The sequence below is a fragment of the Pleuronectes platessa genome, chromosome 16 (genome assembly GCF_947347685.1).
Source record: "Pleuronectes platessa chromosome 16, fPlePla1.1, whole genome shotgun sequence".
Lineage (NCBI taxonomy): Eukaryota > Metazoa > Chordata > Actinopteri > Pleuronectiformes > Pleuronectidae > Pleuronectes > Pleuronectes platessa.
In genome coordinates, this window is record NC_070641.1 from 4,974,039 (window position 1) to 5,046,127 (window position 72,089).

A 72,089-nucleotide genomic window follows, 5' to 3' on the forward strand; every position below is an offset into this window, starting at 1 on the left:
GGGCCATCTAAATTCACATATGAGGGGTCATACAGGAGAGAAACCGTTTAGGTGCCCCGAGTGTGGTAAAAGATATAGGGACAGGAACAATCTAAATATACATATGAGGAGTCATACAGGAGAGAAACCGTTTAGCTGCTCTGAGTGTGATAAAAGATTTAACCAAAGGGACCAACTAAATAGACATATGAGTAGTCATACAGGAGAGAAACCGTTTTGTTGCCCTGAATCTGAGTGTGGTAAAAGATTTAGAGATAGGAGCGTTCTAAATATACATATGAGGAGTCATACAGGAGAGAACCAGTTTAGTTGCCCTGAGTGTGGTAAACGATTTAACAAAAGGGGCCATCTAAATACACATATCAGGAGTCATACAGGAGAGAAACCGTTTAGTTGCTCTGAGTGTGGTAAAGGATTTAACCAAAGGGGCCATCTAACTGCACATATGCGGTGTCATACAGGAGAGAAACCGTTTAGTTGCTCTGAGTGTGGTAAAAGTTGTAACACAAGGTCAAATCTAAATTCACATATGAGGTGTCATACAGGAGAGAAACCGTTTAGTTGCCCTGAGTGTGGTAAAAGATACAGCGATAGGAGCAATCTAAATAAACATAAGAGGAGTCATACAGGAGAGAAACCTATTAGTTGATCTGAGTGTGATTAAAAAAGATTGAAGATTCAGTCCTATGTACGAGATGTGAGGATTCATGAAGGAGAGAAGTCAATAAATCAATCAAATTGATCAACATTTTTTTTTATTTGTATAGCTCATATTCACAAATCACAATTCGTCTCATAGGGCTTTAACATGGTGTGACATCCTTTGTCCTTAACCCTCAGCAAAAGTAGGGAAAAACTACTGAAAACCTTTTTAACAGGGTAACAATACGTAGAAACCTCAGAGAGAGCCACATGTGAGGGATTCCTCTCCCAGGACGGACAGAAGTGCAATAGATGTCAAGTGCAGGAAAACATCAAGATTAAAGTTTTTAGCAGCATTGATGAGGGTAAACATTTTGAAGGATAATTTCAATACTATATGTCAAGCAGTCCTGCTGCAATCATAGTCTATGGTCAGCAGCCAGCAAGATCATGATCCGCCATCCAGATCGGATCCACTATAGTCCACAGTTATTGTCCACTGCCACTTATTAGGATCCATCATCAGCCGCCGACCTCGGTCGTGGTTCTCCACCATTATCAATCAATCAATCAAATTTTATTTGTATAGCCCATATTCACAAATTACAATTCGTGTCATAGGGCTTTAACAGGGTGTGACATCCTCTGTCCTTAACCCTCAGCAAAAGTAAGGAAAAACTACTAAAACCCCTTTTAACAGGGAAAAAATACTTAGAAACCTCAGAGAGAGCCACATGTGAGGGATCCCTCTCCCAGGACGGACAGACGTGCAATAGATGCCACGTGCAGGAAAACATATTCAAGATTAAAGTCTTCAAGATTAAAGATTAAAGTCTCTAGCAGTATTTGATGAGGGTAAGCATCCCGAAGGACAACCCCAACATGACATGCCAAGCAGTCCCGCTGCAATCACAGTCCATGGTCAGCAACCAGCAGGACCACAATCCACCATCCAGACCAGAACGCCACTCCAGTCCTCTGTCACCGTCCACCGCCACCCACCACGAGCCGCCGCCGCGGTCCTGGTCCAATGACGTACCCGATTATATGATGCCAACGCGACAAGGGATCCGCCATTACAATTACGATCAGCCCGCACGATATAGAATCCGCCATACTGGATCCACCATTGCGACCTCTGATGCGCGATCCACAATCGTAATCCATGGTGCGGTCACAGCGGGCCCGGATCTGCGGGCGATAAAGCAAAGGGACTCGGGAAGGGGTCAAGTCAGTAACATGTACTGATGAGATATGACTTACTTCGATGTGATAAGGATGGAGAAGAGGAAGGAGAAGCTGGAAAGAGAAGCTCTGTGTATCATGTGTCATAAATTCCCTTTGCGTTTTTACGTCATCAGGGTTTTTTGCCTTGTAATCAATGATACAGGCTGAACTTGAGGCTACACTGAGGCTCCAGGTAAATCTGACTGGCTACTGGTTTGTATGGTAGTACGATGAAAACCATGTGGCCCACTCAGTAGATCAGCCATCAATACCTCTGCCTTTTTAATCTAAACGCTTCCTATTTTAGAACATAGGACAAGTTACTTGCTGCCGCACTAATTAGCTCTATCTATCTTTATCAAAAAGGAAGGTTTTAAGCCTACTCTTAAACGAACAGATAGTGTCTGCCTCCTGAACTGAAAGTGGTAGATGATTCCACAGCAGAGGAGCTTGATGGCTAAAAGCTCTGGCTCCTACTCTACTTTTAGAGACTTTGAGGACGACAAGTAGGCCTAAATTCTGGGAGCGAAGTGCTCTAGTAGGTTGCAGTGTTAATTTTGGCAGCTATTTTTGATTTAGTCTTAGTCTTAGTCTTTTGACGAAAATGCATATTAGTTTTAGTCACCTTTTAGTCATTTTAATCCTTCTTAGTTTTAGTCTAGTTTTAGTCGACGAAAACAAATTCCATTTTAGTCTAGTTTTAGTCGACGAAAACTAATTCCATTTTAGTCTAGTTTTAGTCACATTTTATAGCCACATTAAACTCCTTTTCTATAAAAACATATAGCTGCAGCCTAATAGCTTAAAAATATATATTTAATTTTAAATGTGAAAACAAAAAGGGAGAGCAGGTCAGACTGGAGCCGGACACAGAAACTGAACATCGGTACAAACCAACTGCAGCTTCTGCTCTGATGAAGAAGCTGAAGCGCTGATCTCTGAGCAGCTGAGACCATAGAAACTCTGGTTTTCACTGTTTCCATAGTTAAGAAGCAGTCGGTCACTGAAAGGCTGCTCCACGAGAACGCGCTCTGCTTTCACTGTGTCTCTCTGAGCGAGTGCGCGAGGCGGGGGGCGGAGCTACGGACCGGAGCGCTATCTGGGGCGCACACACACACATACACAGACACACACACTCGCCCGCTCCTGATACTTCATGACGGCCTGATACGATGATGTTTTAAAAATTATTGTGACTTAGTCAACCACCAACATTTTCGTCTCGTCTCGTCTCGTCAACGAAAATTGAAATAGATTTCGTCATAGTTTTTATTTTCAAAGATTCGTTTTCGTTACGTCTTCGTCTCGTCTTCGTCATGGAAAAAAGGTCGTTAACGAATATATTTCGTCATAGTCTTCGTCAACGAAATTAACACTGGTAGGTTGATAGGGTACTAACAGCTCTTTAAGGTAAAATGGTGTCATATTATTCAGGGCTTGAAAGTGAGGAGGAGAATGTTAAATTCTATTCTAGATTTAACCGGAAGCCAGTGTAGCGATGCTAATACTGGAGAAATGTGCTCTCTTCTCTTGGTTCTCGTCAGGACACGTGCTGTGGCATTTTGGACAAGCTGTAGAGTCTTTAACAACTTACTGCTGGAGCCTGATAATAATGAATCACAATAGTCCAGTCTCGATGTAACAAAGGCGTGGACTAGTTTTTCTGCATCTTTTTGCGAAAGGACATGTCTAATTTTTTTGATATTACGCAAGTGGAAATAGGCGGTCCTAGAAATTTGTTTTAGGTATGAGTTAAAGGACAAATCAGGATCGAAGATCATCCCCAAGTTCCTGTCTGTTTCATTGGAAGCAAGGGCAATGTCGTCTAGTGCAGCTATATCATTAGATAATGTATCTCTAAGGTGTTTAGGATCAAGTATTATAACCTCTGTTTTATCTGAGTTTAATAAGAGAAAATTGCGGGTCATCCAGGTTTTAATGAGGAGTATAACTGGGTGTCATCCGCATAACACTTGAAATTAACCGAGTGTGTCCTGATTATGTTTCCTAGTGGAAGCATATATAATGAATAAAATTGGGCCGAGCACAGTTTGCAACAAAAGCTTTATTAGGATTTATCAGCAGATATTCATATTATACATATTCAGAGTTCACTGTTTTAAATGGACTATAAACAGTTTTAATGTCCCTAGAAAATATAACTCATTGAATAACACGAAAGATTTGTGGTTATATATCTTGTTTCTACTGATTTCTACATAATTTATCTATTTTTCATAATGTCCAAGTCATTTTAAGGTTAAAGTGTGTTCCTTGCACAGTATGAATGTATTCTTAACTTGTTACATTACATTACATTTCATTTAGCTGACGCTTTTATCCAAAGCGACAATAAGTGCATTCAACCCCGAGGGTACCGCCCCAGTACAACAAGAATCAAGAAAGTTCATGTGATTAAATATGTTTGTTTTAAAACCTTGGTTTCTTAGTTCGTGAAATTTAATGACGGTGTGTGTTCTCCTTTATCTGTTTCCAAGAATAAAAGTATAATAAAAAGATAATGGCGTCATCGCCCTCCTCCTCTTTGTTTCTGTACGAACGGAGGCTGCACTGGCTACAGTTGAATTGTCTCATCACAAGACAAAATAATCAGCTTCTCACAGTCAGACATGTTTGTTTGGAACGCAGCATTACACTCACACACACGGACAGTGGAGCAGCGATGACGGAGGAGCCCTCGTTGACATGAATGACGGTAAATCTCAAACAGCAGGATTGTTATGTTCCGAGACACCTGAGATGTCCCCAATCTATAAAATTTAAGATAATTATTTATATATGCTTGTTTTTGTGCTGGGATGGTTTGGTTCCGTCGGTCCATCTTTGTGATACTGGACTCAGTTAATCACAGATCTATATAAACAACATAGATCATAGGGCAGAGATTCAAAAAAAACATATTTTATCTAATGAGCAATTAGCAGGCAAGGATCGACATCACGTGACGGACGCAGGAAGGGAAGCATTTATCCCTGCCGCAGTGCGCAAAACGCATGCCACTTTTCAAAATGCATGTGACAGACAGTGAGGCCTTATTGAAATTGTATTCATCACAACAAGATGGAGATACAAACTAACTCAAAGATCGATTTTCGTCACACGGTGTGACCATGGCGTGGCGTCAAAGTTTGATTACACGTCGAACCAGAGACCATCGTTGGATTCTCTGCACAAAGTCCCACTAGTGGCAGAAAGTTGGACTATGGGCAGAGAATCCAACGGTGGTCTCTGGTTCGACTCCACCGAGTGACAACACAAAAACATACCTGGATGGACAACACCTGGATCTGTTCCCCACTGTCAAAGTGCCTACCCCGACCCACTGTCTAAGTGCTCCTGAGCAAGGCACCTTACTCCCCCAACACCTGCTCCCTGGGCGCTGTGCATGGCTGCCCACTGCTCTGTGTGTCATCCTGTGTTCACCAGATTGGACAAAAGCAGAGAACAAATTTCCCCCCATTTGCATGTTGTATGTGTGTGGGACCAATAAATGTATCTTCATTAAAACACGATGTTCTGTATCGCGGACATACATCGACCATGAATCCTTTAATGCTGAGCCGTAGACAAACAACTCCACTCCTGCAGTGACAGTGTCAGTTGTCATAGATCCAAGGAATATTTATGTCTTGCAAAGATAACATCTCTCTCTCTCAGAATTGGGACATTTCCTCAAACCGTGAAAACATTGAGGTACGGCGACGGTTCATCCTTCGCCAAAGGAGATGATGTTGTCATAACTCCACGGTTCCTTGTCCTATCACCACCAAACTTCTGTCTCATGATCAGAGTACAAGCCTGAACAGCTCTATGTGTCAATATTTCCTCAGTTATTATTCATTTTGTTCAGGCAAAAGGCAAAACGCATGCAAGGCTTCAAAATACATGTGCCCGCTCAGTGCTGCTTTGCAGTCCTAGAAATGTTAGAAATTGTATTCTTGTTAGCGTCGACACGACTAGTTTGCATTGCGCATGCGTTAAAGAAGAAGATAATAGCCAAAATCGCAGTTTCTCGTTATACTTACAACTACAGGAGCTACAGTTGTGTTGGCAGTGTTTGTCCCCTATAGTTGGTACTTTCCAGGGTTTAGCAATCCTGGTTTATAGTTGGTACTTTCAAGGGTTGAGCAATCCTGGTTATATATGTAATTGTATAAATCATTTCATATAAGCTACATACTTATTAAATAGGGGATTTTACAATGACTTACTTTTATAACGTAATTTTGTTCTGGTACATATAATTCATTAATGTTTTTATTGATTCTGAACACTTTTGTAAATGAGGTTTCAGTTTTTAAATCTTAAATAAAAATAGATACATAAATAAAATTGCTAAACTTTCTGAAACATGTTAAAATGTAATCTCTCTCTCTCTCTCTCTCTCTCTCTCTCTCTCTCTCTCTCTCTCTTTCTCTCACTCTCTCTTTATATATATATACACACACACAGAATCAAGTAAGCTAATGTTTATTTTCTTAATCTGTGGTTTTTACCTACGTTCCCTCCTCCATTTTCTCTGTCCTAATTTTCTTTTCCCCAGGCTTATTATCTAATCTATTCTGGTTTGAAAGAACTGGATGCAAACGCTTATTTAAAGTGGAGTCACTTGTCTTCATGTATCCTTTGTTATTCTTAACTGTGATAAGCAGTTTTGTAATCATCAATTTGTTTTTCCCTCTTCCACCTCCAACTTGTTTTTTCTCTTCCTTGACTCTTCTTTTAGTTCTTGCTTGCAGCTCTCCCTCCCCAGGATTTTTTTTTCTTTGAGCCAGAGAAACCAGAAGGTGCTCATTTGGTATATCTGCACACGCTCACATACAAAAATGCCTTAATGCATGGCAGCATGCTGTGCTGTGTGCCTCCAGGGTGTGTGCGTGCATGTGATGGAGTATATGAAGAGAGTCGTTGCCCTGCTGTTGAACCCACTACGTTTCTGTCTTCCTCTTCCATCTCTCTCTCATGTCTCACGTCTGCTTCACAGTGATCACGGCCCTTTTCTGCACGTCTTCATTTCCAATACATCCAAACAAAATGAAGAACTGTTTTCACCCACACCCAGTCTTACTTTCTTTCATATGCTCTTTAACAATGTGAATGGGGCCTAATGTGTTTATTTATAAATCATCATGGAAATTTACTAAAAGAAATGAAAAGACACCCAAAATTTAGCCTTTTTTGCAATATTGAAAAAAGAAATTTGTGACGCTGTGGCTAATAAGGCATGCTTAAGCCACCGTTTAGTCCCTTGGACTGTCTACACAATTTTTGTAACGAAAAATCACGTAGTACGCGTATGCATCGTGCTGTTTGCTGATTAGATTACAGAATACATGTGGGCCCTTTGGTGAGTTGAGAGGTTTCCTCCAATAACTTAATTTATACAAATTAATGAACAAGTTTATTCACAATATACTGGGTATAATGCTTGCCATGTTCTTAGTTTAGTGTGATTCCTAGCATTTGGCCATTATCAAAGTACAGCTGTTGCTTGATTGTTAATATTTTTGCAGATAATTTACAAAACATTAACAATCAAGCAACAGCTCAGACTTTTAACCCAACTCCGCATGGAAAGTCCGAGGATCACCAAAGTCAGAACTTGATATTACTATGTCCATTCTTCTTTTAGCTACATTTTGGTCTCCACCACCGCCATTACAGTGGCTTGGGTCTTTAGCTGTTAAATGCTCCTGTATTCATTTGATTCTTTTTGCAGATTTGTGCTGCACGGTGTCTTCGTCATATACAGGTGAATGTTACCAAGAAGAAATTTGCATTATAACTCACAAGGATACATAACATTGTAGTTGTGTGACAGAATGGGATTTGTTTGTATAAGGCTACATGAGAGGGAAGGAATCATCAGACACAGGGCTACTGGTGATAAGGGGTATATCAAAACAAATCTCACTGGTAGTTGGCCCTCTCTGTGTACCTGTCGTTTGGAATATACATGACAGTATGCTGTGTGCATGTTGCAGGAAGATGTTATATTGGCCTTTATTGTAAATCTAAATCTAAATGGAGGATACTCTGAAGTACTCTAATCTAATGATCAACTTCAGTGTAGAATAAAAATAGAGTGCAGTTCAACAGTGAAATGTCTCTCTGAAGGTTTTCTTCCCCTTAATTATATAATATAGGTAATGCTATTTTATTAAGAAACAAGCTATAATCATTGGAAAACACCAGCAGCAGAATGTACGTTCCACTATCCAATACAAATTTTTAACTGAAAAGGGAATACAAATAAATGGAGATACTACCCCTGCAAACAGCAGAGAATACATCTGTGACAAGTTGATACTTTGAGTCTGTGGTGTAGCAGAAAAACAATTCAACTTGAATTGTAGTGGTACTGTCGATCAGATGTAAAGAAATTATACGGCTCCCTGTGTTTTGACCCGGATTTGAACCCAGACTCAACTTCAACCTGTGCTGACCCTCAAAATAGGGCACAATGGAAGTCAACAAATGTAGGGTGTAAGATGTAAAAACGTATTTAAAAAAGAGCCCCCCCCCCCCCCCCCCCCACACACACACACTCTCTCTCCCAAACCTTATACATGAACTTTGAGTTGTCATTAAAAAAACTAAAATGATGAGCATGCTTTAGTTGTCACGTCTGGTCTTATTGTCAGCATCTCCCCTGATGGCAGAGGAAGCAGAGAACATAAGTAATTTTCAATCATCTAGACTTTGATATTATTGTTTTATTATGACCTATAGTAATACAATTGTTTATAAATTACAATAAAAAATTGTATTTCTTCCACATATCAAGGTATAAGAAGCACATTTTGACGTTCCGTGTTTTTATCTGCAAAAAGCTGGTTCAGTGTATTTTTACTGACATGAACAATTATCAACGAGGTATTCTCATATTTATTTTTTTGACAAATAATTCTATTGGCTTTAGAATTTAAGGTGGCAGAACGTGTCTTTGCCCACACAGCCTCAGTATTTCATGTGAAGGTGTCTTATTTCCTTTTATCAAATTGAAGCTTGATGGCATATTCGCATTAGCAAACAATGACTATAAATGAACATGAATTACCATTTAAAGAGGAAGTGATGATGATGTTTGCATAGCATGAGGTGGATTTCTCTGTAAGAAGCACTTCTGAATGAGTTCGTAAATAAATCCCCGGACTGAGATCAGTGAAGGGGAAAAGAGCTGAAGCTTACAAATACCTCATTGAGCCTGTGCTCCACTCAAGATGGCTGCCGAGGCGATTTTTTCACCAACTCTGGCTGCCATGGAAATGCATGGGACTGGCGTGTTAATGGCGACATAACACGCCAGTCTTAATTTGCTCTGCTCCTCTTTGAGGTACTTTGTGTAAGACTTTCCAAAGATAAAATCCATCATCCAAAAGAGGAATGGCCCAGATACAAAACCACAACACGAGTCAATGTCTTTGGTTTCCGGTAAAACCTTATTTGGATAACCACTCATACACAGTCACATGCATCCTCACATTAACTTCACCATGTCCGACACAATTTGATAAATTATATTGGATGGGGTGTGCTTGGGTGTAATTAAGATTTCACAGCCTCTCTAAGACATTCATACTGCAACACTTGTCTTTGGAAAATGAGAAGAATGACAGAATAAAGTCTCTAACTCAGGATATCAGCTTGCTCTGGGAAAGGCTGCTTTGTTGTGCTGGGTCTCCTGTGCACAAATTCATCAAACCATTGGAATGAATTTAATCTGGTGTGCACACAGCAGCAATTTGAGTGCTCAATGTCGTAAAATATGGCTTCGACGTTTAGATTTTTTCTCTCCATGGCCGCTCCAGAGTTGATGATAGTCGATGAGAAACCAAATCACTTCGCTAAAAGAAGCCAAAAAAGCCTTGTAGTGCTGAGAAAAGCCGCAGAGTTTGGTGATAACTGGGTTTATCAACAAAGACAGTCTTATTTCACATTACACATAGACATTTGATCAATCGTTAATACAACAATATTGGCAGGGCAGCTTTAATCTAATCTATTATTTTAATGCATTATCCATAATGTGGATAATGACCAAATCAAAACAAACTGATGTTCAGTGAATGTTCATTTGAAGCTGTCTCATTAAAGTGTCAGGCTTATTGTGCTTGATAAAGAGCATCAAGCAGCTGAATCATTGTAGGGACCCTCAGTGGTACCTACCCACTGACCCCTGTCTGAACCGGTGGGTGTGTGTGAGAGCCGACCCTGGGCTGAACCCAGCTGGTGTCAGAGGTCAGGGTTGAAGGCCAGGTCGCTGTGCCTAGGCTGAGGTGTAGCATTACATACTAGGTCCTTGTCCCGGAAAAGGATGCAGAGCCACCTTCTGGACAAACTGGTCACTGCCAATGTAACAGTGCAGAGTTGCATTGTCCCAGTGTGGGTTTGGGTTTTCCTCTGCAATCACAATCACTATTATTATCAGCACGATAACAACCAGTCCAACAGAGCTTTAATACAACAGCATAGTTCCTGTTCTCCCTCTCTTCTCTTCACTCCTTTATCTCCTCTCTCTCTCCCATTTCTGGCCACTCACCCCAACCAGTCAAGGTAAATGGCCACAAGTCCGCCTCTACTCGAAATCTCCTAAAAGTGATTTTTCCTTTCCACTCTTACTAAGTCATTACATCTGTTGGGAAGAGTTCATGTCTGTATCTCAAGCAACAGGTTTTAGATGAGTGAAAAAAAATACTAACAACAATAACTATGCACCCTCTTTTTATCAAAGCTGCTGTCCACTGACACCAAATCTACTGTTGTCATACATTTTTAATGACATCTATAACTGTTATTACTTACAATTTAAATATAGTGTGGATTTATCCACTTCAGAGTTGAGTTTAAGTCTGGGAAAAAAGTATCTTTGTGTGTGTGTATTTGCATACATATAATTATGTCATATTTGCATACCAGAGTGTGACAGAAGTCTATAGTGTGCGAGTATGTTTGCAATGCCCATTCACTGACCTTGACAGAGGTTTGCCTCCTTTACCGTGGTAACGTAGTAACCCCAGACTGACCCTTGCACTGGTCACTGTAGCCCCTGGATGACCCCTCCTAAGGGCTTGTGGATCAATGTGTGTGTGCGCGTGTGTGTGTGTGTGTGTGTAGACGAGTGAACCTGGCAGCTGGTCAGAGGTTCAAAAGGTGACTGAAAAAGAGGTTATAGTGAGAGACAGAGAAATATACTCAGAAAGAACCCAGCACATACATGCAGCCTATAGGCCCCTTGCTCTCCCCGTCCATTTCTATGCTTGTCCAAATAGAATCAGCAAGTAAACACATGCTATCTGTATATCTATCTATCTATCTATCTATCTATCTATCTATCTATCTATCTATCTATCTATCTATCTATCTATCTATTTATCTATCTATCTATCTATCTATCTATCTATCTATCTATCTATCTATCTATCTATCTATCTATATCTCACTGATTTTAACAGTTTATTGCACATCAGTGGAGCTGCATGGGCCAAAATAAGCTTTTTATGTTATCAGGTTGGACTACTAGTAAAAAGATGAAAGAGGAATTATCTGTGTAAATATATGACCTGACAGAAAAAAAACTACAGAGAGAGGGCAAGAGAGAGGTGCGGTGAGTAAAAGGAAGAAAGGAAGAGAAGGTCAGACAGCAAAAGTGAGACAAATGAGGAGTCAGCAGGTCAGAGGTCAGTGTGTGTGTGTGTGTTTGTCTCTCTGTGTGTGTATGTTTGTGTGTTTGTGTGGGTGGACATTGAGGAGGGGCGTTATCCAAGACCTGTGATCTTTGGACCTCCCTCTCTAATAGTGTGACTAAACACACATTGAAACAATACAGACTCGGTGACTGGCTGTGGTGTGTGTGTGTGTGTGTGTGTGTGTGTGTGTGTGTGTGTGTGTGTGTGTGGGTGTGTAGTTTCTCAAGTTGCTTCTCTTGTGTCTTATTGACGCGGAACTACTGTTTTTCCTGAATCCAACGGCACAATCATCTTTAGTTCCCGGAATAAGATCACAGGTCACAGGAGGATGGTTGTCACCGTTGTGTAATGGCAGACATAGCTTTATAGTTTTCTGTTCTTCCACCAGGTGGCATCAGGAAGCAACACTGTTTCCCCTCAGTATGACTGGGTCTTATTGTCTCTTCTTCCTAGCGTTCATGGGAGATCAATCCACCAGGATGATGCTACTGGTCAACCCTGGCATGCTTATTAATCCATCATAAGGAGCAGATCACTACTTATTTTTTTTTGTTGCTATGATAAGCTGATTTACATCACTACGATTTAAAAAATATATATATACTGTAGACATTTGACAGACAGACAGACACACACACACTGAGCATTTTTGCTTGCGATGAAAAATTCAAAATTTCAAGAGGAGACACAGTTTAAAACTTTTTATTTATATGTATCGATAAAAGCAAAATGCAACGAAGTGGATGGAAAATGGATTTGCAAAGAAACCATAGCATGGACATACCTTGTCACTTAAATGTTACAATAGGAGATGAACCTTCCTTATATTAAATATACACAATGAAAAATCATATTGCCATCATTGTTTAAATCTTTTGTGCTGGAGCTCCTTTAATAACATCATCTTGTTGTGTTCTCCTCTTCTGCTTGATTTGATAAATTAACCCACATTTAACACTCAAACAACATGCCCAAACGTAATAATATACTCTTTGTACAATTTATGAAAATAGTGTGTGAAAAGATGAATATTGCACCGGAGAACTAAAATGACCTTGTTTCAATATGGCAGTTGTGTTGACACATTGTTGGCAGCAGCCAGTGAGGTATCTACTGTAGGATACATGTGAATATCATTAGCCACAGTCTAATGGGGCTGTGGTCCTACTATCAAAGTTCAAAGTGAAAATGGCCGACAGAATGTTACACAATACTGAACTGGTGGTTCTGTTATTATGTCCGTGTGTGTGTGTGAATCTGTGTGTGTGTGTGAGTGTGCGTGTGTGTGTTTGTGTGTGTGTTTGTGTGTGTGTGTGTGTGTGTCTGTGCAAAATAATTAAACAATGCATGGACAATTCTACACTAAACTTGTTGGAAGTATTACTTGGGATAGCATCTCCAGATGATTCACCTTTGGAGCAGATCAGTTAAAGGTCAAAGTCAACCCAAATATGATCTGAAAAACAAAAAGACAATTCCCAGGCTTTCTTTGCAAATATTAAAGCTTAACCTATAGCTTATATTGAAAAGTATTTGCCATCATATTGTGTCATGCGGTCGTACAGAAAATAATATAATGTTTATATTCATTGCATTTCTGTTTCCTATAACACAAAAGATACAACCAAAAACTTACATGGCTCTTATAATTTTTTATAATTTATAGTTGACTCTAGTATGACGTCATTATAAAATGTGATTGTTAAAGCAAAAAAAAGGTTAGCATTGTCGAGACAGCATTTGATTTGAGCGGTCTGTTGCTATGGTAACAAGGTAGCCTCCTTGCTAGGCATTTTTTCACCATATCACACAATTTGGTAAAGAGAAAACCTGAGTTGTTGTAGGTTTGGAGGAAGACAAGATAAAAGAAGCGATGAAGAAAGGGAGAAGTAGACATGGGAAAGGACTGAGAGAGCAGAATGGTGATGAGAGGAAGAGGGAGGAGGAGTTAGGAGAGTAATGAGGGTGAAGATGGAGGGATGGAGAGAGAGAGGGAAAGAGGGAGCAGATGAATGATGCTATTGGACAGTATTTCATGTCCGACTGTGATGTCTGCCACTGAGCTCACAGCAGGTTGTGTGTGTGTGTGTGTGTGTGTTTGTGTGAATGTGTGTGTTTGTGTGTGTGTGTTTGCTCATTCACAAGGTTGACTTTATGTTTCATATGGAAAATGTTGCATGTGTGTTCATATGTGAGAGCGAGCTAACGTTCTCCTTGGGTTACGAAAGGAAGAAATGCATGTGTGTATGTGAGTATATGCAGGGGTGTGTGCCTGTGTGTGTGTGTGTGTGTGTGTGTTTGCCCACTGTGAGATTAATTCAGCCCAATTAATTGGGTTGAGATTAAAAATGAGAAGAGGACACAGCTGAGCTCATCCCTCCTTCCTTCACTGATTATCTCCTTCTTTCTCACTATCCTTTCTTTCCTTCCTTCCTTCTTTACTCATTCCATCTTGGCCTAATTTTCTTCTACTAATTTGAATCCATGGCTTTTAGATTTTACGTGGTATTTTACAGAACACACATCTGGAACCCCCGTGGTTCTGCACACACATGCACGCAGACAGGCACAGATGGCTGGTGGGATTACAAGCTTTTAACCAAAAAAAACATAAATGTCTTCAGCAGAACGATATGTAAATGTGTCTGTGTTTATATGTCAGTTAATATGAGATAGAGAGATGAAGGGTTTAACAATGACCTTTTCTGAAGGAGGAGATTGAGCAGTTTAACCCTGCTTTATCCGCTGTGTGTGTGTGTGTGTGTGTGCGCACGTGTGTTTGTGTGTGTATTAACAGGCTTGCTGTTCGAGGTGTCATGGTGTTACTGGTATCAACAGAAATAATTGAGTTGCTCAACAGACCGAGGACCAATCAGCACTATATGTGTCACCCTGCAGAGAGAGAGCACTCCTCCCGGTTCGAATCCCAGCTTGGCCGGGGCTGTCTGTGGAGTATGTATGTTCTCTCAGTGTCTGTGTGGGTTCCCAGCTTTCTCCCACAGTCCACAGACATGCCGATTGGGGTTAGGTTGATTTGAAACTCTATTGTATGTGTGGATTTGAGTGTGAATGTGTGGATTTTCACTCTGAGCTCTGCAGAGGACAGAATATCACACATCACATCCAGGGTTCACCCCACTTCTCGTCCAAAGCTGCTTGGTATTCAGCTCCCCTGTGACCCCTAAAAAGATAAGCAGTATAGATCATGGATGCATTTTAGTTTATGGTGTCAAACTGTAGCTCTGGAGTCCAGATAACTGCAGAATGAAGACAGAGAGATTGAGACTGAGAAAGGTGCGAAAACAGCCTCATTCCTTTCATAAATTATATATTTACTGCTTTTCACTGAGGTCATGGGCTACTTCCAAATCCAGAGACTAAACATTTACACATCTTATTTAGTCTACACTTACCCCCCCCCCCACCAGGCCCAAGCGAGCCATACCTCCACACATTGACTTTTTCTGTATCTGGTCATTTATGGGTCATTTATGCTGTCAAGAAAGCTGCAAATGAAAGCAGTCAAACAATTAGTTTCTACTAACAGGCAGATTTTGAAAAGCCACTGCAGTAATAAGTTAACATGTGGTGTCGGTATTGTGGGGCACAGAGATTTTCAATTGGTTATCCACTCATGGCAATATTAGGCACCCAGTTTTTAACACAGTACAGTATGAAAATGACAATCTATGAACAAGCCAATAATGTATCAACTAAAATATTGGTGTGTACTTGTCATTAGTCTGACTCATCTCAGATGTATAACAGTATATGTGTGTATATAAAGCATCAATAATATACCAAATAAAACAAATTGAACTTGAACCGTATGAAAAAAACAGAAAGTCAGCTGCCTTTTGAATTGACACATCATCTGTTATACTATTAAGTTATGTTCCAGAGTATCCAGGGACTTCTGCTATCAAAAACCAATGGAAAAAACACAAGATGAATTTATTCAGACTGATGGCCATCACATAAACCCATTATAAAGACAAGTTATCTGGGAGATTTCTATTTTCACAGTTGTTTTTCTTTAGAGCATGGAATTTAAAATACTTCTGGATGGTCCAGAAAATCTCCCTAGTTTCATTTCAATGGGAACGTCAAACTTCAAAGTGTCCAATATGGCCACATGTAGGTTTATATAGGAGCCAATGGATGATAGTTTCCTATTGTAGCTTTACTACAAAGAGATCAGGAAGCACACATGATAATGCATTTTAAGAATATCCCAAAGATGGAATCACTTAGCCACGCATATTATACCTTTTGAATTAGATATTTTCCCACTATCAAATCAAATTGCTAAACAAATATGGCTGCTGGGGAACTGAAGGCATAAAATAAAAAAACTAGGGATGCACCGATATGGAAATTCTTGGCTGATACCGATACCGATATTTAAAATAACAATCTGGCCGATAGCCGATACCGATACCGATATTTGTTTATTTTCTTTTTGTTGTTATTCATTCACCCTTTTGGGCCAGAAAAATAATTAAATAATTATTTAAAAAGCACTATTTAAAAAATGTTCAGCCCTTCATCACTCTTATCTTTTAATGACACAAATTGAATCAGATTTATGAAACAATCTTTGATTTAACTAAACTTTATTTAACAGAGACATATAATGACCATTTTTCCGCAAGTTGAAATGGTTCCTTGGGATCTTAATGAAATGACTGTAACATATTTTGGTCAAAATACCAAAAGGATTATTTAAAACAGCACCTTTTTACCCTGTCTAAAACAGCCCTGTTAAAGTATCATTATAGAGAACGCTCTTCTCAATGATTTACGGTAGCAGTATTGCCCGTTTATTAGAGGTGTTACGGCTTCTGTGTGTATGACGTATGTTGTCAGTTCCCTTGTTACCTGTGCATGAGACGGATGAATAGAGCCGGTGCACATGAGAATAAAGTACTTAAACAGACGCTACGCTCATACTTTTTACGCCAAGTTACACTGCGTGAGTCAAGATAACTTAACAAGCCCTCCTCAGTTTTACCTGTTTTTAGTGTCGGGCAGAAATCACATCGCGTCAACACCCACCGTGGCCCTTCGCGATGCTTGTTTTAATTAAACAGTCGGATTCCCCTGGTCCGCACCAGTTCTCAGTCAGCTGCTAGGCGCCAGCCGGAGTTTTCCCCCAGCGGTCGCCGTAGCTGAGGTGATCCGCGAGAAGGGCTCGACACGCGTCCAGAGTCGCCGCCGCCGACCGCCGTACCCGGTCCCCTCCAACAGACCGCCTTCCGCGCCGGCGATGGACACCGCCCCGCGGTCCAAGAGAAAGAAAGCCCCCCCACCAGTGACGCTGTGAGGTGCCACCGGATGAGGACCTCCCGGTGCCGCACACTGAGCCTCTGGCCGCGGAGAGGAGGGCGACGGAGGGACTGCTCCCCCAGCTGCGGCACGTGCCCAGCGGTTTTACAACAAATATGAACTTCGGCCAATGATATCGGTGAAAGTCAAGTTTATTACCGATAAGCCGATATCAGTAAACGAGGCGAATATCGGCCGCTACCGATGTTCGGCCGATAAATCGGTGCATCCCTAAAAAAAACTGTTTCCAATCAAATTTTTCATCGATACTCTGTTGAGAAAGGGTCATACTATGAGAGGAGTATGTGAGTCACACAACATCATCTATCTAAGTCTGTGAACGTGAACTAAAAATGTCTGTGAACATGAAATTATATAGACACTAGAAGCTAGAGTAAGGCCTGCATATTGTTTATTGATTCACTGTCTGTTGACTGATTCATTCAGTCATACAAGATGTATGGGATTTTTCAGGAGTTACAAAGTTTCAGTTAGGATCTCATTGTGTTTTTTTCCTTCTCCAATTTTTACCCTCTTATTCTTTTTCTTCTACATCCTGGCATATATTTGTGACGTTCAAACTAAACTACTGAAAAACAATAAATCACTACACAGTCCACATCAGATAACACATGCACTACTTGGGACAAAAAACAAGATACTGTTGGTCAATCTGGGAGTAAGCCTCTGCTCAATTACCAGAATATCACTGCTGCTTTTGCTACATAAATGTTTGTCTGTTTGGACGAGGTCAGAGAGCAGACGGAGGGAAGGCAAGGAAGACGAGGGGGGGAAGAGGGGGAGGGATCCCTGTGGAGGAGTACAGGATGGATGGATGGCTGGATCACACGGCACAGAGAGGAGGGAGTGTGGGAGGAAAAATGGAAGATGGTGAAGGAATGCAAGATGGTGACAAGGAAGGAATGGTAGGCTGTATGTATGTATGTGTGTTTGTGTGTGCAAGAGTATGTGTGTGTGTGTGTGACCTTGCAAATAGCAACATCCTGTACAATTTCATTGCTTGGGAACTGGTCTATGCCCTCCACCACACCTACTCAAAGATGCACACACGTGCCATTATGGCTCATTATGTATATTGAGTTTTTATTTGTATGAGTGTGAGTTTTCCTAAAACAGTTGCAATCAGAAATATTCAAACCCCCAAAGATTTTAAGGATTTGGATTTGGGGAATCTTGCTCTTTGAGCAAGATTCTTGCAGGCTTCTGCAAGAATCAGGCTTCAAGAATCTTGCTCTTTGAGCAAGATTCTGCTTCGGATGACTTCTTTATGAGTTGAGTGATACAGAAAATCAACACGGAAAATGCATGATGTAGTATTTGTGTGTAGCAGTATATTTTGTTAAACTAGCCATGTCACAATTATTCAACACCTATATAATATTGTTGTTTTTAAAGCTGTCTGACAGTTTTTTTGTCCTAAAGTTGAGTTGAAACATTATTACGCCTTTGGGAACTCTATACTGATCCTTCATTTGCTTCAGCTGTGATGCATATACAGTGCCTTGCATAAGTATTCATCCCCCTTGGAATTTTTCCCATTATATACTGTTACTAACTGGAATTCAAATAGACCTAAATAAACTTTTTCCCGTTTGATCAACAAAACAAGCATAGTACTTTGGAAGTGCAAAATACATTTTATTGTGACAAACAATAATGAGAACAAAAAAGTTGAAATCTGTTGGGTGCATAAGTATTCACCCCCCTGTGTCAATACTTGGTAGAACCCCCTTTCGCTGCAATTACAGCTGCAAGTCTTTTGGGGTATGTCTCTACCAGCTTTGCACATCTAGAGATGGAAAGGTTTGTCCATTCTTCTTGGCAAAAAATATGAAGCTCAGTCAGATTGGATGGAGACCGTCTGTGAACCGCAATCTTCAAGTCTTCCCATAGATTCTCTATTGGATTGAGGTCTGGGCTTTGACAGGGCCATTTTAAGACATTAACATTCTTTAATCCAAACCATTCCTTTGTAGCTCTGGCTGTATGTTTAGGGTCATTGTCCTGCTGGAAGATGAACCTCCGCCCCAGTCTCAAGTCTTTTGCAGACTGCATCAGATTTCTTCAAGGATTTCCCTGTATTTGGCTGCATCCATCTTTCCCTCTATTCTGACCAGTTTCCCTGCACCTGCTGAAGAGAAGCATCCCCACAGCATGATGCTACCACCACCATGTTTCACTGTTGGGATGGTGTGCTCAGGGTGATGGGCAGTGTTGGGTTTTCGCCACACATAGCGTTTTGCATTGAGGCCAAAAATTTCAATTTTGGTCTCATCTGACCAGAGCACCTTCTTCCACATGTTTGCTGTGTCTCCCACATGGCTTCTGGCAAACTCCAAACGGGATTTGTTATGGATCCCTTTCAACAATGTCTTTCTTCTTGCCACTCTTCCATTATGGCCAGATTTGTGGAGTAGACGACTAATAGTTGTCCTGTGGACAGATTCTCCCACCTCAGCTGTGGATCTCTGCAACTCCTCCAGAGTAACCATGGGCCTCCTGGTTGCTTCTCTGATTAATTTTCTCCTTGTCCGACTCTTCAGTTTAGGTGGACGGCCTCCTCTTGGTTGGTTTGCGGTTGTGCCATATTCTTTCCATTTTCTTATGATGGATTTTATGGTGCTCAGAGAGATGTTCTAAGCTCTGGATATTTTTTTATAACCTAACACTGCTTCATATTTCTCCACAACTTTATCCCTGACCTGTTTGGTGATCTCCTTGGTCTTCAATGATGCTGTTTGTTCAGTAATGATCTCCAACAAACTCTGAGTCCGTCACAGAACAGGTGTATTTATACTGAGATTAAATTGCAGACAGGTGGACCCTATTTACTAATTATGTGACTTGCAAATGTGACTTGTGAATGCAATTGGTCGCACCAGATCTTTGTTAGGGGTTTCACAGTAAAGGGGGTGAATACTTATGCACACACTTTTCAGATTTTTATTTGTAAATAATTGTAAAATCCATGTAATATTTCCCCCCACTTCCAAATGATGCACTATTTTGTGTTGGTCCATTACATAAACTCACGATGAAATAAATTTTAATCTGTGGTTATACCATGACAAAATGTAGAAAAGTCCAAAGGGGGTGAATACTTATGCAAGGCACTGTATAAACCCCACCCATGAAGGTATTCAAGGTGAGTTGGAATCATGGGAAAGACAAAGGAGCTTCCACAAAAGCTGAGAGAGGAGATTATTTCATCACACCTGAAAGGCCTTGGGTAGAAGAAGATTTCCCCAAAAAATTATATTCCAAGAGACACAATTGGGAACATTATAAGGAAGTTTAAAACTGATGGAGCAGCTTCAAACCTGCCTGGCCGTGGAAGAAAGCCCAACATTTCATCAAGGACCCTCAGCAACTTCGTCAGAACAACTCAGATAAACCCCTGTGTGACTGCAAGACACCTACAGGATGACCTGATGAAGGCTGGTTCAAGTGCTTCAGTGGCAACTACAAGACGTGCACTGAATAAAAAAATACTTCATGGCCGGCTTCAAGACACAGTCAGCTCTTGACCACAAGGAACATCCAAAGTCGACTAGAATATGCCAGGAGGAATTTGGATAAGACTACTGAGTTTTGGGTGACAGGTCTATGGACTGATGAAACCAAACTGGAACTGTTTGGATGTATGGACCAGCGGTATGTCTGGCGTGTGAAAGGCCAGGCTTAGGACCAGAAGAATACCATCCCCACAATCCAGCATGGAGGTTGGTCAAAGATGATGTTGGGCTGTTTTTCTGCGGCAGGAACTAGCAATCTTTATTGTGTACATGGCATCATGGATTCACAGAAATACCAGGCCATTTTAAAGAGGAATGTGATGCCTTCTGTTGACAAATTAAACCTTGGTGATCATTGGACTTTCCAGCAAGACAATGATCCAAAGCAAAACCTCCAAGTCCACCAAAGCTTGGTTGAGAAAAAGATCCTGGAACGTCCTGGAGTGACATTCACAGTCACCAGATTCAAATTTGATTGAAAATCTTTGGTGGGATTTAAAGAAGGCAGTTGCAGCATGGAAGCCATCAAACATCACTGATCTAGAGGCTTTTGCACTTGAAAAATGGGCAAAGATTCCAATCGAGAGGTGTAAGAAGCTTGTCCGCACTTACCGAAAACATTTTTTAGAAGTTATAAAAGCTAGAGGATGAGCCACAAAGTACTGAAGCTGGGGGGTTGAATAATACTGCACATGCACATGTGTTGAAAGAGTTACATTTTTCATTTGAACTTCAAAGTTAAGTCAACTTCTGTTGTCAAAATAACTAAAATACGCATCAATAAATATCTTTTGTTGTTTGATGAGCTTTTTTTGTCATTTATTGTCATTATCTGTCATCCACATCACTATAATGTCTATTGAGGTGAGGGGGTTGAATATTTCTGATTGCAACTGTAGGTGGTGCATTCTTCACTACAAGAGCAGCTAATTTACCAAATCTATTCGTTGTACTATTTTATCAACACTGTTTTAAAATATAATTTGAGCAATAAACCCTTGCAAAGTTTGTTAATTGGTGAAATTATATGTGTTAAAACTCATAGAAGGTTAATAAAGATTTGTATTGTACACTGTTCATATGTTCAAATATATACCTACACACACACAAACATACTTTAACAAGAGGAAACATTTTAGTGTTAATAATCTAATTACAATTCATATCTAGTGTAATATAGATAAATAAATAATAATAATAATATTAATAATAACAATATTAATACATATTTTTTTGATATTACAGTCCTTGGAACACAACCCTAATCTATGTTTACTAACTAACACTTTGACTTTACGCCAGCTCCTGACCAGATGCAGTATTTGTGGCTTGTCTAAGTGAGGCCATCTAAGCTTAAGCCTCTACTTGTGTAACTATGAGGCTCGACATAGAGCTCCAAGTTATACGGAAATGTGTTTATCGATATGCAAAATTTCGACATGGCAGCACAGCATGTCACCTCTTCATCTTTTTGTTGTCAGTCTTGGTGAAGTCAGAATGATGATGTTGTACCTTATCATTCATCATCAAGACATCAAAAAGAGAACATGTCTTTTCTTCTGGGAACAAAGTGCGAAGGAGAGACAAAGAAGAAAGAGAGGGCTAACCTGGAGGCAGGTCAAATAGAGCGAGGAAGTATGCAATAGAGACAGATAGATGTGCATGCTCGGTCCCCCCATGCTGCGTGGAGTCGCTGGTTTGTGATTGTATGATTTTCACAGTGCCAAAAATGTCCCTGGTGTCTGAGTGGGAGGAGAATTATCATCACGGAAATGACCTTCCTGACACCTCAACTCTGACCTATGCTGTGACCCCTGAGAGGAACTGGGGCTTCGGAGGATATGCCTGTTTCCCAGAGAGACAGTTACAACGCAGCAGGAGCTAAGAATACACCCTGACACACACACAAAAACATGCAAGGAAAATATCATGAAATAGCTATGCAAGCACATATAGACATGCATATTGCACTTAAAAAACACATACACAACTTAAACCACACACACACACACCATGGGAACTATCGGTAGAACAGATTAGGAATGTTGAACTCATTTCCCTTTGCTGTCTGCTGCTTACTGAGCGTGTGTGTGTGTGTGTGCGTGTGTGTGTGTGTGTGTGTGTGTGTATGTGTGTGTGTGTGTAGAGAGTACAATTTAGAAAGATCTAGAAGTTCTACCATGTTTAATTGATTGGTCTGATAGTTGCCAATGGCCTGAAAGAGAAGCAGCAGCCCCTCACCTCCAAGCTCCTGGGTCCTTGAGAGGTGGGGCTGGAGGTGGTGCCTCCAGAAGACACCTCCTTCAACATGGCCTCCCAGCAGCTCGGTATCAGGGCTGTTGGGCTGACCAAAGCAGTTGAGGACCGAGTGGTCCAGTCGATCCAGGAAACTGTTCGACAGGGCAACGCTCAAAACATCCGAATTCTGAAGGTCAGTAGCTAGTCAGCTGACCTCTAAAAAGAACCACTACTAATGTGGCCTCTCTAAAGATCTGTGAGCTGTATAAGAAATGCACACAAGCACAAAGAAACACTGCAGCCAGCAAGCAGATATGAATGTGTCACCGCTTTTTACCGGGAGATAGTTGTTTTCTTTGCGTTTTTTCATTGTTGCATGAGTCACGTGTTAGAAGCATCATCAACTCCCCTTCTCACTCGTGATCCATCCAGTGGGGGATCCCCTGCTGCGCTCACACATCGACCTCCTGGTGGATACATTCTATAGTGCGTCTCACTCTGACTTTTGTGTTTACACATACACCTCCTCTGGAGAATATACAGAGGAAATGCAGAGTAGGCTACAGTGTATGTCTGAAAGCAGCTTAGGAGTGCCACCACCCTATGGGGTTGCCTCCACCACCTCCTGTGATCCCTCCTGCAGAGTCTTTTGCAGGCCTGAAGGATCAGGGTATTTTTCGGGTACCAAGTATTCCATCAGCTCGTTTGACCCCATCCCCTTTCACCATTGCAGAACAGGCTAACATGGACCCCAGACAGAACAAGGCCAAAACAAAAAGATGAAAAAGTCTAAAAAGGCTCGGCTTAATAACTTGCCACAATAGTTAAGACAAGATCTCTACTGTTTTTTCTTTAAAGAGGCAGATTAAAAACAACTACATGTTCCTGTATATAGAAATATTTATTTTGTTTGTTTTCATTTGTCAAATGTTGTTGCATTGCAGTCGGTGGCTCTCAGTCATTTTCATCTATTTCATTTTTCTTATGTGACTCACGACTTTGATCACATGATGTGGAGCACCAACCGAACATACAAAAACAAAACAATTGCACACGGCATGGCTGAACAATGTTACTTCAACAAAGGAAGGACTTTCTTCCAAAAAAAGCACCAAGTGTACTAATACATTTTGGATTCTCTAAAGAATTGATTTACACATAGATGGGTGCCTCGGATAATACTATGGCAGATACTTGTTTCCATAATTCATAATTCTTACATTATTATGTTCAAACAAAATGTTCACACATGATTCTACATAGATATCACATGATGGCATACTTCTTAGGTCAGTCTGCCACTTCAGCCACTGTTTAATAGTTAGTTTCAACCCAAGAAAAGACAAACCCCAGTCATCCAGTATCTGTTTCAACTGCAAGACCCATGGCGATACATATGCATGCACAGCAAATAGTCAGAGTTTAGTTTATTTTCCTTCAGCCTCCCCAGTAGCCAATCATTATTTTTGTTCAGTAGTGACACTGAGATATTTAAAGCAATGGAAAATCTCTATTTTTACTTATTTACTACTATTACTTTATGTGTACCCTTCCTTTGTTGTAGTAATGACAATTGTTCTTAGCATGCAGTGCTTTAATATAGTCATTCAAGATCCATTCCTGCGGCTTTTCCTGTTTTTAGTTTTAAAATAACCAAGATTTCCTCGTCATTCATTCATAGAGAGATATACAGTATGTATAAAAAAAAATACTCTGCTTAAGACATCAGCTGCTGCCTGAGTTCTCCTCTCACCAGCTTCCAGAAAACTTCCATAATAGGAATCAAGTAGCCTTAATAAACAAGGAGGCCATCACAATGTTTCTGTGGCTGGACAGACCGAGAGGATGATATTCATTGAAGCAACTGTTTGTGGATTTTGTTACTTCTGCTTTAGGCCTGCATCAAGTTTGTCTTTTCATGTCACTGCTGTGGTCGCCACCATTCAATGTGAATGCAGCTCTGCCCCTCACTCCACGGTTTGGGCCTGTTATGGATACTTGAATAAAACAATATGTTTCCAAATCACATTTATAATCTTGACATTGAAAGATGAGTTGTAGTTGGTTTGCTGTCGTGTAAAGTACCACATGAAGCATAAACATTTTTTTTTTTTCAAGGATGAATGGGTCTTTGATATTACTCAGTTATATTTCTGTCATCCATCTTTATATACAGCCTACGGGTCTGTTTGTCAATATGTTCAATACCTGAGTGGCTCTGAATGGGCCTCAGCGTACACAGTATCAGGTACAGTATGTTTGGAGGCAAGAGGGAGGATGATCAATATGAACTTTACAGTTCGTCAAAGTTCTCCTCTGATGAGGGAACTGAAGCTGAGCTTTCTTTAGGAAATTGCTGAGATGCTATAATTTTTCTAATGACAGCTTTTTTGGAATTTTATTCATAGATAATTGATCAGTCAGAGGAACATTGGACCTCATCCAAGAAGCATTCCTACAAACAGATTTTTTCTTAAGTGAGATAAGATAAAATAGATTTAGGAGAACTTGCTGCATTCACCAGTTACCTCATATGTTGAGTTTTCTTAGAGGTATGAACACAATTGTGGTTTTAAAACAAATAAACACTAGTAAATAATATTTATTAATAGAAATTATTATAATTATTATCATTTAACTAAACATTCATCCTACCTGGTTTATCTGCAGTGCTGACGGAATTAATCATAGGGCAACGCAGGCGTGATGCTTCTACCTACTTATTTTCTGAAGGAAAATGTATGAATTTATGCTCATTTATGTCACATGTATATTTTCTTATTATGTTTTTTTCTGTTAGTTTTTTTCGTTAAAGATTTATTTTTAACAAATGGGTTTTCTATTTTACCTTTTTAAAAAAGTTCCAAAAAAGCTAAACTAAAGTAAATTCAAGATTTTTGAGTCAATGTTCTTCATTTTTTTTAAACCCAAGTTCACAACTTTTCAAAAGTTCAGTAATTTGTCTTGAAAGGATTATTGTGAAAAAACAAATGTTTTGCTTTTACTATTAGGACAAATTTCTGAAAATTATAATCTGAATGATGAAGATCAGCACCTGTGATATGTATCAGATACCATCAAAGTATCAATGTGATCAAAATGATAATAATAATAAAAACTGTATTATTAGCTGCTTGTAAACTAATCGATTCAATATGATACTATTAATTATGTTGTAGTTCATTTTTTATAGGTTATGAACATGAACCACGTGTTTGATGTACAAGAAACAAATCGGATGACGTATGAAACGTTAGAGCATGTGAATTCTTCTTCCTGCTCTTCTACTGCTCATTTCACCAATGACTGCCAAAGTGACTTTGTTAGATTACTCAGCAACCTGCTACTTCCTTTTCCCCTCCACTCCTTCCCTTGCCTCATTTCTCTTTCCCCTCCCCTCTCTTCCTCCTCTTCCCTCTCTTTCTTCAAAGTGACATTGGTGTGTGTCTTCATTCTTCTCCTAATGGAGATTCATGAGTGTGTCAGTGGGGAAGGGAGGAGAGCGAGCCTGAGAGAGAGAGAGAGAGAGCACTGTGTTGTGGTTGGATGTGCAGAGTTTGTTGGATGGAGCACCATTAATGAGATAGCAATTTGTGTGATGTTAACATTTAAATTGATTTCACTGTTACTGTAATCGTGATATTCGCTGAGCAGAGGAACACAAGGTAAAAGCCCTGGAGGTGGCTGGAGAGCAACAGACCAAGATATGCATTGCTATGAGGCTAAGACAGATTAGAGACAGATGCACTAATACGTAGCCTGTTTTCATTCGCTGACATCAAATGGAGAACAAGATTACCCGATTTCTGTTCTCCTAATTCATCATGGTGTTTTTTCCCCTCTTATTAGTTCCGCTTCATCCTCCAAGTTACACTTCCACCTCTTTTCGAATGTACACAAATCACTGTGATCTAGCTGAGACGACTAGTTTTCAGTTATGGATATAATCACATGCTTTGTTGACCCATTAATCCAAGACACCCTTCTCCCCCTGATGTTCTGTAGAGTGGGGCTGTGATATCAAGGTCCTTTTCAATATACATGCTTGACCAAATGCGAGTCAGTCTCAGCTGTCAATCATGATGTTTCACTCCATTTCTATGGCACTGAATTAAAAATCTAAACCAAACTTATCGAAAATGAAATCTCAAACATAAATCAGTAGATAGACCCCATTGAAAAAAATGGTGAGTATCTTGACTCTTTAGTTTGGCTAATGTCACATTTGCTAACATGGAGGATGTGGGGTTTATGCCCATTACTGCAGCCAGCAACCAGGGGACGATGGAGATGTTATGGCTTAGTTTTTGGAAGCTGTCATGTTGTCCACCCTTATACAGTCTATATATGATTTGAATAGAAAGGAGCCCATAACAGATGCTCAGAGCAGGAACAAACAACTTTTAATCCCTGAATCTTCAGACTAAACTGAATCACAGAATCAGAAGCAATGGCGCGCCTCACTCCTCGCACTGTACATTACTTCCTGGTTTAAAAGAAGCTCACAGATAGACTGCAAAAGCAACGGAAGCAATTAGGATTTGATAAATCTGTTGTGCATAGTTTGAGTTATTAACTTTTCTAAAAAGTGACCATCAAATGATATTATTTCCAGGCAAGAACTCTGGAAAATGTCAAGAAGATTGGATCTGGAGTTTGTCTTTCACGAAGGAAGAATGCAGCACGAGATTGTCCATGCTCAGACGCGTTCACAACAGGAAAATGTCCACAACATTAAAGCCAGGGGTGGTGTCTGGGTAGAATATCCGAGATGCAGCAAATGACGTATAAATACTGGGTGCGAAATCACCTACTTTCGTTTAGAGCACATCGACACGGGTGACGGCTTATTTCCCCATGTACAGTTGCTTATCATCCTGAGATAAAAAAAAATGTCAGTATTGCATTGGTTGCGGGTTGGAATCGTCCATACGCCCACTCACTTACTGTAAACTAAATGGACGTTCTCACATGGGCTCACTATGACATTCCTCAGACACTTTACAAGAGGGGTGGGAGGAATAAATCCAGAAAATGAAGATGCTACTGACTCTGACATTAGTGTTCTCACATACAGCCCACATTCAGATTGCCAGAAGGAATCAGCTGTAAGACTTGTCTGAAGTGATCTTCTTACGCCACCGGCAGATCAACATTTTCTAGTAAAATATACCTTTATAAACAAAATGGAGTAGCACAACCATTGATATGAATTACTCTGTAGCTTCTATATGTTTTTAGGCCCATGGAGTATGTGAGCATGTTGCGTTTGACTGACATAAGCATTTAGTCTTTACTAGAAGGCTTGCAGAAGGAACTCTGGAGAATGTCCACAGCCTCTCACTTGGACATTTGTGTTCTCACAAAGAGCCCCCCTGGACAATCTCCGGACAGTCTCTGGAGTTCAGTCCATGTCTGAAAGCAGCTTTAGTCTTGCTTATCTGGTAAAAAGAAATGAAGAAAGAACCTGGATCATGTACAGGGGACAGGACGGATTATTAGAAAAGAGGAGGAAGAAGAAATGGAGGAGGAGAAGGTGTAGTGAGGGAGGGGAAGAGGAGAACAGACTGTTTGAAAGACACAATTTGATTCAATTTTCCACTCAATAAAATACAACCATCTTCTCTGCATACATACACACACACTCACGCACACAGTATCTGTCTCCAGAGTGGTGTTTTAATTGAAGCAGGTTACGGTCGTGTCTCGATGAAATTGGAAAAATTAATCAGCTGGAAAACGGTGTGTTTCCTTCCCTCCGGCCTTTCAACCCTAACTCTCTCTCCATCAGCCTGATATGAGAAGGCTGGCAAATTAATTTGTGGGAGCCAGCTTTGTGTTTTTATGTGTGTATGTGTGTGCATGTGCAGTGGTTTATTTGCTGTGTTTGTTTGGATAAAGTGTGTATGAATAGATTTTAATTTGTTTTAATCAGTGTGGGTGCGTTCGTTTGTGTGTCTGTGTGTGTTGTTGTTTGCAGGGTGTGTATGGGAGTGTTTTGTTGCTGGTGTGTTTGTACTAAATGTATCAAGAGGTGAGAAGAGTATTGACATCGAACGTCAGATCCCTAAAAGTCGCCCTTTGCAGGCAGTTAAGCACACATACTCCTTCATGTGTGAAATCTACAATAATGCTGACTGACAAGTTCATTAATGAGCTTGTTACAGTGACATTTGTAAGAAGAACTGAATAATACAAAGAGAACATTATTTAGTTTCATTGAGTATCAGCATGTAAACGGTCAGGTCTGTGATCAGGACTGAGGTCATGATTCCAATTCCCCCTTATGGTTGTGAAATAATGTTTTCGTTAGTTATTCATTTTTGAGTTCATTAATAAATACAATGTATCCAAAAAAGCTCTAATCAGCCTATACAGCTCCATGCAGATATTCCCTAACATGTCGAGCTTGTTCTGTCTCTGTTGTCAAATGGAGGTTTTTCTATACTCCAGCCAAATGGATCGACGCCTCCGAGCTAGTTCAGGTAGCCAACTCGAGCTGCGCTGCTCCAATCATGTGACATCTACCATCGTGACCATTGGCGTAGCGCAAAATCCCCCCCCCCCGCAATGAGGTGGCGGGGGCTCTTTCGCAACGTTAGGGGGGCCCCAAGACGCAGCAGGGCGTCGCTTGCGGCCCCTCACTTACGCCACTGCTTGTGAGATACATCATGTGACGTACCTCACGCTCCACAATCATCTATGATACACACCCAGCTTTTTAGGCGGTCTGTTTGAGCAGAAAACATTTCCCATCACTCCCTTTGCTTGCCCTGCTGTTGCGTCAGTGTTGCTGCCAGTTGCTTCAGCTCCTCCACCACCCCACCTTCCACCGGTAGGCTCTGACTGATCATATCTATGTAATCATATCGAGGGGAGTAACTAAGTCTGAGACTAGACTCTAAACACTAACCTGTTCTACTGTTGCGATAAACATTTGAACGTGAGTTGTCTGACTGAACTACATACAAAACATGGTCGGGGGGGAGGGGGGATTTCAGTAATATGCATGACCAGCTTGTCCCTCCCTTACGGCTGCCATCAAGCAACACAGCTACACCGATTAAAGATGTAAGCATCTGATGTTTTGTTCTTTTCACATGGCACCACGATAATCAAACAAGATGAAAAACCGTTTGTCACCCAATGATTTGTGGGATAGGTTGGCCTGAGAAGGATCCACATGTTGGAGCCTTTGAAATTGGACAGTCTAGTGAGTCATAGCAAATGGAGCCCCTGAAAGAGGCGCCCCCTTCATTGGGACACAATATATCATTTAATTTCAATCGGCTACTAGTTGTAATACATAGCTTGGGAAAATAACTACATACCCATGTGCTGGCATAGTGACAACTAGATTTAAATGATGTGCTCAACACAAATCCATTGATCAGACCAAAACCAAGGAGAGAGGTAAATGATCATGGTCAGGGGCCAGTTTTATTCTCTGTAGTGGTGATTGTAATGTGAAGAGTAGAAGTACAGCCTTCTTATAAAAAGTGATCTATAAATGTGTCCATACATGTGTTTGACTTGCCATCGCGTGCAATGCTCCTAATGTTGTTTATCACCTGCACCCTGTCAGACACATGATGGAGTAAACCACCTTGAATCTACCAGAATCCAGACATTCAGGGATCCTCCTCTCCTCTTGGTCAGGGTGAACATCTTGGACCTGTGGAGATCTTCGTTCCAGCTATCCTGAAAATATGTAGTTTACAACATTAAGTTTCATGCCTGATTTGCAACTTAAGTCAGAAATGCTGTTATGGATTTACACAGGAACAATTCAATGATGGAATACAAATGTTGTTATTTGGGTGTTTTTATCAATAATTGTATAAAATTGGCATTTGGGAACATTTGTATCCAATACACTGTGTGTGTGTATGTGTGTGTGTGTGTGTGTGTGTGTGTGTGTGTGTGTGTGCGTGTGTGTGTGTGTGTGTGTGTATGTGTGATGGATGTAACATCAGATGGTATCTGATTAGCCATCTGTGGTCAGACTAATATTTAGATCACCGGAGCTTCATTTAATTTCTGTTTGTGGAGAGGCTCCTACAGTTACAGACAGTTCAGCACAACATGTTGGACGGACAGATTGTGAGACAGACAGACAGACAGACAGGATGTGATGTAATCCTGTTTTCTTTAGGGTTAGGGGGAGACAGACTGTCACCCTTGGGGCTGGAAGACAATGACTGATCATCCAATCACTGGAAGCGATGCTGTCTATGCAACATTACTTCAACCAATTGAGCGTCACCTTGAATTAATATGGTCATCAGTCTGCCCGGTAACAAATAAACTACATACCAAACAACAGGAAGAGGAATCTGGCCTGACTCCTACAAGGACAACAATCAAACCTAGTAGAGGAGTAGAAAGTTCACATCAAGAGCAGTAGCCGTCATTAACATTAACTTATTAGGAGTAAAGACAAATTACATTTGAGGAGCACTATGAAAAAATATACAGTGGATGTACTAAGGGTTAATTTAAACAAATGTTTGGGTCCAAACACTTTACAAGCCAGAGGTGCAACACTATAATGAATGCACATGTTTAAGTTGAGGCTCTTTGAGGATGTTATGTAACTGTCCATATACTGTTCACATACATCAGTCTACTATAATGGAACACGTGATTTTATGAATAATTTCAACTTGTAGAGGATATTTTGCAGCTGTCAGTCAAACAGGTTGTATTAGCAAATACCTTGGATGTAAATGGTTTGGTAAATGGTTTTGTCAATGGTTTCGTATTTATATAGTGCTTTTCTAGTCTTGATGACCACTCAAAGCTCTTTACAGTACAGTTTACATTAACCCATTCACACACACATTCATACAGTGCATCTATTAGCAGCACTTATTTTTGTTGTATGAGGGGCAATTCGGGGTTCAGCATCTAGCCCAAGGACACTTCGTTATGAGAATGGGGAAGACTGTGGGGATCAAAATGCCGACCTTCAGGTTGGAGCACGACCACTCTAGCTGCAGTAGTAGGTTGAAATTGGCATAACATTTAGCGATGTAGGTGAATGAAGGTGAGTAGTTTGCTTTGAATTCAACTCAATTTTATTTGTATCAGGCCGAATCCTTAATACCTCAAAGCACTTATCATAGAAAGTCGAGACCTTAAAAATGATAGAGACACTCAACAGTTCCCACAATAACACTTTGGCGTATGAGAGTAAAAAACTAATTCATTAACATGAAGAAACCTCTAAAGCCAGACTTAATCTGGGCGGCCATCTGCCTCGACCGGTTGGAGTGAGCAGAGACTAAATGTAGAAGAGAGGAGAGATGTGTGGAAAAGAGGGGACAGAAGTGAGTGGGAGACAGGGGCAGAGAGATGAGAGAGAGACCAGGAACAGCTGTGAATCCATCATATTTAAGCTCTGTCAGACTGGTTGTTTAAATGAAAACGATAAGATATGATAGCAGCACCAGTTGTATTATTATTATTATTATAATTCAGATCTGGATCCTGCAGCTCTGGGGTCAGAGAGCAAATTAAGCCACTGAATAATTGAACCATTCTGAGCAAAAGCAGCAGTGCACTCAAAGGTCAAGCTACACTAGCTTTCACTTCCAGCAGGCACAATGATGCAATATGGGCTGTCAACTTAACAGGCTGCTTTTATGTTTCTGTGTAAATGCATCACAAATAAAGATACTACTGGAAGAGTGAATGATAATTGAAGGAAGGTTTTCTGACAACTTTTACAAGTTAACATATACACAGGCCAATGGCTGAAAACTTTAATGCTGGATTTTATTCTTGTGCGTTACTTACACAATGCATTATTGTATGTGAAAAAAATCATTTGACTTTATGTCAATTTGATAACTTTGACTATATCCCAAATACCTCTGGCTTGTGTTGAGAGGCCCACTGATGCTCGTGTATCCTCTCCCATCTTTATGAAGTTCACATTATTATTGTAGGAAGTTATTGTAGGAATTTGTTCATGCTATTCGCCAGAACAAAAAATTACAAATCAAATCAAATTGGTTTTACTTGTTTGATTGTTTTCATACATGAGGTGTAATATCTTTCATTTCAATACACAATATCCAAATCACTACAAGACAACAGTTTGAATTACAATTTTAGCTATTGCACAGCTGGGTACTCAGTTTTGTTATATACTTTATACTCCCACCCTTTTCTCCCTGGTTAATCTGTGCTTGGTATCTTTGCTCTGCAGCTATAAATTCACTGCTGTGTGAGTGTGTGTGTGTGTGTGTGTGTGTGTGTGTGTGTGTGTGTGTGTGTGTGTGGGGGTGTGTGTGGGTGTGTGTGGGTGTGTTTGTGTATGTGTGCATCAGCCCTTGGTTAGTCATTAGTGTAGCGGTGCTACAGGGAAGGAGGAAGCTAGTAGATTGTGAAACACATTACTTCAAGAGCCGCTAGAGCAAAGGACCAAACACACACAAACAGACACACACACACACACACACACACACACACACACACACACACACGCACACACACACGCACACACACACAAACAGAACGTTTCCCTGGTGAGCTAATGAAGGTGTACCTCAGGGCAGTGGGACTTGCTACTTCCTGCTCTTTTCTGCTCCGATAAACAGTCACACACGCACAAAGACACACATGAGAATGACTGTGCACATGCATATTTATTTTATTCTTGGACAAACATTTTTATTCACAGTGTTGCGTAGGGACTCCATTTAAAATTCATGATGGTGTGCACCTACCAACACATGCATAGGCAGACAAAGAACACACACACACACACACACACACACACACACACACACACACACACACACACACACACACACACACACACACAAACAAACAAACACACACACAGTCAGGAAATGTCATAAAAGATTTATGTTATACCTGTGTGATTATTTACTAAAAGTCCCACATGCCTGTATGTATGGAGATTTTTTTTCCAGATAAAATATTCATAGTGTAAGCATTATGTGTTGCAGTTCATGTACACCACGTATTTGCTTTGAAGCAGAGGTTCCTGATAAACTTGCCTCTGTGTGTTTAGTGCCCAGTACCTGACAGTAATGGATAATGAGCGCATGATAGCACTGTTGAGCATTCTTCAGCCGCTTCAGGAATTACAACCTCTGTTACTTGGGTTGGTTATGCAGCTAGTGTTTGTGTCCTATTTAGGATCCTTGGAGATATTGCTTCCAAGGAACTTAGAGTTAGGTCAGGGGTTGGAAAGAATTGGGCTGTGAGACAATATTTTCTCAGCTTTTAGAACGTGAAACTTCCCCTCACTGGACTCTTCGCCCCGTTCCCCTGGAAACTGATTTTCCCTGCAATACTGGCCCTTTGCATATTGTATATTATTGATCAGCTGGTCACAAAATTTCAAGTTGCAATTACTGTTTAATTAGCTGTGCTCAGTTCCCATATTGGTTGCACTGTGCTCCATGCTTATCTGAATCCTGAAACATACATATCTCTCTATACACACAGGTTATAACTCAATATTCTTACTTTGTATCGCCTGGGCCACACTGGGTGATGTGGCTGCCTCACTGACTGGCTGCTTCTGGTATATGTCTGTTGTTCACGCAGGAAGTACGCCTGCTGCATGCCTGCAGCTGGGCTGCGATATGTGGTTTGCAGTATGATCACTGTATTTCCTTGAATAAAAGTAGCCTTCGTTCTAATCTAAATGGCTCTAAGTCAGTCATGGGCAAAGTACGGCCAGGGGGTCGTATACGGCCCGGTGGGCTTTTTAATCCGGCCCGCCCAACTAACTTTTTGAAGCTAACAATTTAGCAGCTCTTAAATGGCACTTAATTATAGCACTTTGTAGTTTTACTTCATTTTTGAAGAAATTGTACTTTCTTGCTTCTTTTTGTTCTGGGTTTGTACCCTCAGGGTTGAATGCAATTTTTGTAAGTCGCTTTGGATAAAAGCGTCAGCTAAATTAAATTTGACTGGGAGTGTGGTGTATAGGGCTCGAAAGGGCACATGATCTCCCTTCCCTTTTTTTGCTTTACCCTGTGAGCCCTTCTGTAAAATGAGCGGATCAAGGAAACGAAAAGTTGAGAATGAGTGTCGAGTGTTTAACATGGAGTGTACTTTTTCACTGAAGTCCAATCGAAGGCTGTATGGCTGATATGCCGAGAAACTGTCGCAGTTTTCAACGAGTACAACATCAGAGAGATCTCATGTTTTATCTTTATTTGCAAACTGTGTTATGCACCAATAATTGTCTTACCATGTACAGGTTGAGATACACTAGAATGACTGATGAAATATGATATGATTGTGTAAATGGTTTCACCAAATCATCATTGACTACTTGATAGAAAACAATACAGACATGAACATTTAAAAATAAAGCTATATAAATGACTAAGAACTGACAAAGTAGTAATAATGATTCATATTACGTTTTTAATGAGGTCCACATTATCAGCAGCTGCCTTTCTGTACTTTTCTTTGCACGTGCACATGAACGTAAAATCACAGGATGTGTGCACACATGCCCGTCTGTGTGTTAGGAATCACACATCACATACACATGGCTGGGTTGTGTTAATCACACTGATGCACTTACATACACACGTGGGACTTTTAGTGAATAATCACACCACACACAGTAAAGCAGGTCTCAGTGAATCCAAGCTGGAGGCACTGATGGGGATCTAAGTTTAAACCTCATTAACTAACAGAAACCCTGGAGATAGAAAGAGAGAGGGACAGAGAGACGGAAGAGGAGGGAGAGTTGGTGAGACACTGGTGAGATAAAGAAGGTAAATACATAGCTAAGGAAAATGAGAAAGAAAGAACCCTTGACAATACAATAGATAATACAATACACAATGAAAAGGCATCCCTGTATGATTAATATAGTTTAAGTGGCCTCTGATGACAGAGGACAATCTGTCTCAAAATTGCATCCTTGTAACATTGTGTTTCTTCCAAAACATTGTTTTGTTATGTTAAGACACATAGATCCTCACGGTTTTAAGGTAAACAGTTAGAAACTGTTTCAGATGTTAATGTCCAAGCAGGCAAAAGTGTGTGCGTATATAACTGACCTTTTAATTTCTCAACATCGAAAAGTTTAGACACTAAAATACTCCCATGAAAACTTAATAATTTACATTGTTCCGATTATTTTGATATTTTCCAGTTGTGGGTTTCTCATTTGACTCTTACATTGGAGGTATCAGCTGGGGCATGATAGTTAATTTATGTCTGAGAGCTCTTCGCACTGCAACTATTTCCGGAATTGCAGCGCATTTCTGTAACGAGCTGTGTTGTGTTGTCAAATAGATGTAGACGTTTTCTTCCTTTGCTTGTGTTTTATCTGTTTGCATGTGTTTTCTTGAGTTGCAGTGCGTTGAGCTCTCAGGGCCACCGTAGAAAGGTGTGTCTTTGGGATTTACTGTGATAATGTCTTGTCCTCACCCATCCAGGAGGGTCACAGTCACTGCTGGCAACCATGATAAACATTTCTTATCCATGCCAACCAGTGGTGGAGGAAGTATTGAAGTTTAGTACTTAAGTAAAAGTACAAGTGCCCAGGAAAATATATACTTAAGTAAAAGTAAAAGTACTACATCAACAATCCTACTTAAGTAGAAGTAAAAAGTACTTACTTTAAAATTGACTTTAAGTATTAAAAGTAAAAGTACTCACGCAATGGGTTGTCTCTCAATGTCTTGGCTGTGCCATTTTGATAAAGAATGCAGATATAGCTACTGGTAATACTCATGCCTCTACAGATGTCACTACTAGTAATAATTATAAGCAACAAAATGTGTTTATTGGAAAGGTTGGTGTACTTATTGTGCTTACCCTCTCTAATACTGTTCACACTCTATCTTACAATTCTGCGGATGACAAGTTATCTACCAGGGATTATCTGCAAAGTTAATACCATTAAGCCAAACCAATAAAGACAACATGTTATATCTTTAAATCTTTTATTTAATTGTAAACGTATAAAAAATGGAAACATGGAACATGAAAAACAACTGTAAAACTGGTCAGAACAAGGCAGATCTTAGAATGAAAAATTTAAAATGAAGGACCTTGAAATGAAAATTTGACCATTGGTCAGGCAGCCAAAATATTCATCTTCTGAATATTTTTAAATGGTTTAGACGGAAGGAGAAATGTTATACTTTTATTTTGAAAAGGTAGTTCCTGAAAAACGAGAAAGATCGCTAAATGGCTGGGGTGCCTCGTTGTTGCATGAAAAAGCATTACTTTTAGTTGTTTAGCACCTGGCTGATAAAGGCACAAGGTTTGTGGTTATTTCGTTACTCGTTGTCATTATTATAAACATAATTCTAAACGTCTTTTTGCGGTGTAAAGACACATATGTGTGTGTGCACGTTTAAACTTCCAAAAGAGCAACGCAATCCATATTTCCCAAAACTGTGTTTTTAAAATGCAGCGCGTGACGACACATATTGTAGAAATGTAGTGGAGTAAAAGTATAGATAATAGCTGCAAAATATAACAGAGTAAAAGTAAAAAGTATGCACTATTATTTTTACTTAAGTAAAGTACAGATACGAAAAAATGTACTTAAGTACATTAACGAAGTAAAAATAATTTGTTACATTCCACCACTGATGCCAACCTTTGGACCGTCTGTTACATAACTGCCACCAGACTCCCCCACTTCAGAAGCCCTCCCTCCCTTTTCCTGTCTCCCTCACACCTTGAACATATTTTATAAAACACCTCGTGGAGTCTGAGTCACAATATGAGTTCATGAGAAATTTCATTGAATGTTAATAATTAAAACACTTCTATTATATAAGTTAGAAGTTCCCTGATTGCAGGTAAGGACCAAATCAGAGAAAACAGCTCGTCAATAATCAATGATACGCAAATATTTTGTTGGCTACAAGAAACTGTTAAGGATTCATAGAGATTTGTTTTATTTTAAAGGCATTTATTTGCCTTTTCAAGCCCTAAGTGGAATTTAATTTGTTTATTTAATTTCCCCCACAGCCTAGAGGCCTTTTTGATCCTTCTCAATTCCCTTCACTATTGGCTCAAGGTGCTCAACATACTGCGGATTAAGAAAACACATTTAAATAGACAAAACAGGAGCAAAAAGGAAATCTATTTGACAACACAAGCAAATACAGAAACGTGCTGCAAATAGCAGATGACAGAAATGTAATTTTAAACTCGTTGCGGAGAGTGTCGTCGGCTCAGGACCTTTGTTGCATTGACAGTGCAGATGTTTGCATTGGTTCCAAAAAGGGGTTTGTTTGCGGGCTTAAACCGTGTGATCTCCCCCCCAAACACAAATTACAAAGCAAAATAAAATAAAAAAATAAATCTAATAATAACCAGAATTGTTCAACTCTGGAAAGTACAAACTATAAAATACAATTTCTAAAACTTCTAGGACTGCAAAGCAGCACTGGGCGGGCCCGAGTGCATGCATTTTGAAGCATTGCATGTGTTTTGCCTGAAAAAAATAAATAATGACTGAGGAAATATTGACACATAGAGCTGTTCAGGCTTGGACTCTGATCATGAGACAGAAGTTTGGTGGTGATAGGACAATGCACAGTGAAGTTATGACTCCATATTGAGGAAATGTCCCAATTCTGAGAGGGAGCGAGACGTAACCTTTGCAAGACATAAAGATCCCTTTGATATTCGACCACTGACACTGCAGGAGTGGAGTTGTTTGTTTACTGCTCAGCATCAAAGGATTCATGGTCCATGTATGTCCGCGATACAGAACACCGTGTTTTAATGACGTGTAATCAGATTTTGACTCCACGCCACGGTCACACCGTGTGAAGAAAAATCGATCTTTAATAAGTCTGTATCTCCGTCTTGCTGTGATGACACTCATCTCATTTTGAAGTTGATCTGATGTATGCCCTGGAACAAGTTCTTCAAAGTAAAAATGTGGAATATGGGCAAAATGGCCACTAAATGCAAAATAGCAGGCTTCCTGTAGCCTTTTTCAAATTGGTCCCAAGACTTTTTTGTCTGAAAATTTCTCCAGAATACGTATATTTTCACTACCTTTCTAACTCTCTGCAAATTTTTTTAAGAATTTGAGCATGTTAAAGCCCTCAAAAAGCCAATTAATTTGCCTGAATACTAATCCCTACAATTTCAATAGGGCCTCAGGTCTGTCAGTGCCTGTCAGTGCTCGGGCCCTAAATAGCGCCCTGTGGCACTCTGTAAATAGACAATCCAGACTGCTTGAGAAGAGGTAAAGCCATCTACAGAAACAACAACCTTGACTGAAAAAGAGAAGCATTCATCACCTTGAGAAATGATACTGCCACACCCTGTACCGATTGATAAAATGGGCTGTCGTAGTCTGTGCCGGGCTACTTGTCCCACAGACATGACACCAATGTAACACTTTGAACCAAGCACCTCAGTTTAGGTTAATAAATACTAGAGCTGTGAAAAATAACGCGTTAACGCGTTATGATTAAATTACAGGATTAATTCGTTTTTTTTTTTTAACACATTTAACGCATGCGCAGAAGGACCTTCCAATTCCGCCGCCTCTGCACTAGTCGCCGCTCTAATGCAGTCAGACGGCAGCTGCCATTCAAACAAACAAACAACATGGATAATTCTGATGAACCTGAGGACCTTCTGGACGGGAAGATCGTGTTCCAAAAAAACAAAGATCGAACATTCAGTAAAACCAAGGTGATATGCACACTCTGCGAGAAGTTATCGTTTCGACGTAGCAATACCCGCCTAACCACCGCAACGCGAAGCATGTGTTGGGCGAGGGGCGTTCAAGTGGAATGCGCCAAACCAGACTCACTCGCAGGACACATTGTGCAAAAGAAGCGGTCAGCTTTACTGTCAGAGAATTTGAACAAGTTAGTTTGCCTCACCAACTGGCTAAAGACCGAGTAGCTAAGAGGGCCTTTAGAGGCATTAGATTGTATCATGGTGTGGTTAATGGTTGTGTGACAAAAAATATAAAAAATGTCAACCATCCTATGGCTAAGAAGCTCAAATAATTTCTGTTTAATTTAAAAAAAAAAGTTTTATTCAACCACACAATGGCTAAGAAGCTCAAATAATTTCTGTTTGATTTAAAAAAAAAAAAAAAGTTTTATTCAACCACACAATGGCTAAGGAGCCCGAATTCTGTTTAGGATGAAGATTATATTAATGTTCCATATGGAAAAGCAATGATAACTGCTGAAGAACTGCTGAGTTGCAGCACAAAAGAAAAGTTAAATGTCATAAATCTTGTTTTCACAAAAATATTTCTGAGAAAATCGGTAATGTGATTAATCATGATTAATCCATAGAAACCTGTGATTAATTTGATTAAAAATTTTAATCATTTCACAGCCCTAATAAATACATAAATAAAGTAAATGCAGCTGTTCATGTTTGGGTGGGATTCCACCACCCAGTTTGTGTTTATTTAATCTGAATAATGAATAAAGGCTAAAAGACTAGAAGATGAAGGGATAGAGTGAGTGAAGGGGAAGAGGAGAAGATATAGAAATGGGAGGAGGTCGTGGAAAAGAGAAGAAGTGGAGGAGAGAAAAGAAAGGAAGGAAAGAAGCAGGAAACGACACAAATATTAGCTTTATCTATCCATTACTTGTCAGCCATAATTCCCTCATCACAGTGTGTTCCTGCTTGTTAAGATTTGTTCCCTCTGTGTGTGTGAGAGAGAAGCTCAGGTCAACACCTGTTTTGTTGACTTACTACAAAAAGAGGAGTGTGTGTGTAAGTTTGTCCTTTAAGTGTTTTGTTAACAGACAAATGTCCTCTATTGTGGGAAGACCGGACAGGAGAGGTACGTCTAAATACACTGTCTGTCTGTGTGTGTGAGTGTGTGTGTGTGTGTGGGGGGGGTGGTGGTGTCGGGGTCACACTAAGATGCCTCAATGTCTTTATTGATAAAGTGCTTGTATGTTTTTCTCTCTTCCTCGCCGTACTTACAAATGGCAGGAGGGTTTAGGGATAAAGAAGAATGATAAACACAGTTAAAGCATCTTCATTACGATTTTACCTTAAAATAATAACTTTAATATCATTTTGATGATACACTGACTAGGGAGGGTAGTGGCTCTTTCATCTTGATCCCATGCCCCAAACACCCGTTCTTCCACATTGTCACTAATGTATCATGGTGCAAAATGGTGCATAGTTTGAGTCAGCGGTCGAATAATGAGTTCAGTTGTTAAGGAGCAATCCTGCTGAAAGTCCACAAACTTTTTCAAGAATATTGTTTAAGAACAACTGAGCTTGAGGAAGCATCTTCATCCAATTCACTAGCTTAAAAATCAGTGGGCTGATAAGAGATGCATACGTCCGATAGTTTGGGCGAATACCACATACCTGTGTACTCCTTGCAGCAGGTTGCCAATTCAACTCCTGGCTGTCTGTTCACTGCTTGTAATTTTCCTCCTCTTTTCTTACACTAATCTCAATAAAAAAAGTTGTTAAACTATGTGGTTCCTTTGTAGTTGATCCTGAACCATTGTTACGCATGACAGAAACATTTTAATGCCAAGTCAACCTTTACTGGGTGGCCTCATGCTTGATGGCACCTGCCTGGTTGAATATTTTTCCAGGCATGTGAGCATGTGTTTTCAAGGGTCTGAAGGAGATCAGAGAAGACCGGGCTGCCGCCTCATGAGCATCGTGACAGTTTTATAGCGACAGGGTGTGGATGTCAGACAGGAAGGAGGTACAGGAGACAGAACATAACCCAAAGAAAACACAAAAACCACCATTAGAGAAGGGAATAAAAGAGGACAGGGTGACAGGGTCGGGCTGGTTGGGGCTTCAATCGAGATGCTATCTGTGGAGGCTTACCAGCAGTCTGTGAGCTGACACTAACATTGACAGGGAAAGAATGAGAGGAACGGGTGAGAAGAAAAATGAGGAAGAAATAAATTAAGGAGAACAAGGAAAGAAAGGATTAATTAAAAGAATCAACAAACAAAACCATTTTTTCTTTTTGTTATTCAAGAAATAAAAAAACACAGAAGTAAAGACAGAATTGGAACTAGGCAAGAAACAGTATGGCAACAAACTAAACTTTAAACTTAGCAGGCAAAAGAGGGGGGTGAATGGAATGGGAGGGAGGAGGAGGGTTGAGTTTAGATGGAAAAGACAAGGACTGATCAGACAGAAAAAAAGGCAGACACTTCATTGACTGAGGCATGAGGTGTGGAGATAACAATGACAGACTAACCATCCGAAAAACGTACAATTTATTATCAGCGAGACAGATGCACACAGAGGGATAGAAAAACCAACAAGGTGGAGAGGTGAGGGACACAGCAGAAAAACCTGATACCAGCAGCTTCTGAGGCTGGAGTTACTGCACGACAGGTGTGAGTTTGTTAATGTAGCAAAGGTAGGCGGGATAAAAATAGTTTAAGTTGATCATCCAGTCAAGTTTACGGAAATATGCTCACAATCTCCCCTTCTCCTCCTGAGTTAGGACGACAATCAAGGGGAAGTGTTTTTGTGGTATGTTATGACAGTCAAGTTGACCTTTGACCTTTAGCATTTAGAATGTCATCACTTTATCATTGTATCCAATTAAAAATTTGTCTGAAAGGTTTTCACAGTTGGGTCATTAATTCTTGAGTTATGTCAAAAAATATGTTTTGTGACGTCAGCATATTTTTGACCTTTCACCACCGAGATGTATTTAGCTTATCCCTGAGTCCAAGTGAATGTGTGTGACAAATTTAGCTTCCTCAAGCTGCCTTGAGATGCCCTGTCCCAAAACAGGAGGGCACCTTGACCTTGACCTTTGACCAGAACCTGGTGGTCTTGAGAAGTGATGTGTTTCTTGATCTTTGACCTTTGACTAGCAAAATCTATCCAGCAATCTGTGAGTTCAAGTGAATGTTCGGGCCAAATTTGAATGAATTCCCTCCAGTCACTTTTTTACCACACTCTCTAGGATGGGCTGGACAAACCACCAAGAAACATTATGCCTCAAGCTACCGCTGATGGTTTTTGGTCGATGTGTGAAATTGAGGACATAAACTGTTGTACTGTAATCAATCTATTCATGATGCGTCAGCAGGTTTCAGATGGCTTCTTCCCTATCTTTTTTCAAGAGCACAGTCTTTCAGATTGACAGCAGGACTCACCGATTTCATGTTAAAATTCTCTAACTCAAAACCATGGACTCACATTTAAATATACCCTGCTTCTGTTTCAATTCCCTGTGCTCCAGCACCAGCTCTTCTCCTGATGGTGCTTCTGTGTGCGTTTGAATAAAGTGATGGAGTGCACAAATAGTTAAAGTCAGTGCCTGTGCAGGACTCTCAAAGAAATAAAACTAAAACACACACAAATATGCATGTTCTCACTACACCTCACAATCTATTGGTTGCACAAAAAATATCCAAGAGCAGAGGAGAAATCAGAGAGCCATGTGCAAACAGGCATTATGACCGTGAGGAGAAGAGCTGAAGCTGGAGTACTGGACAAGCAGCAAAAATCTGAGTGCATCGCACAGTTTGAGCACAAGTATGGCAAATTAATTAAATCAGTAAGTCCTCTTCTCAAACTGAAAGACAGAGTGTCCATTTTATATCCAGTTCAGCTGATTTGAACATGTGCATTCAAATCCTCTGGGTAATTTCTAGAAAAGTTCAAGTTTGCAGTACAAGCCTCCATGTGGGTAACAATCTGCTTGGTGCCCTCGCTGCCACTCACCTAACCATGTGAACCTCTCGCTCAAGGGGAAGTGCTGGCAACTGTCTCCTATGAAAGGTAGCTTCAGTTTGTCCAAACAATCACTGGAATAGTTGCCAGGTGCTTTCTCTTTTGAAAAAACAAAAACAGCAACTGTGGCTTCAAAATGAGCCACAACTTAAACGCTTGTGGAACAAACAGTGCTATACCTCTGGAGATCACAGAATGACATCAGAGTATGTATGTTTGTGTTCATGTGGATCAATAGGACTGACTGGGAGCCCTTAATAATGTTTATTTTTGACCGTAGGCTCTAATCAATACCTGAAAATTACACCAAGTGAAACCAGAGCAATGTTCTTCTTCGAATGTCACTTAAATGTGACCATTCCATCTTTGGCTCTCTACAACAGATTTTAATAAGCAGCATGTTTAGACAGAGAGGAAGAGTTACAATCTGAAACCTCAGAAACAGTACAGTGATACAGAGAGAATATAGTAACACACACACACACACACACACACACACACACACACACACACACACACACACACACACACAATTGTTTTACTGCCTGCCATCAGGGTGTATTGTCCAAACAGCAGGTTGTGTTTTGGATGGCTTGCTTGCTAGCTTGAGGGAGACAAATGAACACACACACGCAATCACACACACACAATACTTCATCACTGCCTGAGGGATGGAAGATACAACTGACATCTGCTAAGCCAGTGTGTGTGTGTGTGTGTGTGTGTGTGTGTGTGTGTGTGTGTGTGTGTGTGTGTAAATGTCTTGTGATTCGATTTGATCCTCTCCATAAACGTGTCTGTCTGTGTCTCTCTATTTCTCTCTCCTGCCAGTGCGATGGATCTATTCGGTCCAAAGGCTTTTTCTTGACCGGTCACATTATCTAAGAGGATCACAAATCTTTTTTAAGGTGTATCCAGAACTTATGCTAATCAGTATCCTTATTTGTTGGTGGTCCACCCTTTAAGACATGGCTTTTGATCACAGAAAAAATCTCAAGAATCTCTGAAACGGGAAGGTTACATGTTTGCTCTAATGAAGTGCACATAAACCTGTTAAAGTTGTAGGTTGGGGTATGGGCAATGAAGACTTAAATACCCAGGTAGAAAGCTGGGATTGGAATGTTTAACCCCCTCAGTAAAAATGATAAATGCACATACGAAAGTTCAGTGGTGCAAAAAACCACAGGCACTCGTCTACACAGATGTGGGGGGAAAAAGTGATATGGTCAGATGAGTCATCCTTCACCATATTCTTGACAACCAGGCGAGAGCACGTGTGGTGTCCACCAAGGGAACGGCTCAGACCTTGATCCCACAGTGAGGGGATCCGGTGACAACGTCTACTCTGGGGTGAACAGCTGTCTCCTTTCTCCATTAGGGATTGTGTTATAACTAAATTTGAAATGCTACTGTAACTACTGTTATACAATTGTACTACGCTGTGGTAGTACAGCAATTAAGACAATGCAGTTCTGTGAAGCTGTTTTGAGACATGAACTCTGGAGAATGTAGGTCCGGACTTTCTCCACAGTTTGCCTTTCACATATGGACAATGCAGCTGCAGCTTTGGTCAGACACATTGACAACGACCGAGAAATCTCTGGAGCGCTCAGATGAGGGGCAGCAGGCGGAGGCAGGATGTAGTATTTAAATTTTGCTACGGAGAGAAGGTGCTAGATATTTTTAAACATTCTTTTTTTTCAGTTTCTGCCTCCATTGTCTCTAAGAAACATCGTCAAGACACTCACTTGCTCACTTGGGCTAGCTGGAGTAAAGTGCATGTTTGAAAGCAGCAAAGACCTTATAACACAGGCAAGTTTTGTCTGGCTAAAACCAGAAAAATTAACTAATTCCAAAGTGCCATGTGACTTAAAGATGATGCGGCACCTCAATTTACAGGTGAGACTGTCTTTAAAACTACAAGCTGCAAAATTCTACACATTACCAACAAAAAATCACCTACTAACTTTAAGGTCTCCTACTGTACTGAAGCCTTCAGTTATAACACAGATCAGATACATGTGAGTAAATGTAAAAGTGGGTTTAAAAAAGTGTAGGGTTTAAATTCAAACAATTGGATGATTGACTCACCTGAACTGTATGTGAGAATGCAAATGTTTGAGTGAGAGGCTGTGGACTTTGCAGAGTTTCTCCTGCCAGCTCCCAGGTGAAAAATTCATATCATTTCCGAATGAGCCTGAGAACACAGCTCGACATTCTTTGCTGGATTCACAGCAAGCGAGTTGGAGGATTGATGACGTCACCAACTAGCAAAAGATGTACAGCACGCAGACAAAGACTAGAGGGTGATAAGGGCCGATGTCGGTCTTGATATGCTGTAAAAACATGTGATATCCACCTCCAACTGCAGCACCACCCATCACCTGAACACTTTATGTGTTGTTGTGAAGGCAGCTGAGTAGAGAATCTCCTTCTTATGTAAAAGACAAACTCCAACGAGGGTTCGGACCCAATTGTGCCAAAAATCTCCAGAGTTCCTATCTGAAAATGGCTTATATCTACCTCTCTCTGAAACGTCATAGAAACTCCTTCAAACCTGGTTTGTTGGTTGATTGAGGATTGAAAACCCAGGTAAGTCTTCTAGGCTTAAGAGAATTGGAATTAGATGCTGTTCATTCAAAAACTTAATTTATAATAGAAACATTTCCAGGTCAATCCTCAGCTTGGTTTTGGACTATAACAATTGTGTGATAGTCTCAGTGAGTTTTGAAGAAGACTTTTTATGTGTGTTACAGTCCTGGCACACACTGATTCATTCTCTCCAATAATTAGGGAGTAGACTTCCTCTGCACACATACCCAGCAAGATTAAAAACTCAAACCGGAAAAAATTAAAGTAATAAAAGTAGTAAAAAGTCAACATTGAGGATATTGACAAAATGTTCATGTTTATATGGAGTACTTATGAATTATATTGATGTACACATATTCCTGACAGCCCCCTTTTTCATCTTTAATGGAGAAGCACATAAAGTAAGAAAGGAGCATACTTAGTAGAATCTATTAATACCTCTCTCTTTACCTCCTCTACGCCTTCCTCTCTTTCTCTGTCATCACTTTACCTCTCTCCCTCTCTCGTGTCTTGATGGACCGCCTCTTAGCCAATCGGGCCACACCATGATTGATGCCACTATTAATTAAGTAGGATATTCCTTTATTTCTGAAAGGCCCATCTCCCTGCACAGTCAGCCTAGCGACAATTACAATTTGTTCATTAATAGATGGCTTTCCATCCTCCACGCTGATGGGTTGGATAGAGAGGGAGAAAAAGAAAAACCACCAGGCTACAAAATGAGAGGTTGGGGAAATTATCAGAGTTGAGATGAGGGCTGCTTTACAGAGGAATGATCCCACAGTTTGGAAGTGAAACAACCTGTCATGCCTTCAGACATTTCCCCCAGTTTACATATTATTGTTAAATATTTTTTGAAAATGTAACAAATATATACCACATATCATGAGTTGAATGCTGAGGTGCTATGTTGATTGTTATGGTCCCAGAAGCCCAAATATTTAGTTTGATTGGTCTATTTCCTCTGCAACGGATTAGGTTTTGTTTTCACCCCTGTCCGTTTCTTTGATGGTTGGTTTGTATGTCAGCAAGTTTTTGCAAAAACTACTGAACAGGTTTCAACCAAACTTGGTGGAAGAATGGGATATTGTCCAAGAAAAGTTGAGTTAAATTATGGCTTAGATCAGGATAAAGAAGCCAATTCATATATATATATATACATTTTTCACTTTGTTTAATATTGTGATTTGTTTTTGACATTTTCATAATTTTCTCTTGCAATAATTGATTGATCTTGATGGAATAGAAAACGTCTGTGTAATTTGCTGCAACTTGACTGGATTTAAGGAGATTGTTGGGCCTTGGTAAGCAAACATTCTAATACAATATTTATAGATGAAAACCATAGAATAATGCTAATGAGCATTCTGACATAAATGCCCTGTGAGCTGACTGAAAACAGCATTTAAATATGTCTTGTCGCTGTGTTAATGTATTTAACAACCTGAACTACTGGATAAATTACATGTTTTGGGATAAGAAACCCAATTTACATAAAAATAAACGAATAAATAGATATAGTATATAACATACGTGAAAGTGACATGAACAATTTTATGAAAGGTCTTGTGTATAGTAAGAGAATCCATCATGTGCTCACATGTCCCATGCATGTGTTTGTGTGTTGTTTTGCACTGTACTTCTTATTTTGGTAATGTAAGTGAACATTACACCCTTTTGCTGCACAAAACTGACATATTTTCACTGAAACTTCTCTATTTCCTTACTATTCCCACAGCTGAAAGGTCCATTTAGCTAAATTCTTTGACTCGCCATCCCCAAGTCTTTGAGGTATACTATGTCCGCTTACTCCCCCCACTGCAGGGGCAGCTGTTGAATCAAGTACAGAATTCAGAAGCATGAGTGAACCTGCTCTTTACAACAAAGAATATATCAACAGTCATCAGGCAGCTAGAGCTACAAAATTCTTCAAAAGGATTTAAATTAAAAAAATTGCCATTAGGGACTAATGACTCTCTCATCACCTAAAATGATGGTGGGATTGTGATGGTCAGTGTTGATGTGCCGTTCCATATCACTATGAGTGTCGTTATGACTAGTGTAAGGATAAAAAGAGCCACTTAAAGTGTCACAATTATCATCTCATAAAATGGGTTCAAAATGTGGATAATAAGTTTACAGAAAGAAAGAAAGAAAGAAAGAAAGAAAGAAAGAAAGAAAGAGAGAAAGAGGGCTGATAGTAACTTTGTCACAATGTAGTTATAGTTCTGGGTCAGTGGCCTGTTCAGAGGCATGTGGCCACTCAGACCTTGTGTCACAGTGTGCCAGTCCACTGAAACACTGTGCACTGTTGGAGAACTGGTTAATAGGTAATCATGGTATGTACTAAGTCTCTTTGAAGTTAGTTTAAGACTCACTAAAATACAGTCACTGCAGTAGTAATCTGTTTATTTGACCTTCTTTAGTTGTTTTATTTATCAATAGCTTTCCCAACTTGACCAGAGTGTTGAAAAGTCAGAACATATGACCTTTTAATAGCTTGTCCAGTGGAAACACACACTAGCATGGGGAGGGGGACATGCAAGCTCCACACACTGCCAGCTGCCATGTTTGAAGCCACAACTTTTTTTTTAATTCACATGCAGATAGTATTTTCTAGAATAACATATTTAATGTTAAATTCACGGTTATGTGACAAATTACTTCATCATTCAGTATCTTTGCTTGCAGATTGGTGACACTGCCACCAGTCCAATCCAAGGTCCAACGCACTTTGAAGAGGAAATCACAGTTCAGTTTCAACGCTGTAGCAGCTAGTCATGCAATACTAAATTTATTTCTTCAAACTGAAACTCAATTTAGTAGATGAAGGTTTTTTTTCTACTCAAATCATAAGTACATATTTTGTTGAATTAAAATACACTGTATTTGTCCAAATGTAGCCCAGTGAGTGAAATGTAACTTCAAAACTCTGGACAAGGGAGAACTTAAACTGGAGGAGTGAATGAATTATATCTATTTAAAAATGTGGTTAAATTGGATATTAGGTTAATAGAATGTTGTGAACACCTTTCTATTTAACTATCTGGATTGCTTTAGTTTGAAGTTTCCTTTGAAATTGCCAAAAAATGTAAATTAAATTGTTATATGCTTCAGATTCGATTGGTAATCATCACAACTAAAAGTTTCTGTTCAACAAATCTGTGAGCTTATTACCGATGAAATTCAGAAATCAAAATATTAAAAAAAAATTATTTCAGTATTTCAATGCAGTTCATTTTGTGGTATTTAAATAAAATAATTTATTGAGTTATTTAATTTCAAAATCATTTTTAGTTGCTTATAAGGTTTTATATGTTAGGGCCATTATTTGGCTCCACAGTGCCAGTGTAGTTAATAACCAGTGTTTCTCCAGTACCCATAGTTCTCCATTGGTCCTGTGCCTCTGTGTGTATTTGTAAAGACACAGAGTCATAACGAAGCTGTTTGAGAGGAAGAAAAGAAGAAGTTATAGCTGAGGTGCTTTTGTTCTTTCATGTTGTAAATGCATCCTGCAGCAGCATATGGAGACTGTGTTCCAGCATACAACACTGTGGGAACTGTGGGATTTCTCTATTTCAACCTTTTATTTAATTATTTGTTTTATTTAATCCATCATATGCACATTTTTCATAGACTATATTTTTGGGCCTTACCCCCCAAAACAATGAACATCATAATAACATTATTTTAAAACAAATCAACTTTAAAGTGTTTTACCAAAATTATCTTGTTGAAAATTAGTCTAATTTAATTTATTTAAAGAGACATTTTATATTTATTCATCACCACCTATATTCAAGTTGTGACTATAGAAAAGTTGAAATGATTAATTGTAAATTAATTGAAAAATATGAATCTAATAATGAATACAATAGTTTGAATACTCAAATTCAAATTCAGAAAACTGTTTCATTTAATTGTAACAACTGTTATTCATGTCAATTTTTTATAATGTATAATTTATACATTTAAATCAATTTCTAATTTTATCTCTAAATGTATTATTGTGTGTGTATATATATATACAAGTTATCTTTATAATTGGTAAACCACATTTCTCTGCAATGACTTCACTTTCAAAACGCTTAACACTGACACAACAGTTAAATACACTAATGCAATCCAAACCCTACATTTCAGAACACACTGACCTAAAGCCAAACTGACAAAAGGGGGCACCACAATGCAGATCACTAGTGTCCCTGAAGTATCTTGTATTTAGTAAATCAGCATGAACAAAGAATCCACTACAAGGAAAACTACAACAGTAAATTATTGCATATATTGTGCACCCTTCCAACAAGTCCTACAACCTAAATAAACATAGCTTGTTTGTCTCTACCTTCAGTTGAGACCCATACTAGGTTGCCAGAGTTTTGTCACAGTTTGGTTGGATTACGCAGGAGCTCTACCTGGTTAGGTTGAGGAAAAGATTATAGTTTGGGTGAGTACTTTGTAAAGGTTAGAGGACCTGCATTGTCATGGTAACACTGGTAACATACAATTAAGGTTTTATAACAGTCATGGATAAAACAACTCTGGTTTTGTACAGGAAACAAACACGGTATGTGTCATAGTTCTGTGTTTGGTGACCCATCCATCCTCTTCAACCCTGCTCCTAATGCTGACTTTTGTCGCTTTGTGCTTTATCACCTAACGTCTTCCCTTGCCCCTATCATAATTACTGTGGGTGCTGGAGGTCCCCTAACAATAAAATATAATTATGGGTTGTATTAAGCTGCTTTCTCAGACGACCTATGAGTTTTTCTTTCTTTTACAGCACCACAGTTTTTTAACTGAAATCAATCATAAATGCTACAATATGCTTCAATAGGTTATTTCTTATTTGTTTTATTTCATGTATAGAAAAGCTTCGGATATAGAAACACATTACTTCAGCATTTGGCCTCAAGCTTTCATTCCACATCAAACCTCATGTCTTTCAATACACCCAGGAAAGAATCTTTAAGCACGTCTGGTCCGTTCCCAACAATCCTTTGTAGATATGTCCAGACATCCAGTGTTCATTGCATCCAGGAGAGATATTTGGCCGTAAACCTCCCACCTGAGGAACATCATTTCTTATATTAGGTTGAGGAATGGATAGTAAGATGGGAGGAAAAGTTAAATCTTCCTGGAATGTGCTATAATCCACTTAAATGCTACATTCTCTCACACAATTACAAAACATTGTGCGAACTGGAATTTATGTTATTTTCTTGATTTTTTTAAATTTCTATTTAAATGCATCTGTAGAATATATGTAAAATAATATACAGTAAGTATTGTGTTGTGTTAGGTTAAGAACACACATTCAATATTTATAAAATTTGAAAGATTTGTCCTTTGAATGCATTTTGTGTGAGATCATTCTAAAATGATTTAGTCCACATTAACTGACGTCCTGTTAACAGTGGGAAGAGTTTTGAAATATGTTTACCTTAATGTGGAGAATCTCTTATCATCAATTGTAAACTAAAATATAGGATATTTTAAAATATGTAAAGAATCCCAATGTATTACAGCAGGAATCCTACAGCATTCTACAGAACCAATAAAGAAGCTTCATCCAACTTTAAACTAGAAAGAATAAAATAATCTAATGAGACAAAAAGTGGAAGGCCGACACACTCTCACAGCACTCAGTGTCCTGTCCGGCCACTTGGAGGCACTCTGACATCACACATGTCTTTCGTATTCACCCACGGTTACTGCTGCCATTCATCTCAACACCCCCCTCCCGCTCCTTCCTTGCATACTTGCCCTCTCTCAATCTATCTATGGTTAAGGTCTAACTATCAGTCACCTAATCAAACATGGCCCTGCAGCTAACCCCCTGCAGACAGTTTCCAACGACCACAACTAGAGATGATATATTTACATCTGTGTGCATGTGTTGTAGAGTTGCAGCATGTACAGTAGCTTTATGTGTGAGAGTGTTTGACAAACAACATTCTGCAGGTTTTAGGTAACACACACAAACACACACAAACAAAAATAACACACTTACTAAGCATGCATAACTGCAAGGAATTTTTCTAATGCCCAGGGAGTAAATAACATTAATTGAGATGCAACTTGTAAATATAAAACATGTTAAAACTATACATTTTTTGTATTCGAGCGAGAAAGTTACAAGGTTTAAATCTGATTTGGGAGCTGACCCTGTAGCACAGTTCCTCCGGCAGCCACTCTGCTCTCTCTCACAACCTTTGACCTTCCATGTGACACTGTAGAAATATTTCAAACACTGATGCTTAAGTTTACCCATCACTCTTTAACGTATATGGCAGCCTATTATTGACATACATCATGGTGTAACTGATCATTACCTATTAACGCTATTCTTACCAATTAGCTAGCTGGCACGTGTTCTATAGTGCAACTGTTTTGGCTTAAATTGGACATAATATCCAAGTGGCATGAGTAACCTTCTGGACTATCTATATAATATAAAAGTCATATAAAAGTAATTTTACCAAAATTTGGTAAAATCTAAAGTAATACGATTATTTTCCAAAAGTACAAAGTAAGACAGTCAAAGTACCCTGTGTAAACTGCTTCCATTTTAACTTTGGAAAGGAGAAGGATGCAAAATCCTATATGCTGATAATAATGATATATGATTAAATGATTGAAAAGAACATGTTGAGGCTTCCAAGCCTATTACAGTGGATATACACTGTTCCAGTTCAGAGCTGCACCGTAAGCAACCAATAACTTCAAGCCAGGCACTTTGGATCCTGAGCATACAACTGATAAATGGTAATTGATAGTTGATAGTCCATGAACCCCACAGTGGCTGATCATAAACTTTATGAAGCAATATTAAGCTACATAAATCAAATAACTGCCACTTTCTAAAGAATTATCACCCGAAAAAAGCAGCAGTAAAGGTAGAGATGTATCAACTCCATAGCCACTGCAGCTGACCAAAACAAACAAAACTCCACTTTTTTAATGTAATAAATGCAGTGATTCAGAACAACCAGTCACATACTCATCGATAGACTGGAGAACTTGGCAGGAATTACCCACATGCCCTGATACGGTCATACCTCCTAACTAAAGATTTTCAGTGACTATTACAGGCTCAGTGTTATGTGCAGTATGGTGTCCTACAGGGTTCAATCCTAGGTCCCATTCTATTTTCCATCTATATGCTCCCCCTTGGCAACATCATCCATAAACATTATGTTCACTTTCACTGCTACGGTGATGACACACAGCAGTACATTCCAATCAGTCCTAATGACAAATCACACATTGCAAAGAGTTTTAATGCATTTAGGGAAACGTCTTCTGAATTTCTTCTCTGAGTTACGATTTTAAGAAAATACATATTATGTTAACATCTGTTAACAATCCGTTTACATCAGGAAGAGGTTTTTCTTGACAAACTGACAAGAAGTCAGTTATCTCCACAGACAGCCTGCAATGTGTTTCATCCAGGAAATAATTGATCCCTGGTAATAAATAAAGCTGCTTATCATGCTGTGACACAGTGTCAGAGAACTGAGAGGGAGTCAGCGTCCAACATTTCCTCATCGGCCTTTTTTTCTTATTATCACTCACTTCACCTGCTGTTATACTTTCAGCATCAGTGTCACATGGTTGAGTGTCACTCATTAATCTTTCATCCACTGCCTTCATTTTTATTTGCACAGTTTGTCTTTCAGTATTACCACAGTCCCTGTCCTTTACCTCACAGCTCTCCGTTCTATCTTATTTAGTGTATCAGGGTTGTAATTGCCAATTAGTTCCATGCTACCTGTGTGAGCCGCCATCAACAGCACCATCCACAGCCTGCCACTTACCCACAGCCTTCTGTTCACCTGTACTGCTGCACACATCCTGATGCTCATCACCAGTGTGCAGCTCATCCGATGCCCACAGCTTGCTCCTGAAGCCGGCAGGATGACCATTCAAGCTTGCATATACAGCATAGTAACTGCTTTCATGTAATCATTTGAAAGACACTGGATATCCATAGAGACACCACATACCGCAGTCTTATTGGTACACTTAGGCCCCTTCTTTACAAATCAATCTGTTCGAATTATACCTCCAATCTGAGCATTATTGTTGACCTTGTTCATGCTTTCATCTCCACAGTTTTACATTTTGTAATGGCCACCTTCAGCAGGATAGCAGAACTTATCTCAAATTGGTTTCATGAATGGAACCATGGATGTGGTAGAACTGGAGATTGGCAGAATAAATATGCAGCTCACAAATCTGCAGAAATTATGCAATCATGACGACATTACACACACTCTAAAAGGAATCTTGTGGAATTGATGCCATGAGGAACTGTGGCTGTTTTTGAGAAAGGGAGAAACAACCCGGTATTAGTATGATGTTCCTTATTAAGTACTTGGTAAATGTATGTAAATCAAATACATATATGTATGTGTGTGTGTGTGTGCGTATGTGCATTTGTGCGTGCTTGTGTGTGGGTGTGTGTGATAACTTTTGACCTGCAACCTTGTTAATCAACCCACCTACACCCTTACACACTTCCCCAGTTGCACACACATTGGAGACAAAGAGAGTGTGTGAGAAGGATGGAGACAGTGGCGTCCTCCTGTCTATCACTCTCTATCACTCCCTCTCTCTATATAACACACACTTTGTCTTAGTCTTACTCTTCTCTCTTACTTTTTTCTCCGAGTGATGAGCTGGTGTCAAAATAGTCCCAGGCACCTCCCTGTCAATGATAATCTTGTAAGAAAAATAAATGTCTTTACTTGTTTTTCTGGTCACGTGACCTCAATCAGTAATAGCACCGCATCAAAGATTACAGTCAAACATTGTCTGAATGCCACAGCCTGTATCTAATTGAGGTCACTTCACATAGCTTGTCGTTGTGGATCTTTAACTCAAGGTTGGAAGTTGCTGGTCGGGCTGCTACTGGTTTCGAGGGCTGTGAGTTTGGGTCTTATGGGCTGTGTAATTTATAGTATTCTTTCTTGCAAACTGCTACAACTAATAGATTTAAAGGGCTTATAGTTAAATTCTTGCAGCCAACGTAATCATTAACAGCTGTTTACATAATAGTCAAGCAGAAGGCATTAAACTTCATTCCTTTACTCGCCAAGAGCTGTCTCAAGGATGGAAAACAGCGCCAATGTTAACTGTATGCTAGTTTGCTTCTGTTGAGATTAGCATGTTAATTACAAACCAAACTTCACAGTACCATCGTAGCACCAACACAGCTTTTCTTTTCCTCTGATGATCTCAGCTATGTTAACAGACAATTGAACTCTACCAATGATATTAATTTTAATTTTGAGCTGATTAGAGACAACAGTTGGAGAGCAATTTATTTATAATTGGTATCAATGTCTTTGAAATAAATTGAACAAGATATCAATATCAACAGAACAGTGTTTTATCAGTTTAAAAGTTGTTACAAACCTTAGCTCAAACTGAATCCTAGACACTTAACTGGCTTCAAAACATTTCTAAGAGACTGTAATGCTCTTAATGGTTCGGCTAGTACATGTTCACTGATTGTAATTTGATCAGACCTCTCAGGTCATCAGGCAGAGGTCTTCCACCTCTACCTAGAATTAGATCCATGTCTGGAGCCCGTGCATTCGTCGTGTTCTGCTCTCTGGAACAAGCTGCCTGCTGAGTCCTTCACTGCTGGTTCCTCATTTATACAGAGGTTAATACTTTTATATTTTAACAGGCTTATAGTTATGGTTAATAACTTTGTGTGGGTACAGATACACGCGAGTGTGTGTGTGTGTGTACTTGTGTACTACCACTTGTTTCTTGTGCAGTTTTTTTCACGTGTGGCCACAGGGGTTTCTATTTGATTGATTGTGTTTTTTCCATGACAGTTGTGGTATGATTGATAGATGTTGAGTGTACATTGATTCAATTTCTTCATTCTACTCATGCTTATACTGTTATATTTATTTATGTTTTCTATGTCCCCTCTTTTCTCATGATTATGCTTAGATTTCAATGTAAAGCGCATTGAGTGTATGTGTAGTAAAATGCGCTGTATTAATAGTATTGCCATTGCCATTTTGAGGACTTATGTGCCTTATTTAATGTGCCATAGGAGGGGTATGGAATGTGAGGATGAGGATTATAAAGAATGAGATTAAAGCATGGGAGAGCAGCTGAGTTTGGGTGTTCCCTGTGATAAAATAGATCTTAATGGCTGTGTGGAAAAACTGTGTCACTCGAAGAGATTTCTAATTCGATATTTACTTCAGGAAAAAAACTCTCGATAAAGCCTGTTGGCGGTTTTTCAGATGATGCAGATAAAAGGGCTTAATTCCATAGTTCCGAAATCAGAAAAACTTAAATTTAAACTTAAACTTATGTGGGGGCAATTACATCCATATGCCCCCATCCATGTTTGAGCTAGAGGTGTGTTAGTTGCTAAGTGGCCTCACTAGTATTGCTGATGACCAGAAGTAAGTATCCAGGAGGTGTCCAAGGTTATGAGACTCTTTGAATAAAGAGTTAAGCTCAGTGAGTGGGTGAGAGTGATTGGGAAGGCCTAAATGACATGTTAACTTTTGTCATCCATTGATACGCGTTCAAGTTCAAATTTTTGTGTAATAGGTACACTGAGTCACACATACACACACACACACGCTCACTCACTCACTGACTCCCTCACTTCTCATTCCGTCCCTCCAAAACTATGGGTGAGGATTTTGCCCTTGCACTGAGTGATATGAAAAGGTTGGATGGTTATACCTGGTATCTAAAAGACCTCAGCTTCTTTGTCTTCATTTACAAGTCCTCTCTATCTGTGCTCCCAAAAATATTTGACACCCTTAGGTGAGTTCAGAGCTCATAGACCATCACATAAGCTCCCAGGAGAAATGGTCTTTTCCTCATATCAACTCAGAATGACTCCAATATGAAACTTGTTGTATATAATTTAATTAATACTTGCACATAAAAATGTCCTTTATGAAAAGAGGTGTTAGACCAGATCCAGAAAAAACAAACAGTCCCTGACTATAACCATACCAAAGTTTTTGGACATTAAATTCATATACATATACAAACACAACATAGACTAATTGAGCTATAGATAGAGACTCATAAAGAGAGGCAACTAGGTTTGTAAAGAGAGGGTGAGGGAGACAGACAAGTGGACAGACAGGCACTCATGAGGTTACTAAGTGTTTGAGTTCAATACCGACCCAATACACTGCTACCAGGCTGGCGTCACCAGCACTCTGTGTGTGTGTCTGTGCGTGCATGTGCATGTGTGTGAAGGTCTGGCGTCACTCAGACAAGCCACTTGTCCTAAACACAGTGTCTGTGTGTGCATGTGTGTGTGTGTGTATGTGTGTGTGTGATTGATTTAGGTGGAGCCGTGGAGGTAGAGACGCAGAGTTGTTGCATTTTCAGCCAAACTGCAAAATCAATGCAAAGTGGATTTGAATGAAAGGAGTACACACTGCTTCCATCCGATGTATTCGTTTGAGTGTGTGTGTGAGACCCAGATGGTAACCCACGGCGACAGAGCGCTCTCGGCCATTACAGCGCCAGCGTCTCTGCGGCGACCATTAACGATAATGTTGTTGTTGCCTTGGCTACAAATACACGTTCCACCCCATTTGCATTTAGAGAGAGAGTTATAGAGAAATAGTATAAGACGAGAGCGGGAGGATGGAAAGAGAGACAGAGAGACAGAAAGAAAGCAAACAAGATATTTGTTTTTGTGTTATCTCTCCTCAGCCGCCTCAATCTGTTTATCTGCTTTAATCCCAGTGATTCATGTCACATCTACGTAATCCAGCAGAGAGAGCGGAAGGCTTTCAGTGTGTGACTTCAGCATGATGCAGTTAGCTATGGCCAGTCCAGTAATCACTCCTAGGCGGAAAAACATTGAGTCAATTTAACACTCATCATATTGATGCACTTATGCACTTTGATGATATTTCCATGGATAAACGGTGCCAACCTTCATTAGCATGAAGGTGTGTCTACATGAATCGGAAAAGTAAGAAAGTGATGGTATTTGCTTCTTTAGATAGCGGAGACCACTCAACACACATTGCCCAAATGATAAATAAGTATTAGATGATTCTGCATTACTTTGAATCATAATTGAATAACTCCTCTTTCTGCAACATCTGAATGTGGAAGCTGCGGTATGTTGTATATCTGGAGTGGCATTACCTATTGGCTAATGCATCATAGTGGACGTTTATCTCTGAATGCAGTGTTTGGACACAATTGTTTGTTCTGCTTTTTTTGCATAAAAACTGTGTAAAAGCAACACATTGAAGTTTTATGGAGGCTTATTCGATTTACTTTTTCGTTACTAGAAACAGTAATCTCCTAAAGCCTTATGTCACAGAGGTTAGCACTGAGAGTAAACCCTGTAGGCTATCAAACCAAAACAGCGAGCTAAAAGACTCCAAGGTGCTGAGGGCAACTGCACAGTCAGTTACTAATGTTTGGGTTCGTCATGAACTGCACCTTTCGCATTGCATATAATATCTTATTTGTCAGCTCTCACATTTCAAGGCTTCTAAAAAAGCATCCTTTTATCCCCGAGCAACAGAGACTCAATGTGCTTATACTTTTAAATATGTATATCAAGCTTCAAATCAACCAAATAGCTAACGTCAGCCTAAACATTAAGTGGCTAACTTTCTTATTGTGTCCAACTGCAGCTCCGTTGCCACGCAACAGGAGCAAGGGCGGGAACAGCTAGTGACCCAGATCACAGAAATCCTCCGTGGACCAGACTGTGCAGGTTAAGGTTTTTTCTGGTCCACAAAGGTGGCGGCCCCTTAGTTTGGACATCATTTGCCATTTTATGGTGACGATGATAAGTCAGTGTTGTAATGGTAACTGCCCCATGTGGCTAAAAGAAGCATTGAACTATTTTCTTTGTTTGGCATTGCTGAAGTTAAATTTCAATCTTAACTTAAATTTGTCCCCAAGCCAGTGAATTGAGATTCCCCACTGAACTGAGACCTAAATTTACTCGAGTGCACAGATTTTTATAAATAAGGTTGTTTTCCAGGCAATTAATCAATCAAATTAAGCTGAAGAGAAATTCTATAGAGCCAGTATAAAATTCAACCAGCTTTTCCTTCGATACATCCAGGTCAGTTTACTTTAATAGGAAACTCCTTTTTTTAAATGCTCCCCGACTTCTACTCTGTCAAATGGGACTGTTAGTGTGCCGGAGACTTTTTGCAATACAGAGCAGCAGTATTGATAGAGGAGGTGAGGTTGCTGCTCTGGAAGACAGGTACTGATTAGGAGGGTGACTGACTGAACATGGTGCAGGCTGGTGCCTTTCGCTCTGACATCAAAACACCCATCTGTATCTAACAGCCAACCTAACTCTCAAATTCAAATACACACAAACACACAAATAGTGGCAGTGCTATAGCTCCACAGAGAGCTTACAGTGGGGTGATAATATTTGGTGTAATGCGCTTTTAAAAAGCAATAACGACAACAATAATCACCTTCCTCAAATTCTCTCTGGTTAAAAATCTTCTCTCTCTGCTTGTTTTCACATTTGAAGTTGCTGTTTCTACACATCTACGCTTTCTACTACATTTACTACATTTAAAAAGCAGTAATATTGGCAATAATTACCTCCCTGCCTCCATGTCTGTCTCCACACAGTCACAAGCCTCATTAATTACCTCCTTTACCTCCTCTGATGAAGTGTTAATTCGATTTGGAAGATATAAAAGGACATATGTGAAGTTTTTAGTGGTGTTTAAAAAGCAGTAAACTCAACAATAATTACTTCTCCGCATCTTTGTCTCGATAAAATCTCAAAGGACTGTGTGTTGAAGATGTTTCCAAGCTGTGAAAGGGCTTTTCTGGACATTAAGGAAACGGAAACATGTCCTATGCACACGCACAAATACCCTTGTTGCTGATTGGCTGGAACAGCACTATGCTGCCAGGCTTTTGCTCCAGTTTTCCAAATATAAAGCCAAGGCTGCATATTTAAGGCAGATCATTTGTCAGCGCACACACGGAACTTCCAGCTATAGACAGTGAGGAGATATAAGCAAAATATGAAATAAATTATATATTATTAATATTACTATATCATTAATGCTTCAGCATCTTCTTTTTAGACATTTAATAAACACATTCATGTACGACAACGAGACAGACAAGTGAGTTTTCTTTATTCATTAATGAATACAAGACACATTCATACAGTGCTATTTTATGCCATGCTTTTTCACACACCATTCACAAACTCTCAAGCTCAGCTTTATCTGGTTCGGTATCATGGCCAAGGAAGCAGGTGGAGAGGAAAAGCCATTGATTGAACCGCCAACCCTGTGGTTAGTGGACAACCCGCTTTGACACCTGAGCCCTAAAGCCTACCATTGTTGCGTCATTACAACACTGGGGAGAGCTCAGTGTAATGGTGTTGGATGTGTAGCTGCAGAGCTGAACTGACTGTGATCTGCCAGAACAAGTCCAAAAAAAACTTGTGGGGCAAGGTGAAGCAGCCTATAGCTGGTTCAGCTCTAGAATCAGGTGTTGTGGGATAATTGTGTTGAAGTTTAAATATCAGCGAGTAGAAGTAGTGTGAAGCAGTTGGAGGAGGCTGTGATGGCATCTGCTCCATGTTGCACTATGTGGACCAGCTTTTTAACGTGTGCAGTTTCACCTACTGTACACTGTGAGAGTCTGTGAGAGTAAGGATAACAAAAAACATAATCTCTAGAAACTCTAGAATGCTTGTCCTTGTCCATCTACATCCTCTGATAGGCTCAACCATGGATTGGCTGATTTTACCCGAGGAGCCATATATCTAGGTAGATGATAATGTCTTACAACCATCACTGCGTAAAGACATGTAGAGATAGATCACAGCCAAGTGTCATAAACAACTGACCACTTATATGACCCATAGCCCGTGAGACTACTGGACTGTGTGCCTGACTTGGCGATCTGTGGCACACGGCTCTGCAGGGGTCTGCCCTCTCTCAAATTCTGTTAAACCAGTATATGGATCTCTTTATAATTTGATTGGATCTCAACCTTATTATGTAAAGTGCCTTGAGATAATGTATTTTGTGATTTGCCGCTATAAAATATTGAATTGATTTGTATTGAATTTGAACATTGAACATAGAGGTTGATCCTCAAGGTGAGTATGGACCTCCTCAAACTGTTTCATGATTCTGGTTGAATTAGCCATCTTCTATGGTCTTCTGGGACAGTGGCATCAATGTAGCAGACAGGTAGATGCTGCCTCTTTCCCACTGTGCTCTGCAGACTCATTAGAGGTGGTGGGGGAGAAAAGAATGATGACCAAAGTAGCGGCCATTATGGACCATACCAGCCACCCACTACATGACACCCCGAGTGCCCTTAGTCGCACACTCAGCATGAGGCTGCTCCACCTGCAGTGTGTGAGGGAGTGCTGCCGCTGGCCCGTGGTCCTTGCTGCTGTCACACTCAACAATCGACATCATTGGTCCCATCAGACTTAAATAACCCACATAACTACAGAGTGATGTGCCAAACTGTACAGCTCACATTCCCCTTTTATTGTTATGTCACTGTTGCCTCTCTCCTGCCATTGTCTGTACTTTATGTTTGCACATATATTACACACACACTTTCATTTTTATTTTGTCTCATATTCTTTATTTAATTCTACATAACAATATGATTGAAGTCTTATTCTAGGTATATTTATTTAATACCTGAATTGCTTTCACTGGAATAGAATGATGTGTTCCAATCTTATCTGTCACACTGTCTGCAGTCACATGCAGGAGCAGGATCACAGTCACATGTCCGCATTGGAGCTTGACTATGGCAGAACTGCGCTTAGCTTCTCTTGTACCACAGGACACACTAGTTCTTATGTCCTTTTGCTACTTTGCGTTACACCCCCTAGGTGGTTTTAGAAACCTGGAAATCATATTCCAACAGGGCTCCCCATTCTTTCTTCTGAAAGTTCCACGAAGGGTTGTCAGTCCGATGAAGCTGATTCACTTCTTACCGGGTCAAATGATAACTTATGTTTGGCCGTTGTACGTCTCGTGATGACCCACTTGTAATGCAGTTTGCTGATAAAGAAGATGATGAAGACATGTTCGGATGTAAACTTGTTATGTGTTATAAAATTGTTATTTGTTTAAACTTGTTATGTGTAAATTGAGTGTTGAATGCAGGACCTCAATTGAATGTTAAAATGCCCGAGAGTTTGTTAGCTTGTTTGGATTTTGGTGACATGTCTCTCTCAGGTCATCAGTCTGATATTATTAGACCACACAGAGAAGGAACCATGGCTCAAGCAATTCAATGAGAACCACGGGACAATCCAAGCCTAAGGAGTGAGGGCTGCACAGTGCCCGCTGAGTCACAAAGCTTTGAGTACTCTGGTTACATGAATTATACAACTTTTATGAATGAACCTTAACTGAAAGAAAGTTCTCACATATGTTAACATGTTAAAGCACAGTCTGAGTTCACACAGCGCTTGGGTGGCTTTGCCTCAGTGGTAAAGCGTTCCTCCTTCAACCACAAGGTCGGCAGTTCGATCCCAGTCTTCCCCATGTGCATGCCGAAGTGTCCTTGGGCAAGATGCTGAACCCCGAATTGCCCCTCAAAGAAAAAAAATGATGCTGCCAATAGATGCAGTTTATGAATGTGTGTGTGAATGGGTAAATGGCAAACTGTAATGAAAAGCACTTTGAGTGGTCATCAAGACTAAAAGAGCGTTATATAAATACAAACCATTTACAGCCAGGAAACAAATAAACTGGTGCAAGAAAACACACTAGATTTATTTAGGAATTTACTGACTTCGAAAAAGAAGTCAGTAAATTCGGCAAAAGCTTGTTCTTCACATAACTCCCTTAAATCGATTGTCCAAACCATGCTACTTTAATGTGTGTGTGCGCGCGTGTGTGTGTGTGTGTTTGTTAGTGTTTTGAGAGTGATGCTCAGCATGAGGCTTTGTGTTACAATTAAATGACCATGTTTCCATAGTAACAACCTGGGAGAGAGAGAGAGATAGAGAGAGACACAGAGAGAGAGAGAGAGAGAGAGAGAAACGGTGAGCAAATTAGGAAGTTCACTTTAGTTAGATGGTTCAGACTCCCACTTGCTAATAACCAAGGAAACTCATAAATATCTCGGATTGTATTAATGACAAGTGTGCCTGAGTGTGTTACAAGCAAGACCTTTCAAGCTGCTTGTCTCGGTGCCTGTGTGTCTCTGTGGGTGTATGCATTTAAAAATATGTGTGTGTGTGTGTGTGGCAGCAGCAGATGTTGGATTAGATTATTCCACAGGGAGAGAGATTCACATGCAAAGAGAACAAAGAGACCCTAAAGTTCACATTAGTTTTGACTGTGTCTTAAATTCAAATCTCTTATATTCACTATAATTAGTGAAGCAGGGTCTCAAGGAGTAACCGGCAATAAATGGTTCGTAAATTGTCTTTTTTCTTGCAACTATTTTCTCCATTTGCTTTGGCAGCAAAAACTAATTTTCCTATAATCCTGAGCAACTGTATTTTCACCCTTGTGTTTTGCTGGCACTTTTTTCTTCTGTCTAATTCAGATTATTTTTATATATTCTTTTGCAAATAAACTATTTAATTTTGACAGATTCTGAAGCCGCCACAGCGATATCTTTTTTTCTGCCAAGTTAATATTACATGACACGAGGTTGTAGACCACAGGCAGCTTGCTTTACAAATAGAAATTGTAATATGACTTTCAATCTCAATTTTTTTTACGTCACAACGAACCTTAACATTATCGAGGTGTTTTGAAAGACCTATGGATTACTCCTTCAAGATTGTTTTTTGAAACAGTACTGTGGGAGAATTGAGAAATTTTTGATATGTCAAAACTTTACACCTAAGGTACTTTGTTTTTGCAATTAAAATGTTGATAGGAGCTTGCGAATTAAAACCTCTGTTGTCTAAAAATGAAATACAAGAGAAAATCAAATGCTCTGTGTCTGTACAAACTCACAGTGACCTCGAGCTCCCGTCACGACCTCGATTTCACCCCTGCAGGGTGACTGGGGTGAATGGGGGGGTAGACTTCCACGCCACCGAGGTCACAGAGAGGTTATACCATCCCTGTTGTCACGGCGACGGCTGCTTTTGGAGACAGGAAGTAAACAAATGGGTCTCATCTGAAAGAAAGAAAGAAAAAAAGAAAGAAAGAAACAGAAAGAGAGAAACAGAAAGAAAGAAGGAACGGTAATAATAAATATCATTACTATATTTAAATATAAATCTGGTTCATGGAATTCGTGGAGCTGGTTTCTCTCACAGTTTGACATTGTGACCTCGTCTCATCATCTCGTCCTCACTTCCAGGGTCAGACATAGTTTATGAGACGTGTGGGCATGTGTGTCTAAGTGTGCATGTATGTGCACTAGTGCCTTGTAAGTGGAGGATTTAGCTGTGTACTCAGTATATGCTATCTATGCAAATGATCTCGAAGACAGACACAAAGAATGGTGCTAAGGAATGAATAGAGAACACAGAAACCAAAGCTCGTTCTACTCTCTATGTGAACTGCTCACGATAAGAATTACACCTTCTTGAAAATGTAAAAATTATGAAAAATATTTTCAATTTGATGCAATCCAAAACAAACCACTATCAAATGCTTGTGACAAAAATTACTGCAGGTGTCTGTGCAAGTCGAGTGACTACACTGACTGGTGCATACAACTTTAGACCCCAGTATAAATGAACCACAATGATTTGGCTCCAGTAAACATCAACCCCCAGTGATCACATTTTTAAATCTCAGCAAATGTTTTATCCCTGAAAACATCTTATCCAACTTCACACAATTTTATTGTGACAAATGAGATATAGCATGTAGAATTTCTGGGTTCAAAATTAACAAAATATATACTGTATTTCCTTCATAAAACTATATGTCCACTATATGATCCGATAACTTGAAAAGAAATGAACCAATCGAAATATTTGTCAATAGACAGGGTCAGTCTAAGGTTATACTCTGAACAAGCAAAGGAAGCATAATATGTTTATTCCGTGTATCATTGAGTGAGTATGTTTAACCTTTCGTCTGATGATGAACAAACTATTATGAATGGAAATTAAAGAAGAGAGTAGTCTGATAAGATCAGTAGGAATTGTTCATTAAGAATCATGCAAAATATTTTTCAATAAAAATCATCACAGGGTTTAGTTTTAGTATTCCTTCAGCATTTCTCCACATGTTATTCCAAGCTGTCAGAGAATTAGAGAGTGAAACCATAAACCCTTTCAGGATTCTGTCAAGAATTGAATTATCTTTGTCCAATTAAACTTAAGCAACAGTATTTATTAGCTTGTGTATTTATTCAGTGAGATAAAGTCTTTGTCTGTTTTAAAAACATAGTGAAAACATGTAAAGTCTGGAAGAGCATAATTCCCCATATATATAAAAATAGTTGATGCTCTCACTTTGCTGTAAACTCTTATATCCCTGTGAGGATCCTGTACATCATTGACACAAGTTCTCCTGTGATCTGATTGGTCAGTAGTTGGACTGTTGACAGGTTTGATCTGATATCTCAAACGTAACATGCCCTGGAGCAGGTTGAACTGAAAATACAGAGTTAAACCTAAAGTTAATTCATTAACCACAAATCCTGCTTGAATTTGTTACAAAGGCCCCGGGACTTTTCCTGGAATTGGCCACTCAGCCAAACTTAGTAAATAGGAGGGGAATGGCCTCGGTGAAGGAGGTGAGCAAGATCACTCTAGACCTCGGGATCCCTCTGACAGAGCTTCGGAAGTCCTCAGCAGAGAGTGGGGGAATCTCCTGGTAGGACGACCATCTCAGCAGATCTCCATCCATCAGATCGGTGGCAAGACGGAAGCCACTTTGAGTAAAAGGCACATGTCAGCCTGCTTTAAGTTTGTCAAACAGCTTTTCAAGGACTCTGAGAGCATGTGGGAAGAAAACTCTCTGAGACCTTAACTTCAGATAGAGTTTCAAATAAATCTGGCAAACACCCGGCGCTGCTCATCACCGGGCTCATATCGTCCCCTCAGTGAGGGGGTGGTGGGAGGGGGACTGAGTGCATACCAGCAGAGACTGTAGTTGTGTAAAGTTCTGTAAATGTGACATTCCAGCCTAATATTAAGATGATCATTTTGTTCCAGTCAACATAAAATTCCTCCAACTACACATATGTGATCTGCATGACCACTGTTATTACCAATCAACGTAGTCTATATTTCGGTAACTATTGAATAATGAATTACTAATACAACCTGTTCTTTAATATAATCTATTATATTGTGTTTCCATTCAAAAAATAGATTCTTTCTGCTAGGCCCTGTTAAGTTTTATTTTTATTTCACATCTACTAACAGTGTTAATTGTAGACTGCTGTTTATTTCCCATTTCCTTCTCAATGTTGTGTGTTACCTCCGCCAAGAGGTTTTGTTTTCACTCCTGTCCGTTTGTTCCTTGATTATTTGTACGATTACGTAAAAACTACTGGGCTGTTTACCATGAATAGAAGCCTGTAGTATGGGTCTGGGAATTAAGCCTTTAAACATTGTGAGATTGTGTTATTTTACTTTTCACTGATTTCCCAGGAAAAATGTTCATGGATCTTAACGGAACAAAATCTGACATATTAAGGGGACAAATTTCTTTGAGTGTGTGAAATTCGATCCAGCAAGATTGAATCTAGTTTTAGCAGGTTTTATTATTGTAACCATGATGATGGTGATGTCTAACTTTAACTTTAAAACCTGAATTATTATCCCAAACTGTTAATCACTTACTTAAAGATTTGATTATTTATTTTTCAACAGAGATTTAGATTATTAAATGATTCAGGAAAATGCTCGTGTTTGTACGACCATTGTGTTTGTAATCGTACAAACACAATGGTCATTTCATTTGATAGCCAGCAGACAACATATGTGGGTTGTTGTTAAATTAAACAAATGTGGAATGTTTTGTTTTCAAGCCGATTATTATTATTATTACATATAAGACCTATACATAAATAGACACATTTGACCAAAGTGAACTTACTGACCCCTCTGTTCCTCTCTCTCTCTCTCTCTCTCTCTCTCTCTCTCTCTCTCTCTCTCTCTCTCTCTCTCTCTCTCTCTCTCTCTCTCTCTCTCTCTCTCTCTGTGTTCTGTCCGTCTGACCTCTTTACCTCTGGACCTCTGACCCCATGCCCTGGCCTTGCCCTGCAGTAGGGTTGACCTTGGCTCTGCAGCCTGTTGTCACAGGGTCACTTTTCTCCCCAAAAATACCATTAGCACATTAGTACAGCTCTGCCGCTGGAAAGTGTCTGTAATGAGACAAGTTCAGACAATGAAGAGACACGAAGAGAGTGATCACAGACAAAATCAGTGCCGGTTTTATTCTTCTGTTCCCCCTGAGGAATACGAACCACAAAAGAACCAAAGTCAGGAAACACTAATAGGAAAGTTATAGCCTAGTTTCTGAGCTGAAACCAGCATGCTATGAATGGTAAATTATGCTTCAGATATTATACACTTTACGCATGGATTAATCACATTCAACATTTTAAACTCAAATGTAATAATTACATTGTTAATAAAAGCAGTCCTCTTTTCAGTTTTCAGTGGATTTGAATGTATATTTGCATCAAGAAATTTTACAATTTTTGTCAAGATTTTTGTAAGAATTTCGTGTATCAATAATGTTTTTCCGTGGTAATATTATAACAAATAATAAAATGTTCTCAAATATTTCTATTTTAGAATGAACTACATTCTGATTATGTTGAGATGTAAGTTATAAATAGAAACAATATATAGGACAACAATCGTACTATCAATTTTGATCATACATTTTAAATTAAATACAATTTGTAGTGAAATAAACTCACTAATGACTGCTCTATTTGAGATATTTTACAGTTATCAAAGCAATACATCTTATTGTTAAAAATGTCTTTATAATGATCATAACAATGTTTAATATTACATAACATACTTGATCATATGAGCTGACTGAAGAGCCACTGGAGGCTGCAGTTCATCTTTCGGACAGCAGGTGTTGCCCTGCTGCCATTTAACACGACACTGCCCCAAAACAGCCAAGAAAAATTTAGCTTTCATGATTTGTGCACGCGCATTTTAGCATTTGTGATGGTGTCTGTGTTTGTGTGTGTGTGTGTGTGTGTGTGTGTGTGTGTGTGTCAGAGAGAGCAACATCTGCTACAGAGCTGCAGGTGCATATGTGTGTGTGAATAAAAGTGTGTTTTTCATGTGTGTTGTGGAAGTGAGGTCAGAGTCAGTGTGCGTATACACTGCACAGGCTTCTTCTACACGATCATACACCATCAATATTGTTGTTTATAACAAGCATGCAAGATCTCTGCATCTCTTCTGCTCCCTCTGTGTTGCTGTGTGTGTGTGTGAGTGTGTGTGTGTGTGTGTGTGTGTGTGTGTGTGTGTGTGTGTGTGTGTGTGTGTGTGTATGTGTGTGTAATGGCGAATCACCAACACAAAAACAGCATGCTGTGTTCATTTCAGCATGGCTTACCCAAACTTTTGATTTACCACTTTGGCAGATCACCAGACTTGTGAGACAGAGGAAAGAGTTAGAGACACAGAGTGGGATGGGGAAAAAAAGTAATTAGTACGTGTTGGAGACAGACAAGGAGGTGGTTCCTTGCTAACGAGGTCTCCTGTGATGAATGTGTGAGAGCTTCTCTAAAATATTGATTAGTGTGTAATGAAGCAGAGCAGACAGACTCCATCCAACACTGAGGAGCAACCCACAAACACAGACAGTGAGTCTGTGTGTAAGTACAGTATGTGTTTATCTGCTTATGATCTTTTACCTACACCTATTGGGTGAAATTATAAGAAACTTCTTGGCCAAAAGTTTGGGGACACACATTCGTGTTGACATAATTTGCATCATTGTGCTGTAAAACCTGGTCGGAGTGATACATATGTACTCCCATACATAAGAACAAACTGATACTGGGGGTCGAGGCCTTTAGCGCTGGGCCTCATTGGATGTGACAGGATCAATAATGTTTAGACTCAGTTTTTCCTAAATGCTAAGAAAAAGATTACTCTAGAAAACAGGTAGTTTTATTTGATCAATTTAGTTTTTCTGTCTATTTTTTGTGTAACTACAAGACAAGTATAAATTACATTACAAAACAATTTGACACAGAAAATGAAGCGGAATTTCACAAGGAGTGATTTGTAATTATTACAAAGTTGCAGCGTGGGATTAATCCACTTTCATTAAAAATCCAAATACAGCAATTCCTGAGCCATAAGCAGATCCAGACGGCAGCTTTGCATAACACACCCACATGCTGCAGCTCGAGGACTCTCCTTCATTGGAACCAAGGGAAATGCACCAAAACTGGCCCTGAACCAAAAGTACACATGGGGGTAGTAAAGACAGTATTAGCAGTTGATGAATGATATCGATAGAAATCCTGTTAGTGGCGTCAAATAGACTGATGTATAACTTTACAGATGTACACAATACTTAAACAACACTAACTTCTTCTGGGATGAACTTCAATCACCTCACAGCAAAACAGCAGGTTAGGCATGATGACACTCTGTTAAATAACCCTATTGAACAGATACAATTTCTTTATATCAATGCTATTCATTGGATTAATATATTTGACTGAAATATTTTGCTCTGTGATCTCAATCTAACATAATTGGGCCTTGAGATAGTAAGTTCACCTCTGTAGCTCCTCCTCCTCTCTCTCTGTGATCGCTTAACATCTGACCTTTGACCCCTCATACTTGTTACTGTTTAGTGTTGAAGCATGTCTGGGTCAACAAGTCAGCTGCCTGACTGACTGAGGAAAAAAATATGTGGAAAGAGTTTTGCTAATTTCAACCAGGAGGTGGCAAAAAGCAAAAAGGCCTTAGAGCTTTACAGGTTGGACATTACTGACTCTAGTGTGTGTGTGTGTGTGTGTGTGTGTGTGTGTGTGTGTGTGTGTGTGTGTGTGCATTAACAGAGGTGTTTTTCTTAATATATGAACTCCAGAATCGAGGGTAATAATAATCAGTTACAATTATGTTAAAATATCATCATTCACCTTCAGTTCTTCTATTAATAAAAGCATCCATGCACAGTCTCCAGTGATGTAACTTATGAACTAATATATATGAAGGTTGAAAAAAAGGTCATTGTCCATAAAATACCATACATTTTCCTTTTAAAATCTAATATAAACCAAATATGACCGAATTATGCAATTTGTTTTCTTTAAATGATTTAGAGTATTTTAAATTTTTGATACTTATCAAAAATGATTGAATAAATCTTTAATTTATTATTGACGTTTGCTTTTAACACTGATCTCCCACAGTTTTTAATCCTCAGTAAAAATATAATTATGTATTTTTCCCAGATGTTTTAATGAAAATAAACAACATCACTTACCTTTTCACACACACACACACACACACACATATATATATGTATATACAATGAAGAACATTAAAAAATTGTTCTCTTGAAAAGTGACATTTTAATATTAAATTGACTAATTATTGCAGACAAATTCAGCATATTCCGCAAATAAATGGTATTTATTCCCAAAACGTAACTGGGATTATTCACATAATAAGACAAAGATTCACAGACTTGTCTAGGATTGATATTTGATACGAATTTTAATATCGATGCTGACTTAATCCAGACCTTCAGACCAGAAGGTATTCATATAAATCGTAATAAACATACGCAATAAAACCAAACCTTAATCTACATTAGATAAGGTTGAGAGCTATTTGTTTTACATATTAGTGAACCCTACCAAAGGAATAGTACAACGAATCCCAATTTCACAAATCAGGGTAAAATCAATAAAAAAAGAATAAAACCAAAAACCGTTAAGTAAACATGTGTATATTTTTTTAATTGAATGAATTTTTAAATGTATAAGTGTACATGTGCCTAGCATCTATCCGACAGATATACACAAAGCTGAATTAATGAACATAAAATAATCTGTGTGAATAGCAGACAATATTCAAATCAATCGCCTGAGCATAAAATAAATAACTAATGCTCCCAAAAATGAATACAGAAAACACACACACACTCGAACAACGACAAAAACCACGAGGAGAGACGACAGAGGAGAAGGTGAAAATGGAGGACAGAGGAATTCTATCTACGGGACTGTTAGAGAAAAAAGAGGGAAGTGAAAGAAAAAAAGGGAGAGACGAAAGGAGGCGGACAGATGGAAAGGGGAGAAGGGGTGAGTGTACTGTAGAGGGAGGGAATGAGGGGGTCAAGGGTCACTCTCATTTTTCGTCCATTACTGCTCAGGGTCACATTCTCTGTGATGGACACACATACACACACCCAATTCACATACAATATAAATATATATACATGTGTTTGTTTTGGAAAAAATGAAAAGACGGACTGGATACAAAGGAAGAAAAGGGGGACAAGAAGCAAGAAAACAAAATGGATGTGAGGAGGAGAGGACAGGAACTAGATGTGAAGAGGGTGAGAGGAAGAGGGCGACAAGATGGAGTGAAGAGGAAGAAGAGAAGACAAGAGGGAGAAATGTAAAAAAAAACAAGTGGGGTGAGGAGGAGTACTAGTAGGGAGGAGGCATTTGTATTTGACCGCAGGTTGACCTCCTGCCTGTCACCCTCTCACCTCTCCTTCACCTCCCTCCTACCATTCTTCATCCTGGACAGAGGAGGCCCCACATACACACACACACCGCGACTTGTCCTGACAGTGACCTCTGCTCTGCTCAGCAGGAATGTTGAAGGAGAGGATAAGTGAATCACTGGGCTACACACACACACACCACACACATATACACACACACACACACACACATACACACACAGACACAGACACACACACACACAAAGGAGACATACCATACACATAGACAAAGAAAGAGAGAGACAAACACACACATGCAGTCAGTAGCATAGATACACTTTATATGCAGACACATGATTTTCAAGTGGAACAGTAGTAGAAGAAGAGTAGCCCAGATATTCTCATCATCACAGTGTGTATGATATTAAAGATGAAGAAATGGAAAATGGAAAGCCAAATGTGTCTCAGTCACTTGCAAA

At 39.6% G+C, this 72,089-nt stretch overlaps 1 protein-coding gene across 1 annotated transcript in view; it reads left to right on the plus strand.

Moving 5' to 3' along the window:
- LOC128459072 (zinc finger protein OZF) overlaps positions 1-742 on the plus strand; it is a 4,400-nt gene extending 3,658 nt beyond the window's left edge. The window contains exon 2 of the mRNA XM_053444180.1: positions 1-742. This exon is cut by the window's left edge and continues 697 nt beyond it. Within this exon, the coding sequence (XP_053300155.1) occupies positions 1-649 (649 nt within the window). The 3' untranslated portion in view covers positions 650-742.
- Positions 743-72,089: the final 71,347 nt, after the last annotated feature.